Source organism: Lactuca saligna, chromosome 4 (assembly GCF_052625555.1).
Source record: "Lactuca saligna cultivar CGN05327 chromosome 4, ASM5262555v1, whole genome shotgun sequence".
Lineage (NCBI taxonomy): Eukaryota > Viridiplantae > Streptophyta > Magnoliopsida > Asterales > Asteraceae > Lactuca > Lactuca saligna.
This window is the reverse complement of record NC_136420.1, coordinates 1,634,718-1,706,806: the sequence shown is the minus strand read 5'-3', so window position 1 is coordinate 1,706,806 and position 72,089 is coordinate 1,634,718. Positions and strand designations below refer to the sequence as shown.

The window sequence follows — 72,089 nt, the reverse complement described above, 5'->3', positions numbered from 1 at the left end:
ACTTGTTGAATTACAGGCGGTTGATTCCTATTCTCGTTTGCGTTTCCAACACCGCTTCTTGTTCTCACCATTTTTTATCTATACACTGAATAAGGTGAAATTTAGATCTTCATTCACGATAGATATTCAAATCATGCTTATCACTCCGAAACGATTACATGTTAGTTCTAATACCGTAGACATACGCTTAGAATCCTACACACATAAGGTTTCCAGATCCGGTCGGCAACAGACCATATATCCGAACAAATAATATCATATATGGAAACATATAACATTTAGCACATAAAAGCATTTTAGGCAACTTTCCTAAAATAAACTAGTGCTTGTGTCTAAAATTTAACAGACATACATCTCGCAATCTCCACTTAGCATTCTAAGTTTAAGTCTAGAAATCCTACAAATTCCTAGTTCGCTTAAACTAATGCTCTGATACCAACTGTGACATCCCCAAAATCTCGGCCAGAAAAGACCGGTTTCATTTATGCTTTTTAAACATTTTCTGAGTAAATCCTTTTAATTTTAAAAGAGATGCGGAATTTGTTCCCAAAAACAAAACATGATAAAATAGATAGTTATCAAAACATTTCATAAAGAAATATAATTTCATTTCATAATCAAAAGTCGGGATGTCATGTTCCGATACAGATCATAAAGCATAAACGATAGCATTACAAGTCATTCAACAAATATATACATATACAGACTTGTAAACAAAACAACTTGATGATTCTTCCATCTTAAGCTCTTGCGCCACTTCCTGTAATACAAATAAACTTAGTGGGACAGGCTTGGGAGCCTGATGAGCATATAGGGTTTTCAACCCACAATAAATATTTAATTTAACAATCAACAATAAACCCGATTACCCATTCCCGTTATCCTCACTTTACGTCCCTAAAAATAACATCTATTATAAGGAACCTAATTCAGGATTTTCATCGGGAAAGACATTACTGTAGAGGGGCTTCCTCAACAATAAGTGTCCTAAAGGCAACCATGTGGGGGATAGAGTACACCGGTGAACACGTTGTTCACAACACCTACATGTTATGAGCCTGCTATTTTTCCACAGGTTAGTCTAGAATAGTCTGTGGTCGTCATCCATACTCTGCTGAGTGACTAGAATAACACCAACAACACCGAGGCCTCTCATTTGTTTATTACACACCAACTATCTACCCATGTTCTACCCAACATATTAGTAAATAAAAATATACATTTTTATACATAGTTTAAAAACATGTATAGCATGCTTTAATCAATACATATTCCACATAACAGATGAGGCACACACACATAACACGTATTTCATAGAGAATAAATCAGATCTATGAGATAGAAGAGAGTGAATATACACTCACACGTATAACAACAAAATATATACGCATAACACGTATTTTATATAAAATACTTCATAATATTGCGTTGGAAGAAAATGACTACACACTCACTTAATCAGAAGATGATCGAGCAGCACTACGGCTTGCAGAAGAGGTGTTTCTCCGTACATCTGGAAGATCTTCACAAAAGCAGGCTCCTCGCGGGCAAGGCTTGGGCTCGGGAATAATGATCTTCGGGATCCTCGGGGATTCGGATCTTGCTTCGGGGCTCGGGAATATTACCGGGGATTCGGGGTATAAATGGTACGCTAAACGAGGCAAAAGATAAGAGAAAAAGGTAGGGTTTGTAAAAGGAAGAAGCTGGCTTCGCATCCCCTTTTATAGGGCTGAGCTTCGGTGTTACGCTGGGCGTAACTTCGGGGTACGTGGGGCGTAATGCCTCGGTTGCCGTCATCGCTTGCATCATCGGCCCTCTACGTCATTGCATACGAACTCCGAACACTCGAGTGGTACGTTGGGCGTACACCAGTACGTTGGGCGTACTTCGGATGAGTCCGGTGACTCCCCATCGGATAATACCAACATTTAGAATTTAATTTAAATATTAAATATTTAATAAACTTCAAAAAATCATATTTCCCTCATACGAACTCCGTTTTCGACGTTCTTTATATCCACGCGTAGGTGAGACTACGCTCTACAACTTTCGTTTAGACTCCGTCGGCTAATTTTGAATTTATTTTTATTATTTATTTTTAGGAGGCCGGGACAGAAAAATTTCTTTATAAATTCATAACTTCTTCGTCCGACGTCCGTTCTTGCCTAACTTTTCATCGTTTCGCTACTAACAACGAGATCTTCGATTCTCGTTTGGATTGTTTTGGCTAAAAACTGCTCGATCTCAAATCGATTATTCGGGTTGCATACTGACAAGTCGAAACTTCAGAAAATCATAACCTCCTCATACGAAGTCAGATTTGGGCGTTCTATATATATTCGGAAACCTCATTTCAACTACTACAACATTATCCAAAGATATCGATTTTATTTTACACTTAAATTTTGACACTCATTTTATTCTTAATTAATCATGTCACATAATTAAGCAATAAAGCACGAAACACATAATACTCAAATAATACGTTCTTATTATTTCAAATTGGGTTACAAAGGTTAACCTAGACTATTACATTGCTAAAAATGGAAAGCCGAGTAACACATGCATTACACCTGGTTAACCAATCCAGTAGTCAATAGATCTCTTGGAAAGACCACTCGTACAACATTATCAGGTTCGTGAATATAGATTAAGAACCCATGGGATTAGCCTGATTACTTCTAAGTGTATATGAGGGAGTGGTATATAATTCAGATCAATAAGGTTTAGGATGTGTGTTTATGCCCTATCTTCTGTTCCTTATCTGGTTGTGGACTTGGGGCAGAGCTACCCATCCGAACATATTATCGATCTTAATTATATACGACTTGTATACACGCAGTAGCGAGGAATGAGCCCAATATGAGTTTTATCATGAACCATAAAGCAAAAACCTTCATCATATATTCTACCAGAAGTACATTAACATTAGACAACGATCGAGGGTCGAGGTACTAGATTATTACGAATACAAATTTCGTTATCATCCCGGTTAAGCTAATGTAGTAGCTGACGCCCTTAATCGGAAAGAGTACTTAAGTCGTGGAGTCAAATCATTGACTATGATAAATCTATTCATATCTGTTCACACAAATTAAGACGGCTCAACAAGAAGCCTTGAAACATAAAAATTTGACAGGCGAAGCCCTGAGAGGGATGGATAAAAACTTAGAAGTCAGGAGTGACGAAATCTTACACTTCATGGATCGGAGCTACACACCAAAAATTGGTGGCTTCAGAGACATTGTCTCGGATATAGCCACAATACTTGATACTATGTTCATCCAAGATTCAGACAAGAGGTATATGGATCTCAAAAAGTTATATTAGTAGCCTAGCATTAAAGTTGCTTCATTCAAAACCCTATTTGGTCGCGGGTGCAAATCCCTTGTGCACTGGACTAAAGTAAGTGACTCGCAATTAGCTAAAGGCCAAATTCCAGGCAACACCTTCATTAATCCATATATCCTTCGAGAAACTACCAAGTAGAATGTATGAATCTGAAAATGACCTAAAGCTTCTAGAACCAATCAGAAAAGCTACGCCTTATAATAAGTGAAAACCTTTGGAACTCCATGATGATGATCACGTCAAGGGAAGTTCTCACCCTGGAAGGGTATCATATGTTCCAGATGCATGGAATGCTAAATCCAAGGTACTTAGGACCATATAGGATTCTTGATAGAATTGGTCTAGTAGCTTACATGCCCCGACTACTTAGGGAATTCAATATATTACACCTTACCCTTCCACGTCTCTAGAAACATGAAAAAGTTTTTTTCCGACGAAACACTTTATTATCTCACTCAATTAGGTCGATGCAAGCGAGATCCTCGTCTTGGTGAAGAAATCCGTAGAAATCTCGTTCAGTGAAAGAAACCCGTTGAAAGGTTTGCCCACATGGGACGTCCAAGTCCCAAAGACCAACATTCTTGGACCAAAATATGGAGAAAACATCCTAAAACTAGATCTAAACATACTATAGACAAGATATGAGATTTATACCTTAGATGAACCAGAAATGAGGATCAACTTCTGGATCTACTCTCCTCCTTTTCTCCTTCTTCAAGTATCTTCTTCTTCTTCAAAATCACAAAGAATACACAAAAATGGCTTAAAACTCTCAAAAGTGAATTAGGTTTTCGTGGCTAGGGGTTGGGACTGTAAACGAGGCCATCTTATGGAGGTCAAGGTGTTTAAATAGGCTGCAAAACCCTGAAAACTAGGGTTTCATTCTGCCAGTCCTACTCGTCGAGTTGAGGCTTCTTAACTTGTCGAGTAGACTTCACAACCCGCGTCCCAATCCATCTCTACTTGACGAGTTTGGGTCCTCCAACTCATCCAATTTCTATACAAAATGAATAAATTATATATTAAATACATACCAGGAATCGGGCGTTATAGTTCTAAAACTATCACGTCACCACACCGTGACAATGAGTAGGCCACGTCGTGCGAAACATTTTATGTACAACTTCCATTCTTATTTCCTATTGATGCATGCTCCAACCTCCAAGTTTCTAACTTTGTCTAGTTTTGGTTCTTCTTCTTGAGTGTAACATCCATAAAATTCAAGTCAATTTAAAACTTTTTAACACATTTAAAACCATTAAGTTAGTACAATTTGTTTTCAAAATAGTTTAAGCATCAAAGTATCCCGAAGCTTAATAAGTTTCCCCAAAATACCAACGCCATACAAATATAACCATATCATATAACAAATACATAACAACATGTATACTGAGCCTTCAGCCTAACTAGACCGCCTCGCAGGGATTACAGACTATTTGGATATAACGCCTGTGTTTTTGGGCTTCCCATTTTTAACAATGTAATAGTCTAAGTTAACCTTTGTAACCCGTTTTGAAATAATAGAAGTGTATTATTTGAGTATTATGTGTTTTGTGCTTAATTGCTTAATTATGTGGTTTGATTAATTAAGAATAAAAATAAGCGTCAAAATTTAAGTGTAAAATAAACTTGATATCTTTAGATAATGTTGTAGTAGTTGAAACAAGGTTTCCAAAGATATAAAGAATGCCGAAATCCGAGTTATAACGAAGAAGTTATGACCTGTCAAAGTTTCGCGACAGAACCGGCAACGATGAATGACGTAAAAACTGAAATTTACGTTAGAGCGATATTTAGCCTTAGTGATCTAAACGAGAATCGAAGATCTCATTGTTAGTATCGAAGCGATAAAAAGTTAGGCGATAACGGACGTCAAACGAAGAAGTTATGAATTTATAACGAAGTTTTTCTGTCTCGGCCTATTAAAAATAAATAATAAAAATAAAGTTAAAATTAGCCGACGAAGTCTAAACGAAAGTTGTAGAGCGTAGTCTCACCTTCACGTGGATATAAAGAACGTCGAAAACGGAGTTTGTATGAACAAGATATGAATTTTCGAAGTTTATTAAATAATTAATAATTAAATTTAATTATTAAATCCGGCATTATCCGAAGAGGAGTCACCGGACTCATCCGAAGTACGCCCCGCGTACTTGAGGTATGTCGACACTCGCACTCGAGGACTTCGGATATGTAAGCAGTGACGATTTCGGAGGCAGTACGCCCCGTGTACTGCGAGGCCTCAGCCTCCTATAAATAGGATGCGAGGGCAGCCGGCTCTTTTGCTATTTTTCTCTCCTCTCTCTCTCCCGTTTTGCATCGATTTGCATGCTAGAAGTACCCCGAAGCCCCGGTAATATTCCCGAGTCCCGAAGCAAGTCCCGAGATCCCGAAGATCCCGAGAAGTGCGGTTCCCGAGCCGAAGCTCTGCCCACGAGAAGTTCGATTTTTGTAGAGATCTTCCAGATCTGCTGAGGATTACTACTTTTGCAAGTCGTAGTGTTGTCCGATCATCTTCTGATCAAGTGAGTGTATACTACCTCTCATAAACACGGTAATAATACAGGTATGGTTTGAGTGTATTAAGTATTGTTGTTTATATGTGTGAGTGTGTAGTTAATTTCTGGGCTTGCCATTTTTAGCAATGTAATAGTCTAGGTTAACCTTTGTAACCCGTTTTGAAATAATAAAAGTGTATTATTTGAGTATTATGTGTTTTGTGCTTAATTGCTTAAGTATGTGGTTTGATTAATTAAGAATAAAAATAAGCGTCAAAATTTAAGTGTAAAATAAACTTGATATCTTTAGATAATGTTGTAGTAGTTGAAACAAGGTTTCCGAAGATATAAAGAATGCCGAAATCCGAGTTATAACGAAGAAGTTATGACCTGTCGAAGTTTCGTGACAGAACCGGCAACGCTGAATGACGTAAAAAGTGAAATTTACGTTAGAACGATATTTAGCCTTAGTGATCTAAACGAGAATCGAAGATCTCGTTGTTAGTATCGAAGCGATAAAAAGTTAGGTGATAACGGACGTCAAACGAAGAAGTTATGAATTTATAACGAAGTTCTTTTGTCCCGGCCTATTAAAAATAAATAATAAAAATAAAGTTAAAATTAGCCGACGAAGTCTAAACGAAAGTTGTAGAGCGTAGTCTCACCTTCGCGTGGATATAAAGAACGTCGAAAACGGAGTTCGTATGAACATGATATGAATTTTCGAAGTTTATTAAATAATTAATAATTAAATTTAATTATTAAATCCGGTATTATCCGAAGAGGAGTCACCGGACTCATCCGAAGTACGCCCCGCGTACTTGAGGTATGTCGACACTCGCACTCGAGGACTTCGGATACGTAAGCAGTGATGATTTCGGAGGCAATGCGCCCCGTGTACTGCGAGGCCTCAGCCTCCTATAAATAGGATGCGAGGGCAGCCGGCTCTTTTGCTATTTTTCTCTCCTCTCTCTCTCTCCCGTTTTGCATCGATTTGCATGCCAGAAGTACCACGAAGCCCCGGTAATATTCCCGAGTCCCGAAGCAAGTCCCGAGATCCCGAAGATCCCGAGAAGTGCGGTTCCCGAGCCGAAGCTCTGCCCACGAGAAGTTCGATTTTTGTAGAGATCTTCCAGATCTGCTGAGGATTACTACTTTTGCAAGTCGTAGTGTTGTCCGATCATCTTCTGATCAAGTGAGTGTATACTACCTCTCATAAACACGGTAATAATACAGGTATGGTTTGAGTGTATTAAGTATATTGTTGTTTATATGTGTGAGTGTGTAGTTACTTTCTTCTAACGCATAATTATGAAGTATTTTATACGAAATATGTGTTATGTGTATATTTTGTTGTTATGTGTGTGAATGTATATTCACTTACTTCTATCTTATAGATCTGATTATTTCTCTATGAAATACGTGTTATGTGTGTGTGCCTCATCTGTTATGTGGAAAATATATTGATTGAGCATGCTATATAGGTTTTGAAACTATGTATAAAAATGTATGTTTTATCTACTAATATGTTGGATAGAACATGGGTAGATAGTTGGTGTGTAATAAACAGATGAGAGGCCTCGGTGTTGTTTTGATCCAATCATCTAGCGGAATTTAGATGACGACCACAAACTTTTCTAGACAATCTAGTGGAACGCTAGCAGGCTCATAACCTGTAGGTGTTAATGAACTTGGGTGTTCATTCGTTGTATTCCATCCCCCTCATGGTTGCCTTATTGGAATTATATTGCTGAGGAACCCCCGAAGCATGTGTTGTCACCCCGATGAAATATTCTTAGACTAGGTCCCTTGTGTTAGTTATTTTAGGGACATAAAGTGAGAATAACGGGAATGGGTAATTGGTTTATTGTTGGTTGATGAAAATTAATTTAATTATTTATTGTGGGTTGAAAACCCTATATGCTCACCAGGCTCCCAAGCCTGGCCCACTCAGTTTTATTTGTATTACAGGAAGTGGCGCAAGGGCATAAGATGGATGAACCATCAAGTTGTTTTGTTTACATGTCTGTATATGTATATATATTTGTTGAATGACTTGTAATGTTATCGTTTATGCTTATTGGTCTGTATCGGAACATGACACCCTGAGTTTTGATTATATAATGAAAATACATTTCTTTTATGAAATGCTTTGGTAAACTGTGTTTTATCACGTTTTGTTTTGGGGAACAAAATCTGCAACTCTTTCAAATCAAAAGGATTTACTCTGAAATTATTTTAAAAGCATAAATGAAAATCGGTCATTTCTGGCTGAGATTTTGGGGATGTCACAGTTGGTATCAGAGCATTATTTTAAGCGAACTAGGAATTTGTAGGATTTCTAGACTTAAACTTAGAATGCTAAGTGAAATTTTGAGATGTGTGTCTGTTATATTTTAGACACGAGCACTAGTTTATTTTAGGAAAGTTGCCTAAAATGCTTTATGTGCTAAATGTTATATGTTGCCATATATGATATTATTTGTTCGGATCTATGGTCTGTTGCCGAACGGATCTAGAAACTTTATGTGTGTAGGATTCTAAGCGTACGTCTACGATATTAGAACTAGCATGTAAACGTTTTGGAGTGATAAGGATGATTTGAATATCTATCGTGAATGAGGATCTAATTTCACCTTATTCGGTGTGTAGATCAAAAAATGGTGAGAACAAGAAGTGGAGTTGGAAATGCTGATGAAAACAGGAATCAACCACCAGTGATTGAACAAAGACCTGTCGTTGCAGCAACACTTGAGCCAATAACCATGGCTGGTGTGCAAATGATGATTCAAATAATGTTGGATCATCATATGGATGAAACGAGGCGGTTGCTTCAACAGAATTGTCAAGAACTGTCAATTCATGTGGAGGAGACCGAATTAAATGAAGGGCACTCAGAAGGTGGAAACTTCAGTGGGTCTGTTGGTCAAGCCAACCCACCGATAGTTAGGCAAAACAACCATGATGGAAGGAATGATGGAATGGGATGCAAGTACAAGGACTTTCTAACTTGCAAACCATCGACCTTCAATGGAAAGGAGGATCCGATTAGACTTATGGATTGGATCTCAGAAATGGAATTGGCTTTCATGACTTGTGGCTGTAGAGGCAAGTTGCAGACCATCTATGCAGTGCGTCAGTTCCGAGGTGGAGCCGTTCGTTGTTGGAACACTCTAGGGAAGAATTTAAGCCCAAATGAGCCACTGCAATTGACATGGGCAGAGTTCTTGGTGCAGTTCAAGCGCAAGTTCTGCTCGGCTCAAAATCTATTGGAACTAGAGAGCAAGTTTCTGACATTGACGAAGGGCAACATGTCAGTTGATGAATACACTAATAACTTCACCGATAAGATGGAGTTTGTCTTGCGTATCGTTCCAGACAAGCTGACAAAGGTGGACCGGTATGTGAAGGGACTCCCATGGGAGTACGAGGTGCCAATACGTCAGGCACATACTCTAGAGGCAGCTATCTGGGCTGCCAAGTCTGTTGAGAACATGATTAAGGGGAGAACCACCAACAAGGTTGAGGTTGGTGAGATGAGAAAGTTTGAGGGAACATCTGGTTCCGGTAAGAAAGGCAAATTTTTGAAATCTGATTCGAAAAAGTTTGGAGGAAAAGGAGGCGAAGCGAAGTGGTGTGATAAGTGTAAGAAAAAGAACTTTGGGAAATGTAGTGAGGATGTAACCTGCTACAAGTGTGGAAAGGTTGGACATTTTGCCAATGAATGTCCGAACAACAAAAGGATGTGTTTTGGTTGTAATGAAGAGGGGAACATTTTGAAAGATTGTCCGAAGAAGAAGGAGGCAGCTAAGCCCAACATTCCACCAAAGCCGAAGGCGAGAGCATTCCAGATGACACTGGAAGCTGCTAAAGATGAAGCTGATGTCGCTTCAGGTACCTTTCTCGTAAACACATTTCCTGCCCAAATTTTATTTTATATTCTAGAGCTAACTACGCCTTTATATCGCATGAATTTGGTAGAAAACTAGCTTTGCTTGTTGATAGACTAGATAATGCTCTATTAGTCGAAGTTGCTAGTGACAAATTTGTACCTGTTAGCCATCGTATGAAAAACATCTTAATCGGCCTTAATGGGAATAAGTTTCACGAAGAATTATTACCTATCGAACTTAATGGTTTCGACATCGTGTTGGGAATGGATTGGCTTAGTGCCAATGATGCCGAGATATTGTGCAAGAAGAAGATAGTTAAAGTAAACCCGCCTGGGAAAGATTCGTTTATGGTGTATGGGAACAAACGCCAAGTGAACTCTGGAATCATTTCCCTAATGAAAGCCAGAAAGTGTTTGACCAAGGGACGTACATCATATTTAGCATTCATGATTGATGCTAAGAAGGAAAAGAAGGTGATGCAGAGTATTCCAGTGGTGTGTGATTATCCGGAAGTATTTCCCGAAGATCTTCCTGGATTACCGCCTGATCGACAAGTGGAATTTCGTATTGACTTGTTGCCCGGAACAACGCCAATTGCAAAAGCACCTTATCGATTAGCACCGACGGAGATGAAGGAGTTGATGATGCAACTTCATGAGTTATTGGACAAAGGTTTCATTAGACCTAGTTCATCACCCTGGGGAGCTCCAGTGTTATTCGTGAAGAAGAAAGATGGAAGCATGAGGATGTGCATCGATTACCGAGAGCTGAATAAGGCAACAATAAAGAATAGATATCCGTTGCCGAGGATTGATGACCTATTTGATCAATTGCAAGGTTCGAGCTATTTCTCGAAGATCAATCTTAGGTCATGATATCATCAGCTGAAAGTAAGAGAGCAGGATATAGAGAAGACTGCATTCAGAACCCGATATGGACACTACGAGTTCTTGGTTATGTCGTTTGGACTAACCAATGCTCCGGCAGCATTCATGGATTTAATGAACAGAGTTTGTAATCCGTTCCTTGATAAATCTGTGATAGTGTTCATAGATTAGATTCTGATTTACTCGAAAAGCCAGGAGGAGCATGGCAGACACTTGCAAGAAGTGTTAGAAGTCTTGAAGAAGGAGAAGTTGTATGCTAAGTTCTCCAAATGTGATTTTTGGATTCGTGAAGTCCAATTCTTGGGTCACGTGGTCAACCAAGAAGGGATAATGGTTGATCCAGCAAAGATTGAAGCTGTAATGAAGTGGGAACAACCGAAAAGTCCCACAGAGATCCGAAGCTTTTTAGGACTAGCCGGATATTACCGAAGGTTTATCCAAGGTTTTTCTTCGATTGCTACTCCGTTGACAGCTTTGACCCACAAAGGAGCTTCTTATGCTTTGAGTGAGAAGCATAAAGAAGCATTCGAGAAGCTAAAGAAGAAGTTATGTGAGGCACCGATACTTTCTCTACATGATGGAGTTGAAGACTTTGCTGTTTATAGTGATGCGTCTGGTGTTGTATTGGGTTGTGTTTTAACCCAAAGATAAAATGTGATAGCATATGCGTCTCGACAGCTGAAGGAGCATGAAAAGAATTACCCGACTCATGATTTGGAGTTGGCAGCGGTGGTTTTCGCTCTGAAAATATTGAGGCATTACCTCTATGGCACGAAGTGCAAACTTTTCACTGATCATAAGAGTCTCCAATATCTCTTCAATCAGAAGGAATTGAATATGAGGCAACGACGCTGGCTGGAATTACTCGAGGACTACGACTGTGAGATACTTTACCATCCCTGTAAAGCTAATATTTTTGCTGATGCTCTCAGTCGAAAAGTCAATCTTGAAAGGAAAAGGCCAAGAGCGTTGAGAATTGAAGTTATCTCGACCATTGTGGAAAGTATAAAGAAAGCTCACGAGGAAGCTTCTGAAAAGAATGGCCGAAAAGAGGAACGTTTGGGAAAAACGTTGGTGTTCGGTGTAAACAGTCATGGACTGAAGGTGTTCCAAGATCGGATTTGGATACCTAAGACAGGAGGAATCAGAGATCTTCTGATGGAAGAAGCTCACAAAACCATGTACTCAATTCATCCCGGTAGCACTAAAATGTATAGGGACCTGAAACCCTACTACTGGTGGCCGACGATGAAACTTGATGTTGCAAAGTATGTGGCTGAGTGTGTGACTTGTGCAAGAGTCAAGACACAACATCAGAAACCATACGGGAGTTTAGAACCATTGCCCGTGCCTATGGGTAAGTGGGAAGACATTGCTATGAATTTTGTCACTAAACTGCCCAGAACAAAGAATGGTCACTACATGATATGGGTGGTCGTTGATCGATTCACTAAGAGTGCGCATTTCATAGCAGCCAAGGAGAAATGGTCTACGGAAACGCTTGCAAATTCTTACATGAAAGAAATTGTGAGGCTTCACGGTGTTCCGTTAACGATTGTATCAGATCGTGATAGCCGTTTCACCTTAAGGTTTTGGAAAAGTCTACAAGAGGAAATGGGTACCAAGTTATGTTTAAGTACAACTTACCATCCGCAGACTGCTGTTCAGAGTGAAAGAACGATACAAACACTTGAAGATATGCTGAGAGCATGTACCTTGGAATTCCTAGGTAATTGGGATGAACATTTACCATTGGTAGAATTTTCCTATAATAATAGTTTTCACTCGAGCATTAAGATGGCACCTTACCAAGCTTTGTATGGACAAAAGTGTCGTACGCCGTCTTGTTGGCTTGAGGCTGGGGAAAAGCAGTTTATGGGACCGGAGTTGTTTCATCAAACTGCTGAAAAGTTGAAAATAATTAGGGAAAGAATGTTAGCGGCTCAGGATCGTCAAAAGAGCTATGCTGACAAAAAGTGAAGACCGATGACTTTTGAAGTTGGGGATTCGGTTTTGCTTAAAGTCTCGCCGTGGAAGGGACTTATAAGATTTGGAAAAAGGGGAAAATTAAGTCCAAGGTTTATTGGACCGTTTAAAGTTCTTCAGAGGATTGGGAACCAAGCTTACAAGCTTGAACTACCAAAAGAACTGAATGGAATTCATAACACTTTTCATGTGTGTTATTTACGGAAGTTCACGGGGGAAGTTCCCGACATGATTCCACTTTCGGAGTTGAGACTTGATGAGATCAAAAGGTTGATTGAAGAACCAGAGGCAATTGTTGACCGAAAGACTAAGAAGTTGCGACGCAAGATGGTCGAGTTTGTGCTTGTCTGATGGAAACACATGAATGGGCCGAATCTCACCTGGGAGAAGGAGAGTGACATGATGGGTCGCTATCCGCATTTGTTTGTTGAGGTGTGATTCCGGGTACGGAATCATTCTAAGGTGGAGAGAATTGTAACGCATGTGTTTCTAGGCTTGCCATTTTTAGCAATGTAATAGTCTAGGTTAACCTTTGTAACCCGTTTTGAAATAATAAAAGTGTATTATTTGAGTATTATGTGTTTTGTGCTTAATTGCTTAAGTATGTGGTTTGATTAATTAAGAATAAAAATAAGCGTCAAAATTTAAGTGTAAAATAAACTTGATATCTTTAGATAATGTTGTAGTAGTTGAAACAAGGTTTCCGAAGATATAAAGAATGCCGAAATCCGAGTTATAACGAAGAAGTTATGACCTGTCGAAGTTTCGTGACAGAACCGGCAACGCTGAATGACGTAAAAAGTGAAATTTACGTTAGAACGATATTTAGCCTTAGTGATCTAAACGAGAATCGAAGATCTCGTTGTTAGTATCGAAGCGATAAAAAGTTAGGTGATAACGGACGTCAAACGAAGAAGTTATGAATTTATAACGAAGTTCTTTTGTCCCGGCCTATTAAAAATAAATAATAAAAATAAAGTTAAAATTAGCCGACGAAGTCTAAACGAAAGTTGTAGAGCGTAGTCTCACCTTCGTGTGGATATAAAGAACGTCGAAAACGGAGTTCGTATGAACATGATATGAATTTTCGAAGTTTATTAAATAATTAATAATTAAATTTAATTATTAAATCCGGTATTATCCGAAGAGGAGTCACCGGACTCATCCGAAGTACGCCCCGCGTACTTGAGGTATGTCGACACTCGCACTCGAGGACTTCGGATACGTAAGCAGTGATGATTTCGGAGGCAATGCGCCCCGTGTACTGCGAGGCCTCAGCCTCCTATAAATAGGATGCGAGGGCAGCCGGCTCTTTTGCTATTTTTCTCTCCTCTCTCTCTCTCCCGTTTTGCATCGATTTGCATGCCAGAAGTACCACGAAGCCCCGGTAATATTCCCGAGTCCCGAAGCAAGTCCCGAGATCCCGAAGATCCCGAGAAGTGCGGTTCCCGAGCCGAAGCTCTGCCCACGAGAAGTTCGATTTTTGTAGAGATCTTCCAGATCTGCTGAGGATTACTACTTTTGCAAGTCGTAGTGTTGTCCGATCATCTTCTGATCAAGTGAGTGTATACTACCTCTCATAAACACGGTAATAATACAGGTATGGTTTGAGTGTATTAAGTATATTGTTGTTTATATGTGTGAGTGTGTAGTTACTTTCTTCTAACGCATAATTATGAAGTATTTTATACGAAATACGTGTTATGTGTATATTTTGTTGTTATGTGTGTGAATATATATTCACTTACTTCTATCTTATAGATCTGATTATTTCTCTATGAAATACGTGTTATGTGTGTGTGCCTCATCTGTTATGTGGAAAATATATTGATTGAGCATGCTATATAGGTTTTGAAACTATGTATAAAAATGTATGTTTTATCTACTAATATGTTGGGTAGAACATGGGTAGATAGTTGGTGTGTAATAAACAGATGAGAGGCCTCGGTGTTGTTTTGATCCAATCATCTAGCGGAATTTAGATGACGACCACAAACTTTTCTAGACAATCTAGTGGAACGCTAGCAGGCTCATAACCTGTAGGTGTTAATGAACTTGGGTGTTCATTCGCTGTATTCCATCCCCCTCATGGTTGCCTTATTGGAATTATATTGCTGAGGAACCCCCGAAGCATGTGTTGTCACCCCGATGAAATATTCTTAGACTAGGTCCCTTGTGTTAGTTATTTTATGGACATAAAGTGAGAATAACGGGAATGGGTAATTGGTTTATTGTTGGTTGATGAAAATTAATTTAATTATTTATTGTGGGTTGAAAACCCTATATGCTCACCAGGCTCCCAAGCCTGGCCCACTCAGTTTTATTTGTATTACAGGAAGTGGCGCAAGGGCATAAGATGGATGAACCATCAAGTTGTTTTGTTTACAAGTCTGTATATGTATATATATTTGTTGAATGACTTGTAATGTTATCGTTTATGCTTATTGGTCTGTATCGGAACATGACACCCTGAGTTTTGATTATATAATGAAAATACATTTCTTTTATGAAATGCTTTGGTAAACTGTGTTTTATCACGTTTTGTTTTGGGGAACAAAATCCGCAACTCTTTCAAATCAAAAGGATTTACTCTGAAATTATTTTAAAAGCATAAATGAAAATCGGTCTTTTCTGGCCGAGATTTTGGGGATGTCACATTGGACCACTCCCGAACCTTCGGCATGACTGGACCGCCTCGCAGGGCCTACAGCCTATCCGGAACGCTCGTCGGGTTTGTTGGCTTACAGCATAAAGTAGGACCGCCTCAACCCAACCCCCAATCAAACAAACATGTGCACATAATATCATACGCTGACTCATATCATATAACAGTCAAATTGATCTAACATATCACTAATCATAGCGACATCCCAATAATAGGGATACAGACCCTACCGGTCACTAGCATAACATCATCCTATAACCAGGACACTAACCTAACCATGTCACTAAGCATAAGCATCATCCCAACTACCAGGATGCAATCAATAAATATATCATGCCATAACCAGATACAATCCATAAGGGTCAACCTTGGTGCCTTAGACCCTATTGATATAGTGAGGATAACTCACCTTAAAATGTTGAAGTCCCGTAGACACAATCCCATCTGTTGGATGACAGATTCCCGAATTGTCAATATCAAAACATTACCCAATTAATAATTGGGTCCCAACACATAACTACAAATTCTTGGAGTAACAGGTTACATTACCCTATCTTGGCTTGATTCAAGCCAAAGGCCCAATCCAAAGACCCAAAAGTCAAACTAGGAATCATAGCCTAGCATATGGACTATTTTTCCAAATTAGGCCCAGACCTCTAAATGGTCTATCCTTAAGGCCCAACATCACATAATCGCAAAGGCCTAATGATGGCCCGATTTTCCAAATTGGGCCTAAGTCTCTCACACAGGCCTTATCTTAAGGCCCATCTAATTATTTTGGTCCATTAAGTTGTTCTTGGATAGCCCATCAATAGTCCAATCACCAAAGCCCAATAGGAAGGCCCAAGTGAAATTAGGGTTCCCACATGAAAAGATGATTAGGGTTAAGTGTTTCTTACTTGACCCATTAAGGACTTAATCCATTAAGTCCAGTATTGCCCTATGTTAATTTACTAATGATTATTAATTTAATATATTAAGTTTAGTGAATAATTTAGGTGCGATCCCGATCAAATTCCCAAAATTAGGGTTTCACATAAAATGATAATTAGGGTTAAGTGTTTTTTCACCCATTAGGGACTTAATCCACTAAGTCCATCACTCTTCCAAATAAATCACATGGAGTGATTGAGCTTAATACAAAAGTCCATTCTAATGGCCCAAATATGGGTCCCGATAAGTCCAAGCCCATAAATTCAATATTAGGGTTTCCAACCCATTCCTATCCAAATAAGCCCAAAACCAAGTCCTTAAGCCCATTAGGGTTTCCTAGTCGGGCACCACCCACTACCACCTCGGGTAGTGGTGGTCAACGATGGCTCATGGTGGTGGTTAGGGTTTCTAGTCCATTTTGTCCATGCATCTAAAAATCAACTACACACAAGCAAAAGCACACCGCCACCCAACACGACGGTTGGTGGCGGCAGGAGGCGGCAGCTACCACCTCACGATGGTGGTTTATGAGTTTTCTTTGATTATTCAGTCACCTATTACAATTTTACAACACATTAACCCCAAACTAATCACACACACCTAAATACATAGTACAAAACGCACACAGATACCTTCCATGGTGGCTGGTGGCGGCAGCAGGTGGCGGCCACCATGGCTGGCGGCCATGGTGGTTCTTTTCCTTGATCTTCGGCCAACAACACTCGCAAAAGACATATCGGGTTCAAAAGCAACACTAGTTTATGCACTTAATCAACAAATTGTGGCGGCATATAGTGGTAGGAGATGACAGCCACCACCCCACGGTGGTGGTGGCGGGTAATCTTGATTCCCTGCCCAAAATAACACATACTCCACTGTTAGCTCCGTAAACATCCTATAAAGGCGGACACACGCGCAATCAGCCACCTATAAAGGTGGCAGAACATTGCCGGAAAGCCACAGAGGTGGTGACAGACGGTGGCGGCGGCCCAAAACGGTGACCACAAGGCTGCCGATGGTAGTAATCGATATACACGATGCTAAATCACCAGGAATAGCGAATAAGAGGAGCGGCGGAGGTGGAATATGGGCTTACTAGTAGTTTTCCGGTCGGTCACGACCCTCATAACAACAATACTCCACTCAGGCATCGGTCTTGGCGGCCATCTCGGCTGAACACGACGTTTCCGACAGTAGGGCTACAACGGCGGTGATCCTCGGCAGAGCATCAACGGTTGAAGATGTTCCAAGGGTTGTGGCGGCTGGGGAAGTGATGATCTAGGGTTAGGTTTGAGCAATGCAAAACGAGGGAAAGAATACGTCGGGTTAAAGTCCAGATTTCCAGGTATTATTTTTATTCTTTTATTTTTGGGTGATTGTGAGGGACTCGGCGAGTTGGAGTCTAAACTCGCCGAGTAGGATCGCGGTTTTGTGTACGGGTTCGCGTTTCGACTCGGCGAGTCCACGCTGTTTAATGAAACCCTAATTTCCAGGGTTTGAGACCTATTTAAAGGGGCTTATGGTCGTCATTTGCGGCCACCAACCCCATAGAGAAACCCTAGAGAGCTTTTGAGTGTTTTGGGAGAGATAAGAGGCCATTGTTGACTTTTGAAGCTTGGTTTGGCAAGGCAAGGGAGATTCTAGCTAAGAGGAGGCAAGGGAGGTGGACATCCTTCGGTTTTGGAGCTCAGAGCATCATTTTGGAGGTATATTTTGGCTTACTTTTCTGTTGTTATGATGAACATAGGGGTTTAGGGTTTCTTGACCCTTTTGTTGGTTAGATTTGATGTCCATTTCGTCCCTATTTATGATGACGATTGAGATGGGATCCATAGAGGTCTAGAGAAGCTTTATTCCTTAAGCTTTATGTGGATTCATGGGAGTTTTGACCTAGAGTTATGAGATATGGGGCTAAAACATCATTTAGGAGCAAATAGTTGTTGTTTGAGCACCAAGGTTTGGACTTTACGTGATTATCATGCTTGTGGAGGCCAGATCTATGATTGTATGGAACAGATCTGACCTCAGAAGTGAGTTTGAGTTTATGCATGGCATGGACTCGTCGAGTCTGATGAATAGACTCGACGAGTAGCATGAAGTTTCCCCGTAACCACTCAGCGTGTGGTCTTGTCGAGTTGAGGGGTCGACTCAGTGAGTCAGGGAGAGTCAGGGGGGTTGAGTTAAGCCGGAACTCATCGAGTTGTTCTTGAGACTCGGTGAGTTGAGTCGTGGTGTCCCCGCGATTTATGCCAGATGAAACTCGTCGAGTCAGAGAAGCACTCGGCGTGTCAAGAGAGGATCCAAGGGAGTTAGTGGACACGTATAGACTTGCCGAGTCGCCCTAGTGCACTCGCCGAGTCCGGTCAAAGTTGACCGTTGACCGTTGACCTTTAAGGTTGAGTTCGGTTGTTTTTATGAGTGTATAACTTTGTGTGATTAGGCGGAGGCTAGATCGCATTTATTCCGAGACAGATATTTACCGAGATACGCGATGTGAGTCTTCTCACTATACTTTACCTTGAGTAGGTAAATAGAGTTATGTGATATAGTGTTATATATATATATATATATATATATATATATATATATATATATATATACTATTGTTGCACTGCATTCTTCTATGTGATTTATGTTGTGCATGCTTGCAGAGTTAGAACTTGAGGGTTCACAGAGTTTGTGTGCACTGACCCATAGAGTTATAGCCTCGAGTGGCTAATATGTGTTATATGTGGTATCTTGGGGAACTCACTAAGCTTTGTGCTTACAGTGTTTTGTGTTATGTGTTTCAGGTGCTAGTGAGGATCGCGGGAAGGCACCGACTTGATCCATACACACACGGTATTTTTATGCTATGAGATCTTGGGATTGATATATGTTATGAATTGAGTTTCAAACAATGATGTTTTTATGATAAATAAATGAATTATGTTTTTATAAAATTCGAAAAAGTTGTTTTGGAAATTTATGTTGTTACAAGTTGGTATCAGAGCCTTGGTTTGAGGGATTTGGGTACACCTTTGGGAGTATTTGAACTCAAACTGAGGATTTGGAAAATATTTTCAAAAGATAACCAAGTTTTCTAAAAGAAGTAAAAGATTTTTTAGAGAAACACAGAGCAGAGACGTGTGTACGATTACTTAGCGCCCGAACGGTGATTTCCTAAAATACCCTTATGTTATATAGTTATGAGATTGATATGATGTATCCTCTTGCTAAAGTGGGCTAGGTATTCCTATTAGGACTTGGGTGGCCTCATTTGTGATGCCTTAGCCTAGGGGAAGGTGAGCTGCTATGAGATGCTTGAGAGTGAGTAGGTAGCGGTGAGGAGCTATGAGAGATCTATAGAGAGTGGATTATGTATAATAGAGTACTTGGGACTTGGGATCCTAAGAGGAGGACTTGGGGTGTACACTGATACGGTGCGGACAGTAGTATTGGGCCCATACTACTGAAAACACCGGGGCGGTGTACAATTCAAGTAAGAATCTTCGGGATGCTATAGATCAAGGAGGGATGCGTTATCGAGTGCGAGTATGCTCGAATGAATTTCTAATATATCGTATGTTGTATTTCAGAGGCAGATCATGGTGAGGACACGACTTATGCAAGGGAGCAGCGAGGCTAGTGATGAGGAGATCTGTCGGATCATCCATGAGGAGGTGGTTGCGGCCATCAGGGCAGAGATACCAAAGATGTTTGGGTCTATTAAGACCATTCTGATTGAGACTTTTGACGAGCGTTATGCCGCTCTTTCTGAGGCTGCTGTCGCAGCGGCCACTGCAACCGTCGATGCTGCTAGACCGCAAGGGGGTGACTCGTTGTTGTTCAGGGAGTTCAGCAACACGAAGCCTCCAGAGTTCGATGGGATGTAGGAAACGAATGCAACGATGAGATGGGTATCTGACATTGAGGGATGTTTCTATACTTGCTCGTGTCCGGAGCACTTGAGGGTTCGGTTTGCGCTAAACCAGCTTCGCCTAGGGGCGAAGGACTGGTGGAAGTTCGCGACAACACACGATTCTCCAGCAGAGCTTGCTGCGGTGACCTAGGAGAGGTTCACCACCATGTTTCGTGATGAGTACGTTCCCTCGGTGGAACAAGATCAGTTGGCACAGGAGTTTTTGAACCTCAAGCAGGGTACGGAGTCTGTTACGACTATTACCAGGATGTTTCATGAGAGGGCAATGTTCTGCCCTGAACACATGTCTACTGAGCAGGCACGAATGATCCGTTATTTGAGTATTTTGAGGACAAACATTCGGGAGTTCGTGGTGAACTCCTCGTACCGGACATTTGTCGAGCTTCAGGCAAATGCTCGGAAGAGGGAGATCGAGCTAAAGACTCAGGTGATGGAGGAGGGGGAATCTTAGGGGATGGATTGGCGACCGACACAGTCTCAGCCGGCAGCCAAGCGGGCCAAGCCCGCTGATCCCAGAGCAGGGAGCCAGAAGGGTCGCACTTGTGGGAAGTGCGGCAATGGTCATGATGGAGTTTGTAGAGCGAGATCTTGCTATAAGTGTGGCAAGGAGGGGCATATGGCCAAGGACTGCCCAAAGGGGTTTGCAGTATGTTTTCACTGCAACCAGACCGGACACCGGAAGGCAGAGTGTCCGCTGTTGCGAGGGACTACCCAGGGAGCACCACAGGGATCTGCCCCTGCTGTTATCAGAGTTACTGAGAGTCGGCCAGTGAAGGCCGAGGTACCGAAGGCGCGATGGAGAGCCTTCCAGTTGACCGCGGAGGAGGTTCGTGCAGCGCCTGATGTCGTGGCTGGTATGTATTCTTTCATATAATCTGTGACATCCCCATTTTTCACGGCCAGAAAATACCGATTTTGTTTATGCTTTATAAAAATCAGAGTTCTTCTTTTAATAAAAATGTTGCGGAATTTGTTCCCAAAAAAACATGATAAATACGTTATTAAAACATTTTCGGAGAAACGTATTTTATTCATTTCAAAACGTTTGGAATGTCATCGTTAATATAGAAACATAAGCATAAACAGAACTTACATTTATTTACACTAGTGATCTACATCTCTTTAAATCTCTCAGTGTAAAGTGACTTCGTATCAACACCTGTGATATAAATAAACTGAGTGGGTCAGGTTGGGAAACCTGGTGAGTACATAGGGTTTTCAACCCACAATAATATAATTATTATGTTTAAACAATCAAGCAATTAAACCCAATTACCCATCCCCATTATCTTTTTTACTCTTAAGGATCTACCCTAAGAATCAACTATTTCTTGTTCATTCATTCCTAAGGATTATCCTAAGGAATTGACACAAAGTCCATCATAGCCACGGTTTACACAACAGGCACTAAGTCTGCATAGTCGCCAGGGTTTAGGCATCAAGTCTGCATGATCACCAAGGTTTAGGCATCAAGTCTGCATGATCACCAGGGTTTAGGCATCAAGTCTGCATGATCACCAGGGTTTAGAGTACATCGGGTGAACATGTCGTTCACAACACCTACAGGTTGCGAGCCTGCTAGTGTTCCACTGGACTGTCTAGAATAGTCCGTGGTTGTCATCCATACTCTGCTGAATGACGGGGCCATCATTTGGGAGAAAGGCTTGTCACACCGTCCACCTCTCATCCTCGCCTCACGGTCTATTTCACCTCTCAACTCATCATCCAACTCATACTCCATCTACCCATGTTTTACCCCAACATTATCGTAGATATAAAATACATATACAATTTAAATCATCTAAAACATGTATAAAATCTTTCATCAGCATAGACAACAAGTATTCAGACAATATTGACACATAGCACGTAATTTATAATAAAATACTTCATATCTATGTGTAAGATGAAAGGGAACATGCACTCACCTGATAGGTGGTGACTCAACACTCGGACAGCGCTTCGATACTCTCAAAACAACTTTCCTTCGATAAAACCTAGTATCAACACCACTAGGGTTTAGTCTACCGATATCCGTGACAAATTAATAGTTTGACTATTATTATTATTATATAGGTGTTAAATAACACTCAATATAACTCATAATACTAGCCCAAATAATTATTTTAAGGTCCTAATAATGTTATTATAATTAATTAGAAGCTATATTAAAACTAGCGTAGGCGTAGCTCACTTACAGCGGGTTTTTCGCAAAACCGAGCTTCACTGGAGCAGCGTTTCCTGAGTCGAAAGACCCCTTTTCTCGAGACTTCGGGAGCCTCGGGGCTTCCTTCGGGTGCTAGGGGGTTTTCCTAGACTTTAGGGGGCTTAAGGAGGCTTAGAGAAAGATTCTAGAGAGAGAAAGAGAAGTTGGAAGGTGTGAGAAATGAGGATGCCCCGACACCCTTTTTATAGGCTGGAAATCACCAAAACTCATCGAGTTTACCTCAAACTCGTCAAGTTTTATGGCCAGGTGTCACCATCTGGTGGCTAGCCTTGGGGAGGAAGCAACGGCCAGGATTGCGCCACGTCACCCGATTTCGCACAGCAGCCTCCCGACTTAGAAAAATCATAACTCTCGCATACGAGCTCCGTTTTTGACGTTCTTTTTGTCCATGCGTAGGTGAAAATAAGATCTACAACTTTCATTTTGACTCCATCGGCTAATTCTTGACCGATCTTAAATTTAACAGTAGGAGGAGATTAGACTGCTAAATGACCGCGAATAATTCATAACTCTTTCATACGGACTCCGTTTTCGTCTGTCTTTTTACCGTTGAGTTCCTATTAATGAGATCTTCAACTCTCATTTAGGTTGCGTAAGCCAAAAACCGCTCGAACTAAGATTCGAGTTTCGGGCTGTACACTACTAAGCCGAATCTTAGAAAAATCATAACTTCCTCATACGAAGTTAGATTTGGGCGTTCTTTTTATCGACGCTCTTAGTTTAACATATTCTACGAATTTCATTTAGATCACTAATGCTAAAAAGTCATCCATCGTAAATTCACTATTTACGCTTCCCAGTGCCGTGCCGGTTCCGTCGCAAAACTTCGACGGGCCATAACTTCTTCGTTATAACTCGGATTTCGGCGTTCTTTATATGTACGGAAACCTTGTGACATATTCTAAAACTTGGTTAAGATTATTTATTCTAAATAACCTTTTGTTGAAAAGTCATTTTCGACCCCTATTGCCTCTAAATTGACTAGCCCGGATCTACTGGCGTTACATAATTATTTAATGTTTAAGATTTTATGCTTATATTATGATATGCGTAGGTACTTTTCTTGTGAATTCTGTATATGCTTTGGTGTTATTTGACTCGGGTGCGAGTCGATCTTTTATATTGTTGGCTTTCAGTAGGCACATCAGCATTAGTCGAGAGGCGTTGAGTCGACCTCTGAGAGTTTCGATTGCCGACGAGAGAGCAGTATATGCCATGGAGGTGATTCGAGGATGTGTACTTGAGATTTTCGGTGTATAGTTTCCTATTGATTTGGTCCCGATTGTGATGGGGGACGTCTGTGTCATCGTAGGCATGGATTGGTTGAGCAGATTTGGAGCAATTATCGACTGCGAGCGACAACTGGTGACTATACGAGACCCAAGTGGGGGAGTTCTTACTGTGTACGGCGAGGGTACCCGTCCCGATTCAGCATTTTGTTTGGCTGCTAGTGTGAGGCAAAGTCTACAGCAGGGCTGTAGTGGTTTTGTAGCATATGTGACGGATACGAGGGTTGGTGCAGGGAGACCGAGTGCGGTTGAGGAGGTCCCGATAGTGTGTGAATTCCCGGATGTTTTCCCTGAGGAGTTACCGGATGTGCCTCCAGAGAGGCAGGTGGAGTTTCGCATTGATTTGATTCCCGGGGCAGCACCTATCGCCAAGGCGCCCTATCGCCTTGCACCTCCAGAGATGCAGGAGTTATCCTTGCACCTTCAGGAGCTGCTGGGGAAGGGGTTTATACGGCCGAGCAGCTCGCTGTGGGGAGCACCGATCCTGTTTGTGAAGAAAAAGGATGGTTCGCATCGAATGTGCATAGATTATCGAGAGCTGAATAAGTTAACGGTCAAGAACCGTTATCCTTTGCCGAGGATCAATGATTTGTTCGATCATCTGCAGGGAGCATCTTGGTTTTCAAAGATTGATATGAGATCTGGATATCATCAGATGAGGGTGCGCGAGGAGGATATCCAGAAGACTGCGTTTAGGACTCGTTATGGGCATTACGAGTTCGTGGTGATGCCATTCGGGCTCACCAATGCACCTGCAGCATTCATAGATCTCATGAACAGGGTATGCAGACCGATGCTGGATTGTTCAGTGATTGTGTTAATTGACGACATTTTGGTGTATTCAAAGTCTAGGGAGCAGCATGAGGAGCATTTGTGGGAGATCCTCAGCGTGCTAAGATTGAAGAGGCATTACGCCAAATTCTCCAAGTGCGATTTTTGGTTACGAAAGGTGCAGTTCCTTGGTCACCTCATTAACCAAGAGGGGATTTTGGTCGATCCGACCAAGATCGAGGCGGTAATGAGTTGGGAGGTGCCGAAATCTCCTTCTGAGATCAGGAGTTTTCTAGGGTTGGCCGGCTATTATAGGAGGTTCATCAGAGATTTCTCCAAGATTGTTGTTCCTCTCACCAGATTGACCCGGAAGGTGTGGTGTTCAGCTGGGGCCCAGAGTAGCAGGCCTCGTTTGAGACTCTTCGCCAAAGATTATGCGAAGCCCCCGTGTTAACTCTTCCAGAGGGGATGGAGGACTTCGTGATGTATTGTGACGCATTGATATATGGGTTGGGCGCAGTGTTGATGCAGAGGGGACATGTGATTGTATACGCATCGAGGTAGCTAAAGCCCCATGAGGCAAGATATCCCACTCATGATCTAGAGTTGGGGGCTGTGGTGTTCGCCCTCAAGATTTGGCGCCATTACCTGTATAGGGTTCGGTGTACGATATACACGGATCACAAGAGTTTGAAGTATTTGATGGATCAGCAGAATTTGAACATGCGTCAGTGGAGATGGTTGGATGTGGTAAAGGATTATGATTGCCAGATCTTGTACCACCCGAGCAAGGATAATGTGGTGGCCAACTCCCTGAGTCGTAGAGCAGAGAGCATCCCGATTCGGGATATTTGTATGAGATTGACAGTGATGACTCCGGTATTAGACACCATCAGAGGGGATCGGGCTGAGGCAGTGAGACCGGAGAACCGCAAGAGAGAATGAGTTATCGGGTAGGTGACGGAGTTCGTGACTGATAACAGAGGGCTTATGACCTTCTAGGGTCGGATTTGGGTACCGTTTGATGGAGGAATGCGTACCATCTTGATGGAGGAGGCACATAAATCGAGATTTTCGATCCATCTCGGAGCCACTAAGATGTATTTAGATATGAAGAGAGAGTATTGGTGGCCCTGTATGAAGAGAGATGCCGCGTGGTTTGTTGAGAGGTTCTTGACCTGTTGTAGGGTTAAGGCCGAGCACCAGAGGCCGCATGGTAAGTTGCAGCCATTGGAGGTTCTCGAATGGAAGTGGGAACAGATTACCATGGATTTTATCACCAAATTGCCAGGGACTACTAGGGGAGTCGATGCAATTTGGGTGATTGTGGATAGGTTGACAAAGAGCGCCCACTTCCTTGCTATCAGCAAGAACTCTTCCGCAGAGAAGTTGGCCGAGGTGTACGTGAGGGAGGTGGTATCGCGGCATGGGGTGCCAATCTCGATTGTCTCAGACCGATATGTGCGTTTCACTTCCAGATTCTAGAAGAAATTTCACGAGGAATTGGATACTAGGCTATATTTTAGTACCGCATACCACCCCCAGACTGACGGACAGAGCGAGCGGACGATTCAGACGCTCGAGGATATGCTCCGGGCATGTGTGTTGGATTTCGGTGGGAGTTGGGACACGTATTTTCCCTTGGCGGAGTTTTTCTTGCAACAACAACCATCATTCGAGCATTGACATGCCGCCCTTTGAGCTGTTGTATGGGAGGTGTCGGACCCTATCTGCTGGGGAGAAGTAGGACATCGCATGATGGGTAGGAACGAGATCGTGCTTTAGACGACAGAGCAGATCCAGCAGGTCAGACAGAGGTTGTTGACCGCTCAGAGTCGTCAGAAGAATTATGTGGACAGACGCCGGTCTGAGCTTGAGTTTCAGGTCGGCGACTTTGTGCTACTGAAAGTCTCTCCTTGGAAAGGAGTGATTCGATTCAGGAAGAGGGGCAAGTTAGGGCCCCGATATATTGCTCCCTTCGGGTTGGTTGCGAGGGTAGGCATGGTAGCCTATCGTTTGGAGTTGCCAGCAGAGTTGGGTCAGATTCACGACACTTTCCACGTATCGCAATTACGGAAGTGCGTAGCCGACGAGTCAGCAGTAGTGCCACTAGAGGATATTCAGGTGGATGCGAGCCTGAATTATGCTGAGAGACCAGTGGCGATCAGAGATCAAAAGATTAAGGTACTGAGGAATAAAGAGGTGCCACTGGTGCAAGTCCAGTGGCAGCATCGGAAGGGGTCAGAGTTAACTTGGGAGCCGGAGCGTGAGATGCGTGAACTGCATCCGGAGTTATTTGCAGAGTGAGACTTCGAGTGCGAAGTCTAATTCTAGCGGGGAAGAATTGTAACACCCTGGATTTCCAGGTATTATTTTTATTCTTTTATATTTGGGTGATTGTGAGGGACTCGACGAGTTGGAGTCTAAACTCGCCGAGTAGGATCGCGGTTTTGTGCACGGGTTCGCGTTTCGACTCGGCGAGTCCAAAAGTGGACTCGGCGAGTCCACGCTGTTTAATGAAACCCTAATTTCCAGGGTTTGAGACCTATTTAAAGGGGCTTATGGTCGTCATTTGTGGCCACCAACCCCATAGAGAAACCCTAGAGAGCTTTTGAGTGTTTTGGGAGAGATAAGAGGCCATTGTTGACTTTTGAAGATTGGTTTGGCAAGGCAAGGGAGATTCTAGCTAAGAGGAGGCAAGGGAGGTGGACATCCTTCGGTTTTGGAGCTCAGAGCATCATTTTGGAGGTATATTTTGGCTTACTTTTCTGTTGTTATGATGAACATGGGGGTTTAGGGTTTATTGACCCCTTTGTTGGTTAGATTTGATGTCCATTTCGTCCCTATTTATGATGATGCTTGAGATGGGATCCATAGAGGTCTAGAGAAGCTTTATTCCTTAAGCTTTATGTGGATTCATGGGAGTTTTGACCTAAAGTTATGAGATATGGGGCTAAAACATCATTTAGGAGCAAATAGTTGTTGTTTGAGCACCAAGGTTTGGACTTTACGTGATTATCATGCTTGTGGGGGCCAGATCTATGATTGTATGGAACAGATCTGACCTCAGAAGTGAGTTTGAGTTTATGCATGGCATGGACTCGCTGAGTCCGAAGAATAGACTCGACGAGTAGCATGAAGTTTGCCCGTAACCACTCAACGAGTGGTCTTGTCGAGTTGAGGGGTCGACTCAGTGAGTCAGGGAGAGTCAGGGGGACTGAGTTATGCCGGAACTCACCGAGTTGTTCTTGAGACTCGGCGAGTTGAGTCGTGGTGGCCCCGCGATTTATGCCAGGTGAAACTCGTCAAGTCAGAGAAGCACTCGGCGTGTCAAGAGAGGATCCAAGGGAGTCAGTGGACACGTATAGACTTGTTGAGTCGCCCTAGTGCACTCGCCGAGTCCGGTTAAAGTTGACCGTTAACCTTGTTGACCTTTAGGGTTGAGTTCAGTTGTATTTATGAGTGTATTACTTTGTGTGATTAGGCGGAGGCTAGATCACATTTATTTTGAGATAGATATTTACCGAGATACGCGAGGTGAGTCTTCTCACTATACTTTACCTTGAGTAGGTAAATAGAGTTATGTGATACAGTGTTTTATATATATTATTGTTGCACTGCATTCTTCTATGTGATTTATGTTGTGCATGCTTGCGGAGTTAGAACCTGAGGGTTCACAGAGTTTGGGTGCACGGACCCACAGAGTTATAGCCTCGAGTGGCTAATATGTGTTATATGTTGTATTTTGGGGAACTCACTAAGCTTTGTGCTTACAGTGTTTTGTGTTATGTGTTTCAGGTGCTAGTGAGGATCGCGGGAAGGCACCAACTTGATCAGTACACACACGGGATTTTTATGCTATGAGATCTTGGGATTGATATATGTTATGAATTGAGTTTCAAACAATGATGTTTTTATGATAAATAAATGAATTATGTTTTTATAAAATTCGAAAAAAGTTGTTTTGGAAATTTATGGTGTTACAAAATCGACCTTGATCCAAACCCTTTTAACACATTTCAAATTTCGATCCAAATCCGCTTCATAACCCGCATGGTTTTGAATAATCAAATCCATGCACTTATCCGCCGAATAAACAGATATCTAAACCCGCACCGTAACCCGTAAGTTTTTTGAATAATCAAACACATTTTACTTAAACCTCAAAATAACATTTATTAAATAAAACATGTTGATTTAAATAACACATTAGGTAATCAAAGACTTTCGAATGGAATTACAATCATTTTCATAGTAACTTCTGATTGGTTTTTGACCATCGATTGCATTGATAGAGAATAACAATTTCAAACTTTTTTCCGATCAATAAATATATGACTTCTTGGTTGATGAAATATTGAAAGTTTAGAAGTCGAGTCCTCGATTCCTATGTAAAAACAATTTAGTCTTTGATCTTTCCCTTTTTGAATTTTAATTAGAATTAAAAGTAAACTTTAGGTTTTATAAAATATAAATTTATAATTCTAAAATTTATACAGAGCGGGTTATAAACGAAGCGGGTACAGGTCGTTAACGGGTAAACAGATCAAAAACTATGCTCCAAACCCATATAATTATTAACAGGTTTGGATCGGATCAGGATCAAAACCCGCTCTATTGTCAGGCCTAATGTTTAGTCATTATAAAATATTAATAAATTGTTTCAACAAGAAAAAAGATATTAACCAGCCGGAAGTTAGATTACAAATAGTTGACCGTTTTCAATTCACTTTTGTAAGTTACCGAATCTAATATAAAGAAAAATTTCATCGAAAAATATTCCTTTGGCTAATTTGAGAAGTAATTTTCACGAGGTTAGGATGATTTGTTGTCAGAAATTTAAAAGATGATCATCTGCGAATATGATCCTTTATAGTTTATATACAATCGTTTTAATGGCTAGAACATCTATAGTAGAAGATCATTACTAGGTCATAAATTTGGTAAACTCTAAAAACTATTTCGTTTTTCCTTTTTCAAAGCTGTTTTTGGGTTATTTCATTCTTTTACTTTAGTAGCTACATAAAAAAAAATCTATCGATAGTTCTTATAAAAAGAATTTATAAAAAAGTTCATTCATAGCAAATTATGTTAAGAATATTAATTTATGAATGAGGCAACAAGAAAGTAATTGGAAAAACTCTTTTGCTTTTAGCTTTAAAAAATCTTGATCGGCAAATCGCATTGTTTTAAAAATTAAATAGTTGATGACGTAAGAGTTAATAAATCCGGATTTGTACTACCACCATACAAACCCTCGCCCCATTTCTCCCCTCTCCCAATCTCGCTCTGTGCCAGTGTCTACCGAAGCTTTTCGATTTCGAAACCCTAACAACGAATCTCTCTCTCGAGCTTCCGTTCGTTTCAATCTCCTTCTTAATTTTATTCTCCTTCTCATCCGTCAATCTCCAAACGGATCCTCTCTCATTGACCGTTCGATGGCTGAAGGCAAGCTTGATCTTCCCGACGATCTTCTCTCCTCCAAACACTCTGATCATTCTTGGACCTCTAAAGGTAATCTCTTATCGCCCGGCCTTTTCCGAATCTTCCGTAGTTAATGGATGCGAATTCTTTGGGTTCACGTTAAGATAGGGTTTATTTGATCTGTACGTAATGGGATTTTTGATGCTACTGCAATTTGACTGCATCTACATTGTTTATCTCTTTGAATCAAGGATTTTCAGATTATAACTTATATATGCTTACTTAATCTACAGTTGGTCACAATATGCATTTTTTTTCTTCAAAATTGTTGAAAAGCGAATCCAGATTTGCAAATTTTCTGATGTGAAAGTTATTTCAGTTCGGGTTTATTTGATTGCATCTATAATTGAGTAGTTGGTAGTATGTGTGATCATATCATAGCTGAATTTCATTTCCAGCAAATGTACCCACACGTGTAGAATGAATCTTCTATTTGATCACAGATATTCGTGATATTGGAAGATGATTTGAGTTTCGGCCTATATGACAGCTTTATGTTTTTTTTTTCTTTTAAATTGTGGGCGCAGGCCTTTTAGATCTCTTCATTTCTAAGTGTGATATCAGAAAGTTAAAGTTCTTCTACACTGCCAAATGTTATAGATAGAACACTTCATTTTGCTGTCTGCCTCCATTTGTTTCATTTGTTTGTATAGTAAAACACAGTAATACATCTTGCTTGATTTAGCGATATGCTCGTTTTAACAGACATGGTTGGGTACTCGGAGAGATTTTTGTCATTTTATTTGGTAGATTGCAATACAACAGTCCAAGCTCGCTGTGTTGGTTTGGTAGAAGAGTTTGAGTTTCTTGTTTTATAAAAGTGAAGGAAACAGAAGGCTTAGAGTTTGATATAAGGATGCTGTACAACTGTTGTTATTTAGGACAAAACAAGGCAACACTGTTTTTCTGAAATTTATGCAACTCTAAAATTTTCATATTTAGATAAGTTTATATGCTTTTCTTTCAACAGTAACTTGTATTGTATTAGAATACTCTTTAAAAGTATGATAGAGATATGCCATGTGGCGTTAAATGTTTTTGTTTACTCTTGCCTTGGCAAATTTGTTCCCCTTATTATTCTTATCTTTAACATGCAATTGTGTCATGACAGTGGAATTTTCTGGAGGGAATGGTGAAGATAAGATGACCGGTTATGATTCCAAAGGTAGCTTTTATCCATAGATTGTGGTCTGTAGTATTTGGTCAATAAGTAAACAACTTGGGGAGTGTTTTCTTTGGGTTACTAACTTCCCCCAAGTCTTTTTCTTGATTTCACATTTTTTGCTTTTTGTTTGTTCATATAAAGATCAAGCAGCGTTGGACAACAGCATCCCCTTGTCTCCTCAGTGGCTCTATTCTAAACCAGGCGAAAGTAAGATGGTGAGTGTTTTTAGTCGATTAAACATTACTTGTAGATATATTTATGGACATGAGATCAATGATATACACTCCGCATGAATAGTCTCTCAATTTCTTTTTTCATGCTTTTTTATATTGTCATTAGCAGCTCCCTTGATATTCATTTTAGTTAATATACAACAAACGCTATTAAGTATTTGTCTCTACCATGGTACCACTGCTGTGTTTTGCCATACTAAATCTATCTACAAATAGAAAAAACTGATCTCGTCGGTTGTTATGATTACAGGAAATGCGGGCACCAAGTTCTCTCTCCCTTGGGAGTTCTGCTGATTTGGGTTTGAAGGAGGCTTGGCGTGCGGAAGGATCCGATGACAAGAAAGATTGGAGGAAGTCTGGAAGTGAGACAGAAAGCGGGAGGCGCTGGCGTGAAGAAGAAAGAGAAACAGGATTACTTGGCAGCAGAAGAGAGCGCAGGAAAACCGATCGCCGTGCTGATGTGGCGCCCGACAACAGAGCTCCTTCCTCTGACAAGTGGCTTGATGTGGGTAACCGTAATTCTGGGAACGAGGCAAGGCGTGATAGCAAATGGTCATCCAGATGGGGCCCAGATGAAAAAGAAAAGGAGAAGAGGACAGCAGATGCAGAGAAGGAAGATGAGTCTCACTCTCAAGGAAATGCAGGCAGAGTGGTCTCTGAGCGTGATCCTATTCCCGAATCACGTGATAAATGGAGGCCACGACATAGAATAATGGAGGCAAGTTCTGGTGCCTTTCGGGCTGCACCTGGATTTGGGGTTGAGAAAGGAAGGGTCGAGGGATCAAACTCAAACTCAAACTCAAACCCAAACATGGGGTTTACTGTTGGACGTGGAAGATCTAGTGCTACTGTTGCTGTAAGGCCTTCATCTCCAGGTTCCATCGAGGGTGTGCCTGGAAAGCCTCCTGGGGTTGGGGATATGTTTTTCTACCCAAGGGGAAAGCTTCTTGATATATACCGCACACAGAGACTCGACCCTTCTTTTGGTAACATGCCTGAAAAGATTCAGGAAGTACCTTCTATCACTCAAGTAGCTGCACTGGAACCTCTTGCTTTTGTTGCTCCTGATGCAGAAGAGGAGGTAATGTCCTTTTTTTTTTTTTCATCAGTAAAGTTTTTATGTATTTCTATCTTGCTAACTTGATAAGCACATGCAATGTCCTTAGGCCATCCTTGGTGATATATCCAAGGGAAAACTCACTGGTAGTGAGTTGGTGGCCAATAGATCGAGAATTATCGGGTCATCTGAGAACATTACAGGTAAGGGAGCATTGGAGCTGATGGATATGGAAATGTTTTTTCCTTTTTTTTTGTATCTAAGATTATTATCCTTTATCAGATGTCTTGGATTTAACATCCACCAATGGGAAAGATTGCGATGATATGATTGACCCAAGTCAAAATACTTCACTCTTTGATAGCCAAAGATCAACAACAAAAGAGGGTGAGTACTGACCAACTATGATCCATGAACTCTAGTATTCTACTGCTTATCAGTAATCAGTTATGACAACATACATTGTTTAACAACAAAACATTTCAGGTCGAGATGCTAATCAGGATCGAGAGCAAGGAGTCCCTCAGATGGAATCATATGAACTGCAAAACACCAGTATTGTTGACCGTGGTCAAGATAAAGCTTCTAATTTTAACGGTCCAGATTTGGGTTCTATGGGGCATCATCCGATGGATAACTTCCAGCCATCTTCGTTTGATATCAATTCAAATCTTGTTAATGATTCAAACTCTGTATTTGTTGATCCATCTTCTGAGCAATATTGGGCAAGAAATATGCAGGATAATACAAGCGAACAGTTAACAAGTGGCATCATGCCTGAGGAGTTGAGTCTTTACTATCGTGATCCTCAAGGGGAGATCCAGGGACCATTTCTTGGGGTAGACATCATCTCATGGTTTGAGCAAGGATTTTTCGGGGCAGATCTACCAGTTCGAGTGGCAGATGCACCAGATGAAGCTCCTTTCATGGAATTAGGTCATGTTATGCCACACTTGATTCCCAGGCATGATTACACCACCAGCAATGATCCAAGTCCCAACTTGGACAAGTCGTCTGATGGTTTCCAAGGGAACCTTGATGCTAATGTCGTCTCTGTACCTGCTCCTGTTTCTGAAATGGGCTTTTTGTCTGCATCAGATAATCAAGCCAGAATGCCTGAGCATTTTTACTCAGAGGGTCAAAGCTTTCGTGAAGAAGGTTGGTTAAATACTCTTTCCTAAAGCCTTTCTTTCATTCTATAAAACGTAAACGTCCTAATGTTGTTTCCCTGTTGCAGAAATTGTTTTCCCAGGAAGACCAGGCAGCAGTGACTCTGCAGTAAATTTTATGAACAACCACACCGTTCCTGTGCCAACTGATAATAAAATGCATCCGTTTGGATTGCTATGGTCTGAGTTAGAAGGATCAAGTTTAAGGAACGATCCGCAATCTAGGACATCTTTGTCTGGTGGTATCCAGCAGCAATTTGTGAATTCACCAAGTCAGAGATCATCTCATTTCAACACAATCCCCGATGCTGAGGAATGGTCTGATATCTATAGAAGAAATGCCATGGATCAAGAGACCACTGAGTTTGATTTATCAGAGAAACTCAGGTCTCACCAAATTCAACAACAGTTGCTCCAACAGCATAATATGCTCAATTCTCATCATCAGTTGAATGAATCAATGCTGGATCATGTTCAAGTTCGACCTCCTATAAACCTAAAACAGTTTTCAGGGCAAGGAGTGGATCACCTGGTGGCACTGCAGTTGCAGCAGCAGCAGCAGAGGCGGATTGAGCTTCACCAGCAGCAACAATTGCAATTACAGCAGTTGAATCAACAGCAAATGCTGCTCAAGGAACAGCAATCACGACAGTTGCTTCTTGAACAATTGGCCCAAAATCAGATGCGTGCAGCGCAAGCACAGGCACAATCACGTGTGGATGCTGCAAGATCAAATAATGCACTTGATCAGATTCTTCTCAAACATCAGATCTTGAATGAACTTCACCAGCGTTCACAACATGTGGATCCATCATCAATAGAGCATCTGATTCAAGCAAAGTATGGTCGTCAAGGTCAAGGTCAGGGGCAAGGGCATCCAAACGAGCTGTTGGAGCTCATTGCACATGCGAAGCACGGCCAGATGGAACATCACATGCTTCAGCAGGAGCAGTTTCAGGGAAGGCAGCAGCTGCCTTTGCCTTTGGGTTTGGGTTTAAGGCAGAGGATGGAGATGGAGGAAGAGAGGCGTCTTGGTTCTGTCTGGCCTGGGCCTGTTGATGAAACCACTCAGTTTCTAAGAAGTGCTGGTGGGCTTCACCGAGTCAACTCCAGTGGCCTCAGTCCTTTAGATGTTTATCAGCAACAACAGAGGCTATCTCCAGATGAGTTGAGTCATCTTTCAATGCAAGAGAGACTTCAGCAGCGCTCGTTGCGTATGCCAGGTGGTGGTCCTGCAATGAACCTTGATGTTAATTCCATGGGTCGAGTTAATCAGAATATGCAGGAGTTCAATTCTCCGCTGCACCACGGTGGTGCTGCTAATCAGCATCCGTTAGCCTCAAACCGCTTCCATCCCTCTCAAATGGGTGCGGAGGGACACATGGCAAATGAGTGGATTCAGCAGCTGCATATTGATAATGAAAGGCAGAAGGAAGTGAGAAGGATTTCTGAAGATCCGAGTGTGTGGATGTCTGCTGGAAGCAATGATGATCCTTCAAAGAGGTTGCTTATGGAACTGCTTCAGCAGAGTCAGAACCCCCCAACAGAGAATCGGTCTAGTAGTGAAGAGGCATTAGCATTGGATGTGAGTAATAATAATAATAATAGTAGTAGGGAAAGGGCATTTGAGGGGATTGGTGTTGGTTATGGATTTAACTCGGTGAACAGACCACAGGGACGGTTGGTGGGTTTGGGTGAGGAGACAATAGTTGGGGAGGGTAGAGTGCATACTAGACCTGGAGCAGTACCATTCTTTTCTGAGACTCAGGAAGCAGTCTATACAAATTCCAACATGCAGGGAAACAGAAAAGTACCTAAAAGTGACATGATGATGCGTGTAGCCGCAGAAACTCAACAAGGTGGTGTTGCTGGGGAAATGCCAAATAATTTTGGTAAATTTTAATCTGTGTGATGATGGTATTTATTTTCTATGTACATAAATATATCTGTGTTGTGATATTAGCAGGTGGGAATAAAAGCTTGTACAATGAGTCTTTGGCAGCAGGAGGAGGAGAGGGTCAAGACAGGTAATGTCATTCGTTAATCCTGAAACAGATAATTGATATGTTTTGGTTTCTTATGTTGAGGGTTTGCTGCATGCAGGGGGTCGAAAAGGTGTAGTAGTAGTAGTAGTGATAATATAAATATATTGGTGAGACGTCCTTCATCATCATCATCTCATGAAGGGGGGTTATGTGAGGTGGATTCAACTTTCAGAGAAAGAGAAACTAGGGAGAACATGATGATGATGGTAGGTGGTGGTGGGTTTAGGCGGACATCATCATTGAGTGATGCATCAGTGGCAGTATCAGAGACAGCATCTTTTAGCGACATGCTTAGAAGCAATAGTAATAATAATAATGATAATAATCATCATCATCTTATCAGGAAGCCACCCTCACCAGATCCAGAGGGTGCAGCAGCAGAGGGACATAATAGCAAAACTGGTGGTGGTGGTGGGAAAAAGAAAGGCAAAAAGGGGAGGCAGATCGACCCGGCTCTGCTTGGGTTTAAGGTTACCAGCAATCGTATTATGATGGGAGAGATCCAACGCATTCAAGATTGAACCCCTCCTTTCCCCAAGTTTTGTTTTTTTATTTTTATTTATTCTTTCTATATGTATATGTATATGCATTGTATGTATGTATGTAGAGAGTATTGGTTGGTTTGGTTGCATAGAGTAACTGCATCTGTATGTACTATAGGGTTTTTTCTTTTTATGAAGTGTAGCATTCAGTCGGTCAACATTACAAAGTGCCAAGCTGATTTGCAATTCAAGTGCTGCTTGCTTTGGAAATAACGTAAAAATTGTTTCGGACTTATCATATAATCTTATACTTTTTAGTTCTACTCTTTTTACAGGTGATAAAAAGCTAAAAAGAGCGGATAAAACTAGGTAATACCTGAATGCAAATTGTGGGGTAAAAGTTCAAATCTGAACCAGTTTTCTTGTCAATATCCCATAAAGTAATGTAATGCTATACAAATACCAAGGCTATCTTAATAATATTCAAAAATGAATTTATATTTGTTTACTCATATCATATTCTAACGGACTGTATTTATTTTAAGATCCGGATCTTGAAGTGAAAAACCACCATATTATGATAGGTTCTGTCTAAAGCAAGATTTAAACCCGGCCGTACCTTCTATGTTTTTCCCCAAACGGCCATTTTAGACTTGTCCTAGAAAATCCTGGTAACCGCAGTTTGAAAGTCTAATATCAAACTAGCATTTTGATAGCCAAAATTTGGCTTTACACCCTGAGTCTTTCTTTTCTGTTTTTTAGTAAAAAAAGAGGCCTCCCGGTAAGGATATATATATATATATATATATATATATATATATATATATATATATATATATATATATATATATATATATATATATATATATATATATATATATATATATTTTAAATTACGATAAAGATCTAAAGATCTTAACCCAATCTAGCTCACATCTTTAGTCTTTTTATACAAGACTAGTCTCAAATTTAGGGATGTCAACGGGGGCAAACGGGACGGGGATTGCATTCCCCGCCACCACCCCCGAAATTTTCCTGTTCCCCCACCCGCTCCCGAAATCTCTAGCATCCCAATCCCCGCCCCCGCCCCCGCCCCCGAATCCCAGGATTACTCCCGCCCCCGCCCCCGTTTGGGTTGACTTTTTTTTTGGCAAACGAAGGTATTGTTTAGGCTAAAAGAAGTTATTTTTTGAGCTAAAAGAAACTATTTTGGATAAAAATAGTTATTTATAGCATAAGTTTATATATTTAAAATAAAAATATTGTAACATCTTAAAAACGTTATACTATAAACTTAAAAACATGATATTTAATTGAATTTTGGAAGTTTAATATCATTGTTATTATTTATTATATTTTTATAATTAATATATATTAATATAAATATTATATTAACGGGGTCCCCACTGGGGGTTCGGGATGGGACTACCCACCCCCGCCCCCGCCCCCGAAACTAAAACGGGTGTTAACATTGCCCCCGCCCCCATCCCCGATTTTTTAAAACAAATATTACTCATTCGGGATCGGGGCCCCACGGGTTCAGGGTCCCACGAGACTTTTTGACATCCCTACTCAAATTATTAATCAATTCAGCTTGAATTTGAGCATTACATGTAAGTCTAAAGTATATCATTTCATCCTTTCATCTCGAATAAAACATATTACATGTTGCTAGAAGTCTAGAGTATCATCATTTCATCCTTTCATCTTGAATTAAACATAGTGTCATGATATTCATGGTATTCTTTTTAAGATCTTATGCCTTTAGTTTTACATGGTCACGATGACCTTGTTAATTTTTCTACAAATATATGTTCTTTCTAATGTTTGCAATTTTCAGCAACAAGATGTTTTAATCAAGACAAAACTGTAAGATTGATCCTCATAGTATTCAAAAAACTTTGGATAGGATCCAAAAAGTTTCTCATTTGTATAGAAGGTCCAAAATCAATGTTTTTCTGTGTTTTTAGTCCAAAAAAACTTGAAAATGCGGTTATACCTTTTTATATATATATATATATATATATATATATATATATATATATATATATATATATATATATATATATACTATCTTATAAAAGCAATCTAACTATTTCTAAAAATAGATTGATTATAATAATAATATTTTTTTAAGACGTTCAAATGATGAAACTGATAGTACAAATAACCATTAATAAAATAATATTAAATTTTAACCACATTCAAAAATTTTATCATCAAATCTCCTTATATTTCTCAGCAATTTGATATGGTTCCCTCAAATCCCGGATTCATTCAAATTTTGAACCCTTTTAAATATCCTTAAATTTAGCATGTTAATTCAAATATCTCTCCAATTGCATATACCTCTTTGTTCCCTCCTCTGCTATAAAGTCCAACGTCCAGGAACAAAAAATGACTTCATCTCCCAAATAACACCATAGTTTGATTATTTTGTCTTCGATATGTACTTTCTTTTGTAACATAACATTTTTGTAGAGGAAACATATCACCGAAAGAATTTACACGTCCCGCCGCTTTGCGCGGGTACACTGCTATTATATATATATATATATATATATATATATATATATATATATATATAAAGAAAAGAAAATAATTATCCTCTCTCTCTCTCTCTCACACACACACAACTGCAAATTAAACATTTCTCTCACAAAACACCCACTCCACCCCTCTACTCTCCATCATGCTCTTTGACTTTGTTTATATTTCTCCATTCTTCTTCTTCGTTCTTATGCATCTACAAATAAGATTGAAGAAAAACTCGGTTGCAAATTGACCCCGTTTCGATTTCCCCCAAATCCATATAGACTCATTGATGGTCCTCTATTCAACGAAATTAGGTAGGGCATCGGCGGAACGAGAAGAATAACGATCACTTTTCACGTTGTTCGACTCCCGCCTAGAATCGATCGTCTTAGCATCGATGTGGCCTAAAATGAACTCTTCTTTCGTCAGATCTGAGAACTTGTGGGTAACCCGATTTTTGCTTCCTTCCCTCCGACCTTTCTCCTTCTATCTTCCAAATCCAGATGGGGTTTTCATATAACAACTAAAGTGTTTTTTTTGCTTCAGATTATCACTACCTCTATTGCCCCCCAAAAAAATACATCGACTATTAGGATTCCTGTATTATCTTCCTCCCTCGTCTATTAGACGTCGCACGTAAGGAATGAACTAAACAATCGAGCCTCTTGATTGATCGAACATGAAAACAATAATAACGAGGTGGGGAATCGGGCTTACAAAGGTCGCAAGGGGTGACGAGGTTGATTGGAGATGTAATCGACGTAAGCAACAACTAACGATGACGGTGGTTCACAATAATGATGACGTGGTGGTAATGGCTACTCGATGGTTTCTGTTACTTCGTTTCCGATGAGCTCGACGAGAGGGAGGGCAGAAAGAGGATGGTGGTGACCAGAAATCGCCAAAATAAGGTGGTGGGGGCTGTTGCTCGGTAATCCAAGGAAGAAGGGGTGGAGTTGGGTGGTTCCCGGTGGCACAACCCCAAGAATGACAGCGAGGCTGTGGTGATGGTGTTTATGAGTGCTTGGGTGATGTTTAATTAATCTAAGTAGTGGGGTATATAAGGTGGAGTTTGTGGTGAATGGGTTCAAAAGGAAGAAACAAGATTTTTACATGTTCGTGTATATTACCATTTGATCAGAAAAAATATTGGCATTTTTCTTCATTTACCCTGTTGACTTTCATATTGAGAGAGAGAGAGAGTGTGTGTGTGTGACATCCCCAAAATCTCGGCCAGAAAAGACCGATTTTCATTTATGCTTTTAATATAATTTCAGAGTAAATCCTTTTGATTTGAAAGAGTTGCGGAATTTGTTCCCAAAAAACAAAACATGATAAAACAATGTTTACCAAATCATTTCATAAAAGAAATGTATTTTCATTATATAATCAAAACTCGGGGTGTCATGTTCCGATACAGACCAATAAGCATAAACGATAACATTACAAGTCATTCAACAAATATATACATATACAGACTTGTAAACAAAACAACTTGATGGTTCATCCATCTTACGCCCTTGCGCCACTTCCTGTAATACAAATAAAACTGAGTGGGTCAGGCTTGGGAGCCTGGTGAGCATATAGGGTTTTCAACCCACAATAAATAATTAAACTAATTATTATCAACCAACAATAACCCAATTACCCATTCCCGTTATTCTCACTTTATGTCCCTAAAATAACTAACACAAGGGACCTAGTCTAAGAATATTTCATCGGGGTGACAACACATGCTTCGGGGGTTCCTCAGCAATATAAGTCAAATAAGGCAACCATGAGGGGGTGGAATACAACGAATGAACACCCAAATTCATTAACACCTACAGGTTATGAGCCTGCTAGCGTTCCACTGGACTGTCTAGAAAAGTCCATGGTCGTCATCTAAATTTCGCTAGATGACTGGATCAAAACAACATCGAGGCCTCTCATATGTTTATTACACACCAACTATCTACCCATGTTCTACCCAACATATTAGTAGATAAAACATACACTTTTATAGATAGTTTCAAAACATGTATAGCATGCTCGATCAATACATTTTCCATATAACAGATGAGGCACACACACATAACACGTATTTCATATAAAAATAATCAGATCTGTAAGATAGAAGAAAGTGAATATACGTTCACACACATAACAACAAAATATACACATAACACGTATCTCGTATAAAATACTTCATAATTATGCGTTAGAAGAAAGTAACAACACATTCACACATATAAACAACAATATACTTAATACACTCAAATCATACTTGTATTATTATCGTGTTTATGAAAGGTAGTATACACTCACTTGTTCAGAAGATGATCGGATAGTACTACGACTTGCAAAAGTAGTAATCCTCATCAGATCTGGAAGATCTCTACAAAAATCGAACTTCTCGCGGGCAGAGCTTCTGCTCGGGAACCGCACTTCTCGGGATCTTCGGGATCTCGGGACTTGCTTCGGTACTCGGGAATATTACCGGGGCTTCGAGGTGACTTCGGGGGTTAAAATGCAGAGCTTCGGCACCAAATGGAGGAGAAATGAGCAAATAAGCCTGGACCCCTCGCATCCTATTTATAGGAGGCTGAGGCCTCGCAGTACGCGGGGCGTACTGCCTCCGAAACGTCACTGCATGCGTTATCCGAAGTCCTCGAGTGCGAGTGTCGACATTCTTCGTTGTACGCGAAGCGTACACGAGTACGCGGGGCGTACTTCGGATGAGTCCGGTGACTCGTCTTCGGATAATACCGAATTTAATAATTAAATTTAATTATTAATTATTTAATAAACTTCGAAAATTCATATCTTCTTCATACAAACTCCGTTTTCGACGTTCTTTATATCTACGCGAAGGTGAGACTACGCTCTTCAACTTTCGTTTAGACTCCGTTGGCTAATTTTAACTTTATTTTTATTATTTATTTTTAATAGGTCGGGACAGAAAATTTCGTTATAAATTCATAACTTCTTCGTTTGATGTCCGTTCTCGCCTAACTTTTTATCGCTTTGATACTAACAACGAGATCTTCGATTCTCGTTTAGGTCACTAAGGTTAAATATCGCTCTAACGTAAATTTCACTTTTTACGTCATTCAGCATTGCCGGTTCCGTCGCGAAACTTCGACAGATCATAACTTCTTCGTTATAACTCGGATTTCGGCATTCTTTATATCTTCGGAAACCTTGTTTCAACTACTACAATATTATCTAAAGATATCAAGTTTATTTTACACTTAAATTTTGACGCTTATTTTTATTCTTAATTAATCAAACCACATAATTAAGCAATTAAGCACAAAACACATGATACTCAAATAATACACTCTTGTTATTTTCATAACGGGTTACAAAGGTTAACCTAGACTATTTCATTGCTAAAAATGGCAAGCCCAGAAACACAGGCGTTACAGAGAGAGAGAGAGAGAGAGAGAGAGAGAGAGGGATTTTAGTTTTTATTTTTTATTTTTAATTATTTAAATACCAAAATAAATAAAGAAAATATAAAAAGAAATGAAAAGGGTAAAATCGTTTTTTCAAGTGTATCAGAGACCAAAAACCCAGAAAAACCTTGATTTTGGACCTTTCATGTAAGTTGAAAACTTTTTGGACCATATCGAAAGTTTTTTGAATACCAATTCAATCTTAGAAATCAATGTCAAGTTAGTATGAGTACTCCACAAAAACTACCTAACGAGCAAAATTGGCAACTAGTTTATTTTGGTAGCATATTTCGATCCCAATTCGATCTTACTATTATTATCCTACAAAACGTAAAATGATTTTAGGTAGGATCCCGATCTTAGCAATCTTGATCTAAGTTGTTAACATTTAAAAATGTAACGATAATAATACAACAATCCTAAAATTAGAATAAGAGAAGAAAAATAATTGACAATCTGATTAGAATTATTTTCATAGATTGCCTCTGAAATAACTGACATTTTTCTATGGTTCAAATAACCTTCTCTATAATTTATCCACCAACAATAATAAATCACTAAGAATGTTGATTCTCTCTTGTAATAATACATGAGTTTGAGAAGAAAGAAGAGAAGAAACAACTAACACAAAAAGAAACCTTACATTATCTTATATAGCCTTACACATTATCTAAGCACCATAATTTAATTAAATGCAAATGTATGGTGAATTAGAGGCATGAAATGTGTAAGAATAAGTTAAACACTCGACCAAACTCTTACATGAAAGAGGTATGACCGAATTTATGAAAGAGAGTGGCTAAGGGTGACTTTCACTCCACCTTATTTCTTTTATGTACCTGTTAATGTTAAAGTCTACTGAACTTCTAAGTATCTAAAAATTTGCACACAACATATTAAATCAAAATTTTGTACACAACCATAGAATGTTTTAGGTTGTATGTACCCATAAGCGTTATGTAAAATTTTGCAAGTAGATTATCAGTGTAACCTAAAAACTCCAATAGTTAGTTAGATAAAGAGTATGATTTTTTGACAAGTTCATTTCAATCTTTTTAGAATCTATTCGATCCTACACTTAGGAAAACATTATCATTCTTGCTTTTTATGACCATATCATCTACGTACACCTCGATATTCTTGATTATTTGTGGTGTAAAGATTTTATCTGCCAACCTTTGATACATTGCTCCAGTGTTTTTTGGTCCAAATGAAATTTTCATATAGCAAAACGTTCATCTATTTGTATGGAAAGATGTTTTCTCTTCATCTCCTCTACAAATATGGATCTGATGATATCCTTTGTATGTGTTTAAGAAGCTTTTCCATTTGTGTCCATCTAACGATTATATCTTTTCATTGATTGCTAGAAATGGGTAGAAATCTTTTGGGCATGCTTTATTTAGGTTTGTGACGTCGACGCACATTCTCCATTGTCCATCACCCTTTTTCACTAAGATCGTATTAGCTACCCAAGATTGGAATAAAGATTCCCAAACTATGCCCGTGTTTACTAGTTTATCCACTTCATCATTTATGGATTTGTTGAGTTCTCCATATCGACCTCCCTTCTTTTGCCGAATTGGTTTTGTTATTGGCCCGTTATTGAGTTTTTTCTCAATCACTTGTCTTGGTATTCCAACCATGTCTGTTGATTACCATGCGAATATGTTAACATATTGTCTCAACAAGTTAACCAAGCTTTTCACGAAACGAGTTTGGTAATGTACATCCTATGTAGATTACTTGGTCCGAGTATGTGTTATTTATCACGATTTGTCTAGATTGCCTATTTGTTCTTCCGTTACCAGACCACCTTCTTCAATTATCATTGTTAATGCCGATATTACTATTGGTTAGCTGTAAATTGTTCCATATTGTAGAAACATTGGGAGTGTGTGATTTCCCAATGTAAGATATGAGTTTGTATGTGAAAATACATCTTTTAGGTGTATCAAGTATAGAGTAGGTAAGAAGAAGTGTGAAAGTCATTACAGCCGCCATATGAGCAACTGAGGGCTAAAGAAGATGAATAACCATGAATTTTTCATGTTGAGAATTTAGGTTGAGAAGAAAGAGATAGAATTCTTGTGAATCAAGGAATAACATGTATGGGCTAAAGAGGATAAATATTCATTTACTAGTTTGCTGAAGCTAGCTAGAACTCCATAAAGCACAAAGCAAGCAGCATTCGAGCATCAAGTATCAAAACTAAGCATATCCTAATCATGTCATCTTATCATTGACTGATTAGTACTAGCATGCAAGTCCACGAGATCATACAACAGGCATACAAAGGCATCTCTCCTAGCATTCTATCATGCAAAATTGAGCAGATCTTTATCCCTAACTAGCATGCGATTCATAGATTCAAGCATATCAAATAACATGTATGGGTAATTTGGGAAAACTTACTTGAGCTTAGTTGATTCCATACACCACACCCCTTTATTTATTTTTAGAAATCATTTTTATAAAACATTTTTCTTTTGAAAATTCTACCAAATCCTTAGTTTGAGTTCAGACATACACGAGAGTGTGCATGAATCTCTCAAACCAAGGCTCTGATACTAACCTGTAACATCCTAAAATATGGTCCTAAAATTTCATTTTTTAATAATAGATAAAATATTGTTTCCAATATCATCCAAACATTTCAAATAAAAACCAATGTATCAATTGTCATAAGATCAAAGTAAAACATCATATACGCAATCCCAATGGTGTGTGCGATGCAGTCAACCCAAGCTCTTTCCATTGCAACCGGAAGTACCTGAAACACAAAATGAAAACAATAAGCACAAAGTTTAGTGAGTTCCCTAAACCACCCTATACTATACATAATAAATCACATATTGCGCCCCCGCCCGACATCAAGCCCCACCCGACATCGAGCCCCGCTCGATATACAAATATGTTATTCTTAGGTCTCGCTTGTCACTGGGCCTCTCCCGCTATACACATACAATTAATATCATATAATCATGATAACACATATAGAAATCATAAACAACAACATATGTTCCAGTCCTCAGGCCTCACCTGACATCGAGCTTGGCCCGGTACGCATAACAGTACATAACACATACAGGGGTCATGCGAACTCCTAGCATCCTCACATATCAAAAAGGGTTGGCATTGGTGCCTTAGATCCGCTAAACCCAGTGAGGAGAACTCACCTCAAAATCTGAATCTCACAGAAGAAAATCCCTAGCTACTGCCCCGACGACTCCCCGAGCTATCAGAGAAAAATAACACTCAATCAAAACTTGTGTAACATTCATAAAAATTCACACCAAATTTAAACTTTTTCAATCATAAATAAAAACCACATAAAATTGTTTACAAAATGTTTTCAAATAATTTTTCCATCAGAGTGTCCTAAAAATCACAAAATAAGGATGAGGAGCGATACGGTCACGCCTTCGCCTTTCCACGATCTCCTGAAGTACCTGAAACAGTAAACTGAAAACTATAAGCCCGAGGGCTTAGTGAGCTACCCCCAATATACCAACACCACACTAACAATACCAAAACAAAAATAATCAATCAATCAACATGCATACTGGGCCATTGGCCTGACTGGACTGCCCTACCGAGCCTACAGTCTGTCTGGATCTATCCCGAGCCTTCGGCATGACTGGTCCGCCACGTGGGCCTACAGTCTCCCCGGACCGCTCATAGGGCATGTTGGCCTTCAACACAAAGCAGGACCGCCTCACCCAACCAACAAGCAAATAACCATGTGCGCATAGCTAACATATACTGGCATATACAAACATCAAACATATTTATCTCATTGATCACAATCATAGAATTCTCCTGTAACTAGAGTACCGACCTAGCAGGTCACTAACACACCAACCCCTACGGATCATAAAAGCATAACATACTATCTATCTCGATTCCGAACTAACAAATCATAACCACATGCAACATACCATAACAATAACAACTAAAGGTCCAACCTTGGTGTCGTAGACCCTATTGATATAGTGAGGATAACTCACCTCGCAGATGTCGACTCGGAAGGCAAACTCCAACTCTCGGATCACTCCACACAGGCCCCACCACCTATATCCATAGTTCAATATATGCATAAGTCTTTAACCTTATAAGGTACTCCATAACCCCATAGTCAACCCCTGATCAAGGTCAAAGTCCTCAGTCAAGGTCAACAGTCCATGTTGACCTCAACTCGCCGAGTACACCCAGCTACTCACCGAGTCCCTTGAAGCACAATCCAACTCATTGAGTCATCGAGGTGACTTGTTGAGTTCCTTCAAATCCCGATCAGACTTTAAGGCCACCCGTCGAGTTCCCTCCCTGCGACTTCGACGGATATACTCGCGAACATATTCTTGGTTAAAACTCATCCGACTCGTCGAGTCGCATGACAATCTTCATCGGACTCGCCGAGTTGTTCAACCAACTCATCAAGTTCAATGGACATGTTCATGCGGCTCTCCGAGTCGACCTTGCAACTCGCCTAAGTCCATTCAGTCCTCTTTCCATACAGATCCACTTTTGAGCCATGCAGCGGCTCCAAATCACATATCTACGCTTCTAGGGCATGCTTATCACATAAAGTTGCAAACTTTACATGCATGCATGGCTTTAAAGGCTCAAAATGGCAAATCTAAGCTATTGATGGGTCTTTATGCACAAAGGGGACCTCAATCACGACTAAAGCTGCAACTTTATGTTTCTAGAATCCAAAGAGAGTCCAGATCTGAAGTTACAACTTCAGATCTGGCCCATAGCTCATCATACCAACTTGATATTCCATGAAAACCCTAAACTCACCCAATAAAGGAGATTTATAAGGAGAATAACGGTTTGGGTACCTTTTGAAGTTGATATCTGAGATGAGTGTTGATTCCCACACTCTAATTGCTTCAATCTTCTTCTCCTCCAAGTCTTCTCCCTCCAAGGACTCTCTTTCAAGCTTCAAACACACACACAAGGCACACACACACACACAAATAAGGCTATCAAGGGTTCTTTGGAACTGTAAGGAGGTCTAAGGGAGGCTAACGTCCCTTTAAATAGGGGTGCAACCCCGGGAATTAGGGTTTCACTTGCCAGCTCCTACTCGTCGAGTCCCAATATGGACTCATCGAGTAGGTCACTTAACTCGCGATCCTTCTCGGTACTACTTGACGAGTAGGTAAACCAACTCGTCGAGTAGGTAAACCAACTCGTCGAGTAAGGCCTAATTAAAAACTCATATTAACAATACCTGAGAATTAGGGCATTACAACTCTCCCCCACTTGAACTAGACTTCGCCCTCAAAGTCCGCTGAAATAAACAATACCGGGTAATGCTCGCGCATCTCCGCCTCCGGCTCCCATGTCCACTCGGATCCCTTTGATGTTCCCATTGTAACTTTACCAAAGGTATTTCCTTGTTCCGCATAATCTTCTTCTTCCTTTCCAAAATTGCCACAGGCCTTTCCACATAGTTCAGGCTCTCATCGACCTGAATGTCATCTAACGATACCACTGCCTCCTTGTGCATAATGCATTTTCGCAATTGTGAAACATGAAATGTGTTGTGGATCCGGCTAAGCTCCTCCGGAAGCTCTAGCCTATAAGCCACCCTGCCAACCCTGTCGATAATCCTCAACGGCCCAATGTAACGGGGACCCAATTTTCCCCTCTTCCTGAAGCAGATCACACCCTTCCAGGGTGAGACCTTAAGAAGAACCATGTCACCCACCTAAAATTCCAGCTCAGATCGGCGTCGGTCGGCATAACTTTTTGCCGACTCTGAGCGGTCTGCAAACACTATCTAATCTATTGTATCATTTCGGTAGTTTGCAGAACTACCTCTGTCCGACCCATCACTTTGTGCCCAACCTCGCCCCAACAGACTGGGGTTCTACATTTATGCGCATACAACAGCTCGAAAGGCAGGGCGCCAATGCTGGAATGATAGTTGTTGTTGTAGGCGAACTCTGCAAGCGGTAGGTGGGAATCCCAACTCCCACCGAAATCAATAATGCACGCCCTGAACATATCCTCGAGGGTCTGAATGATCCGCTCACTCTTCCCATCATTTGGTGGATGGAACGTCGTACTAAAACGTAGTCGTGTACCCAGTTCCTCATGGAACTTCTGCCAAAAACAGGAAGTAAACCTGACATCTCGATCAGAAATGAGAGAAACTAGAACCCCATGGCGAGAGACAATCTCTCTGACGTACATGTCGGCCAACTTCTCTGCCGACGAACTCTCCCATATGGCTAGGAAATGGGCACTCTTGGTCAATCGATCAACGATGACCCATATAGAATCGAACCCCTTTGCCGTCTTCGGCAACTTCGTGATGAAATCCATTGCGATCCTTTCCCATTTCCACATGGGAATCTCTAGAGGCTGTAACTTACCATGTGGCCTCTGATGCTCAACCTTGACCATCCTACAGGTTAATCACCTCTCAACAAACCAAGCGATATCTCACTTCATACCAGGCCACGAATAACTCGAACTCAAATCACGGTACATCTTCCCGGGTGAATCGAAAAATGAGACTTATGAGCCTCTTCCATCACTATCTGTCGGACCCCTCCGGACATCGGAACCCAAACCCGACCGTAATAGGTCAACAATCCGCGGCTATCCTGAACAAACCGGGAACTTTCGCCCTTAATCCTCTCCAACTTCCAGTTCTCTAGCTTCATGCCCTCAATCTGAGCATCTTTGATCAAACCCACCAGTGGGGAATCCCCTGCTATCCTCATAGACCTGGCTGGAGTCGAGGACCCAGCTATCTTGTGGCTCAGAGCATCTACAACCACATTCGCTTTACTTGGATGGTAAAGGATCTCGCAATCATAGTCCTTTACCACATCCAGCCACCTGCGCTGCCTCATCTTCAGGTTCGGACGATCCATGATGTGTCTCAAACTTTTGTGATATGTGTATATAGTACAACGGACCCCGTACAGATAGTACCTCCAAATATTGAGAGCGAAAACCACCGCTCCCAACTCAAGATTGTGAGTACGGTATCTCGTCTCATGCGGTTTCAGCTGCCATGACACGTAGGCTACCACTCGTCATCTCTGCATGAGGACCGCCCCCAAGCATGTGATGGATGCATCACAAAATCCTCCACTCCCTCGGGTATTGTCAACACCGACGCCTCGCATAAACACTTTCGGAGGGTCTCAAACGCCTTCTGCTGCTCAGGGCCCCACCTGAAATCCACCCCCTTCCTCGTTATATGAGTGAGGAGTACGACAATCTTGGAGAAATCACGAATGAATCTTCGATAATACCCTGCTAAACCCAAAAAACTCCTGATGTCTGAGGGAGATTTCGGAGTCTCCCACTGCATTACCGCCTCCACCTTGGCCGGATCGACCAACATCCCCTCCCGGTTAACGAGATTTCCGAGGAACTTGACCTCTCGTAACCAAAACTCGCATTTTGAGAACTTGGCCTACAACCGTTCTCGCCTCAGAACCCCCAGTAGCTCCCTAAGATGCTCCTCATGCTACTCTTGAGTCTTGGAATACACCAAGATATCATCTATGAACACAATGACCGAGCGGTCAAGCATCGGTCTGCAGACTCAGTTCATCAGATCCATGAACACCGTTGGCGCGTTGGTGAGCCCAAACGGCATCACCAAGAACTCGTAATGGCCATAACAAGTCTGAAACGTAGTCTTTTCCACATCCTCATCCCTCACCCTGACCTGGTGATATCCTGATCTCAAATCAATCTTGGAAAACCAAGACGCATCCTGCAGCTGATCAAAAAGATCATCTATCATCGGGAGTGGATAACGGTTCTTCACCGTTAACTTGTTCAGCTTTATAGTCAATGCAAATCTTGTGCGAACCGCTTATTCCTGACAAAAAGGATTGGTGCTCCCCAGGGTGAATTACTCGGGCGGATAAACTGCTTGCCCAACAGCTCCTGCAACTAAGATGATAGCTCCTGCATCTCAGGCGGTGCCAGTCGGTACGACGCCTTGGCGATAAGGGCTACACCTGGCACTAAGTCGATCCTGAACTCAACCTGCCTCTCCGGAGGCACTCCAGGTAACTCCTCCGGAAACACATCAGCAAATTCCCTCACCACCGAGACCCCAGAAACTGAGAGCTGCTCTCTAACCCGCGTATCTACCATATACACCAAATAACCGGCACACCCGTGCTGAATATACTGTCGAGCCTTGGCTACTGAACAAAACCCTGATCCCAACTTGGTGCCCTCACCATATAATACAAGTTCTCCCCCGCTTGGGGTTCGAACCACCACCCGCTGTCCCTCACAGTCGATCATGGCGCCAAAATGGCTAAGCCAATCCATCCCTACAATCACGCATACATCCCCCATGGGGATAGGAATCAAATCTATCGGGAAGGACACCTCAAAAATCTCTAACTCACATCCCCGGTAGATCGAAGAAGCAGAAACCCCATGCTTGTTGGCGATCGAAACTCGCAACGGATACTCAAGATCATGTATCGACACACTGAACCCTCTAGAGAAGGATTGATATACAAACGACCGACTCGTCCCCAAGTCAAATAATACCAAAGCGGGCAAAGAATTTACTAAAAACGTACCTTATCACAGGTACAATCAATAAGCATAACACAAATAAAATAACTATGACAGAGAATAGAAACGTACCGGCAACCACATCTGGTGCTGACTTAGCCTCCTCGACCATGAGCTGGAAGACGCGACCCTGAGCCTTCAGAGGCTCCACCTTGACTGGATTCACATATCCAATCCTCGCAGCAACTGGCGCGGAACCCTGCGCCGGCTTGGCGGCGAGCTGCGGACAGTTGGTCTTCACATGACCAACCTGATGACAATGGTAACAAATCCTCATATTTACGGGAGGGGCGGACTGACGACAGTCCCTAGCATAGTGCCCCTCCTTGCCATATTTGTGGCACCCACATCCTGCTCTACAAACTCCCGAATGAACCCTGCCAAACTTTCCATAAGTGTGACTCTGCTGACCCCGGGACCGTGTATCAGCGGTCTTAGATCGCTTAGGCGCCGGCTGAGACTGTTTCGGTGCCTAACGCTACTCTTTCAGTTGCAGCTCTATCTCCAACTCACGCCGCCTCGTGACTTCTTAAAGGTCCAGGAAGGTATCACATCTTTGTGTAGACACGAACTGTCGAATATCAGTCTTGAGCATACTCAGATAACGGGTCATATGAGATTGCTCTGAAGTGAACTCCGGAAAAAACATAGCCCTCTCCGTGAACATACGGGTAATATCCATCACATACTCCCCATCCCGTCTCAAGGTCAGAAACTCCTACGCAAGCCGCTCCCGCTCAACGCGTGGAACGTAGCAAGTGTGGAACATACTCTGAACTGCTCCCAAGTAACAGCAGCCCGCTGATCATCAATATACGACCCAGTCGTCAGCCTCCACCAGTCCTTTTCCCCAAGCCTCAATAGGTTCAGGGCACACCTAACCTTTTGGTCAGCAGGACATGAGCACGTGAAGAAATAACCCTCCACGTCAGATAACCACCTCATAGCCCTAATCGCATCCTCTGTACCATCAAAAGTCGGGGGCTTCGTATTATCGAAGTCCCGGTACTGGAAAGCCCTGTCGACTCCTCCTCCAACCCCTGCCGCAGTTACAGCCGAAGTGGCTGCAGCGGCAGCTGTCTCTACTAGAGCTGCATATCGCTCATCAAAATACTCAACCATCGCGGACTTAATCGACCCAAACATCTCTGGCAGCTGCACTCGGAACGCAACAACAATCTCATCGTGCATGATCTCCCGGATCCTGACATCCACTCTTTTGTCCCTATCTGAACCATGGGCGTGGGTGCTACCGGCACCTCCAACCCTCCGTCTCCCGACCACGATCCTGTTCCTGATCCGGATCCCGAAGCAACACGTCTTGTCACCACCATACTGAAATATATATATATATATATATATATATATATATATATATATATATATATATATATATATATATATACAAGTCATCAGATAAATAACATAATGTCGAGAGACCAAAACCCAAAAACCCTAGGGGTTGTGACTTCCTTGCTATGCGTATGGGTCGTGTGCTTTCAGTAGTACGAGCCCATACTACCTTCCACACCTACCCGTATTTGTCTCAAGTATTACCACAACGCCCTAACAATATCATCAACATTGGAAATGCGCTCAACCCTCATTCTAGGGGAATACCAAATACCTCGCATCTAGACTCACCACTTAACACGACTCTCACATTCATGAAACTTCCATCATCCCCTATAACGCTAATGCACGCTAGCTGCACACAATGTTGGACCCAATAGACTTTCGAATATCCGATCCTACCCGAAGGCTGAATCAACATTCTCAGGCTATAAGATCTTTATTATGCACAACCGTGACGCATACACTAAACATCTACAGTTATGATGTCAGTTCCACATACAAGAAACCATATGCTAATAGGCATCATGCAATCAGGCAAATGTAACATGTGATTCCTGAAGATCCCTAGCCTAGCACTATCATGTTGTTCTAACATATCATAATATCAAATAATTGCATGGTATTTTGGGGTTTACTTACAGGCTCTGGCTGAACGTACCCTCTGTATCCTCCATCCTTTATTTTGAAAATCATTTTAAAACTTATTTTCGAAAATCTCCTTGATTTAAGACTGGATTCGCACGAGTGTTCCTCCAATTCACTCAAACCAAGGCTCTGATATCAACTTGTAACATCCATAAAAATTCACACCAAATTTAAACTTTTTCAATCATAAATAAAAACCACATAGCATTATTTACAAAATGTTTTCAAATCATTTTTCCATCAGAGTGTCCAAAAAATCATAACATAAGGATGAGGAGTGATATGGTCACGTCTTCGCCTTTCCACGATCACCTGAAGTACCTGAAACAGTAAACTAAAAACTGTAAGCCCTAGGGCTTAGTGAGCTACCCCCAAAATACCAACACCACACTAACAATACCAAAACAATAATAATCAATCAATCGACATGCATACTGGGTCATTGGCCTGACTGGCCTGCCCTACCGGGCCTACAGTCTGTCTGGATCTATCCCGAGCCTTCGGCATGACTGGTCTGCCATGTGAGCCTATAGTCTCCCCGGACCGCTCATAGGGCATGTTGGCCTTCAACACAAAGCAGGACCGCCTCACCCAACCAACAAGCAAATAACCATGTGCGCATAACTAACATATACTGGCATATACAAACATCAAACATATATATCTCACTGATCACAATCATAGAATTCTCCTGTAACTAGAGTACCGACCTAGCAGGTCACTAACACACCAACCCCTACGGATCATAAAAGCATAACATACTGTTTATCTCGATTCCGACCTAACGAATCATGACCACATGCAACATACCATAACAATAACAACTAAAGGGTCGGCCTTGGTGCCGTAGACCCTATCGATATAGTGAGGATAACTCACCTCGCATATGTCGACTCGGAAGGTAAATTCCAACTCTCGGATCACTCCATACAGGCCCACCACCTATAACCATCATTCAATATATGCATAAGTCTTTAACCTTATAAGGTACTCCATAACCCCATAGTCAACCCCTGATCAAGGTCAAAGTCCTCAGTCAAGGTCAACATTCTATGTTGACCTCAACTCGCCGAGTACACCCAGCTACTCGCCGAGTCCCTTGAAGCACAATCCAACTTGCTGAGTCATCGAGGTGACTTGTCGAGTTCCTTCAAATCCCGATCAGACCTTAAGGCCACCCGTCGAGTTCCCTTCCTGCGACTTCGACGGATATACTCGCGAACATATTCTTGGTTAAAACTCATCCGACTCGTCGAGTTGTTCTTCAACTCGTCGAGTCGCATGACAATCTTCATCGGACTCGCCGAGTTGTTCAACCAACTCATCAAGTTCAATGGACATGTTCATGCGGCTCTCCGAGTCGACCTTGCAACTCGCCTAAGTCCATTCAGTCCTCTTTCCATACTTATCCATTTTGAGCCATACAGCGGCTCCAAATCACAGATCCACGCTTCTATGGCATGCTTATCACGTAAAGTTGCAAACTTTACGTGCATCCATGTCTTTAAATGATCAAAATGGAAAATCTAAGCTATTGATGGGTCTTTACACACAAAGGGGACCTCAATCACGACTAAAGATGCAACTTTATACTTCTAGAATCCAAAGAGAGTCCAGATCTGAAGTTACAACTTCAGATCTGGCCCATAGCTCGTCATACCAACTTGATATTCCATGAAAACCCTAAACTCACCCAATAAAGGAGATTTATAAGGAGAATAACGGTTTGGGTACCTTTTGAACTTGATATCTGAGATGAGTGTTGATTCCCACACTCTAATTGTTTCAATCTTCTTCTCCTCCAAGTCTTCTCCCTCCAAGGACTCTCTTTCAAGCTTCAAACACACACACAAGGCACACATACACACGAATAAGGCTATCAAGGGTTCTTTGGAACTGTAAGGAGGTCCAAGGAAGGCTAACATCCCTTTAAATAGGGTTGCAACCCCGGGAATTAGGGTTTCACTTGCCAGCTCCTACTCATCGAGTCCCAATATGGACTTGTCGAATAGGTCACTTAACTCGTGATCCTTCTCGGTGCTACTCGACGAGTAGGTAAACCAACTCGTCGAGTAGGGCCTAATTCAAAACTCTTATTAACAATACCTGAGAATCGGGGCGTTACAGCTTGGGTTCCAAACTATAACCAATAATCCATATTGGGGTAAAATGGTGTTACCCTTGGCCTAGATTGATCCCCAACTAATGCTCAAAACCACAACCCACTAAGGCCCAAAACTAAATAATCTTTTAAAGCCCAACAGTTGCCCACTTACGACCTAGTTTTCCAAATTGGGCCTAAACCCTTCTAATGGGCCTTGCCCTAAAGACCAAACAAATCCATAGCGTAAAACTTTGATTCTAGATGGCCCACTATAGTCTAAAGCAACAAGGTCCAAGAATATGCCCCAACCCGAGGCCCAAACAACGCCAAGCCCAAACTACCAAAGTATGTGGGGCATACTTGGCTGTACAATGAGCGTACTCGTTGCATAGATTGTAATCTGTGTGTGCGAGCTTGTACACCCAACATACTCACCCAATAAGCGTTTTCACCATTAAGTCCTTAACCACTTAAGTCAAGGGGTCCCAAACTCATATATGAATCATAAATGACCTATTATTCCATAAAGTCGACATCTTGGTGGCTTTGCATGCCTCAAATGGGCCCAAACTCGAAATATGGCAAACTACTTCCATGAAAATGGCCATTAATAATGCATGGTTGGTTTAAATATTCAAAGATTGCAACTTTATGACTTTAGAACCCATAGAACACCTAGAGTAGCAACTCTAAGCTTCATAAGTGAAAGTAATCTACAAGAGCTCATTTATGGGACCAAAAAGGGTCTGAAAGCTAAAACATGGAGATCTAAGCTTCTAAAGATCAAGATCAAGACTTTATACCTTGCACAAGCTAGAAATAAAGGAAAGAATCCAGATCTACAAGCTTCTCCTTGAACCACCACCGTGCTCCAACCTTTGCTTCTTTGAAAAATGAGACAAAACACACCAAAATGCACTCGAATGACCTTTCAAGCTCAAGAACACTCAACAATAAGGTTAGGGTTTCGTGGAGGTTATTTAGGGACAAAAGGGAGGCTAGTAAAGAAGATCCTTAAGTCATAATGTCCTTTAAATAGTGCTCAAACCCTAAATATTATGTTTTTGGGGACTGGTTACGTACAATGCGCGTACTCCCTTGTACGGAGCGTGTACGTGCATGACATCCACGTCCATTCTTCACCAGTATGCCCAACGTATATAGGGTGGTCCACCCCGCGTACGGTACCCCTAAGCCCAATAAGAAAGGATCCAATGGATCAAGGTCCAATTCATAACAATTAATTAACCCGAATTATTATAAATACCTTGGAAATTATCAAGCGTTACATATTATTTTAGATCTGAGCTTGTTATGGACTCCTATGGCATAAATATGCAAGCTTTATGGGATTTTTGATCACATGCATGCATTAAGTCACTTGTTAAGTCCTCTTGAGCTTTAAGAGCTTCATTAAGCCATACATAAGAATTAAATTAGAAATTGTATGTGATTACACAACTTAAATAAGTCAGATCTATGTTTTGGGATCAATGTCTGTCACAACTAGCATTTTTTCTAGGGAATTCTACTCTCATGCAATCATTCACCTAGTGTAATAACTTGTACTCTAAGTGAATACTATACTTCATTCTCATTCAAATATATCTCATATGTTCAAATAAGGGTTGGAATTTCATTTCAAGTTTGCTATGGACTAGGATCCCCTTATTGGGCCATAACAACTCCAATTAACCTTAATGGACCATAGAACCCATTCTTTTATACTTTTGGGCTGTGAACTACCTTAAAGGCCCAATGGGCCGAAAATTTTATGATTAGGCCCCAAAAATCCTAACTAAATATTAATGGGCTCAAACTATCCCATTCCTACCTTCTTGGACCAAAAATCTCGCCCCAACATCAAAGAAAAAAAAGGGGGGGGATAAGAGGGTGGTTAGTGTAGTGCCACCTCATTAATAACCATGAGTTAATCATATTATTGTTTAAGATGTATTTATGCACCTAACCTTGATCCTCCATGTAAAAACCAACTCATCCTCCCTCTCTCCTTCTTAATTGAGGCCATAGAGCCAAAAATCACCACCACACACTCATTTTCACTTACAAAATCTCTTAAGGAAAGCTCTCAACAAACCCCTACATCTTCCTTCAAATTTCGAGATTTCATGTGTATCTTCAAAGAGGCTTTCATCTAGATCATCATCTTTGGTAAGTTGTTGTCATACTTAAGTCTTTGATTTTCATCCTTAAGCTAAGAACACTCCCTTATAAAGCTTCATTTCGTGATCTAACACCCTAGAAGCCATCTAAGTCCGAAAGCTACTTCAAGGTGTTGCTAGGAACCAAAAATCTCTTCATCTCTTCTTCAAATTGAAACATCAAAGCAAAGGTGAGTTCATACCCCCTTGTTTTTGGTTTTTACTTGTTTTGGGGGGAGAATACAAGTTGATTTGTGTAGATCTATGTGTATATGCATGAACTATGTGTGTTTTCCATGAATTATTTGGTGATTATGTGTTAATTTCTTCATTAACCTAAAAATATGTTAAGAACTTGAAGTTTATCACTTGGATCTTCATAAGAACCTTGAGAAAAGTATGTTTTATCACATATAATACATTTAAACTATTAGATCTGAGATTTATACACTTTAAATAGCAAAAATGAGTGTTGTGTTGTAAGATCTATAAATTAAACTCATAAAACAACCCGTGACAGGAAAGTTTTGGTTCAATCTCGGACTGTTTTGACCCTCTTAATGGAATTATTTTTCAAAACTGTTTTACGTGGATAAAGTTCAGATTTATACCTTTAAAATGACTACTCTCACGTTTTCAACGATTTTTCTACACTTTTTGGGGGATTTTACAAAACTGCCTATCAAATTTGAAATAATTTCAGACCAGCCTGTGAAGGTGGGAAATTTCACACTTGTTAGAAGCCATTAAAAATTATGAGAAAATTTTTGAACAAAGTAGACAAAATTTCCAAAATTCCAGAATTTACCAATCCAAATTTCGACGTACAATGATTTTTCTACAAAATTTTCAAAAACTAGGTCGGAAAAGCCCAAAACCAAAAAACATGTATTTCCACAAAAATCAAGCCAAGAATGATATTTTTGACAAAAATGGGTTTAAAATGTTATTTTTATCACAAAGTAGTCATCAACACAAGTTTTTAACAAAAGTGGAGATTGAAGTGTTATTCTTACAAAAAATTGGGCTTTAATTGTAAATTTTTGGCTTATTGGGCCAAGAACGTCATTTTTACATAAAGTGGGCTTTTATATCAACTTTGTAAATAATCAAGCTACAATAAACACAACAATAGCAAACGGGTTAAAAGCGATATTCATATCCTTATCGGGTATGGAAATAATATACATGTTTAGTGGGCCTTAGTGTCCTTTTTACATGTATATTGGGCTTAAGATAGACATTCATATTCCTTTGAGCTTGGAAATAATAAACACGTATAGTGGGCCTTAGTGGTCCACTTACATGTTTATTGGGCCTAGGAATGAGTTTTATATGTGTTCTTCTTTCTTTTGATATTTTAGTGAATACTTGAACCAAAACCACCGATAAACCAACAAACGGATTAATTTGATCATTTTCTAGGTTATTGGGCTTGAGTGGCCCATTTTTATGTGTGAGAGGTCCTGTATACTATTTATATGTTTATTGGGCCTCATTGACCCATTAACATGTGTGACGGACCTTGGATACTATTTGTATGCTATTTGGGCCTGTAAATACTTTACATGTGAAATGGGCCTTAGTTGTCCTTTCATATATATTTCGGCCCCATGTTATATAATCTCATTTCAATTGGGTCTTGAAATGATTTACATGTTTAGCGATGCCTTAGTGGTTCACTTACATGGATCATTGGGACTGGAAGGAGTTTATACCTTTTTCTTCGCGTAAATTCGATTAAGGATCTAGTGAGTTTTGTCGGTTGGCACCTATTAAGTGTACGATCGTAGCCTGTATTTATAACCAGAGTCTCTTGGAGGGAGAACGGGGATTTGTGTATAGATCTATACGGGGTTGACACCCCACACCTCAGTTGTTCGCTACAATTAGACTAACTCAGTCTAGGGTGACAAAAACCTTATAATCAAAGTCAAAATCGGCGTCCAACGACGCCAAGACAAGTGAAATTGTCATTATTTAGTATGGTTATGACGACTCGCTTAGAGGAATTAACGTTATGAAGTTTACGGAAGACCGTTTTTTTACAGGCAACATCGAGTTGTCTGGGAACATTCCCGTTACATGCTCTTACATTCTCTCTATATTCTCTTTACCTTTTTAGTCAAATAAACAATAACATACATGCATTAATACAAGATCTAACACAAACACACTAAACATTTTTCAGAAAATATCGGATTTTCTGGTGGTTTTCAAAGTTATACAAATCATTTTCACAAACATGCTTATGAACTCACCAACATTTTTATGTTGATCGTTTTCAAAATAACTTGTATTCTTAGGAAACCGTTGAAGCAGGATGAACGAAACAAACTAATGGATATTGTGTTATATTTTGTTTCATCATACTCTTACTATTTTGGCCTGTAATATTCAAATACAATACTCGATGTAAACAATGAATGTTGTAATATTACATGTGTGATGATGATGATGTTATCTTTCAATTATATTCACTGTAATGATATTTCAAGATGAAGTCACGCACAAGCCCCCGGACTTTTCCGCCGTCTGGTTCGGGGGTGTGATAATGTCTTAGCGGATTAAGAATTAAATTGAATTTGGGCTAAATAGAGGAGTACGTTAGGCGTACAAGCCTGTGCATGTAACGTATAAGCCCTTAAGCCAATACGCTTAGCGTACAAGCTGAGTACGCCTCACATACTCAACAGGATGGGATTTCAGTGTTTGGGCTTCGGTTTGGGCCATCTTTTGGGCCTAGTTGTTTTGGGACCTATTGGGCCATCTGATTTTGGTCTGATATTTATTTAAGGAGGCCTGCTATGGGATTTAGGCCCAATTTAGAGAATTAAGCAATGATTTGGGCATTGGGTGGCTAATTAGGATTGGAACTTTAGATTGTTGGATTGGGCCTTGGCCTTGGGCCAAGTTATGGAGAGGGGAAAATGTCTTTTACCCTAATTAGGACACTTAGTGTAGGTTGGATACGATTATTGATGGATAATTATCTTGTGATTCATAGTGCGGGGGTTCTTGCTGGCCAACATCCAGAGATTCTTTCTATGAGATTTCTGCAGTGCGAGGTGAGTTTCCTCATTGGGTTTAGCGGGTAGAAGGCACCAATTCCAACCCATGATTATGCAATGTTAGTATTCTAGTTGCATGTGTGACTCTTTCATGTGTTATGTACCCGTATGCTTACCGGACAGGGCCTGATGACCATATTGTATGCTATGTATTAAGTATAATTCTAAATCATTGAAAAGTTTCAATGAATGGAAGAACGAATAAGAATAATCAAATAGGCAGGAAGATAAAAGTTTATCCAATATGAAAATATGGTAGAGTACTTTAGTATCGTGTTTTATGATCGTCTTGTTGATTATGAAACCATATCACAATTGATCCTCTAAGGACACCTTAAACCTCCATCTCGTCTGAAATACATTAATCCCAAATGATACCTACATTGATCCCTCATCAACTCCGCATACATCACACGGTAGAATAACACTATCATACAAAGCCCCAGGTATATACATATGTTTTCTATATGCATATAATATTGCATCGCGTAATTTCTTTTTACAAATATACCGTAACGACCCAAAATTCAAGACTAAAAAATTCTTCTAATAAAACATTACTTAAAGCAAAATCATCAATCCAAAACATAAACAGAGTATTAATTTCCAAAACACATGTTCGTTATCAGAGTAAAACATTCCTAGGCTATCTAATCTATGGTGTGTGCCATGCGATCACCCCGAGCTCTTCCCTCCGCTACCGGAAGTACCTGAAACCAAAACTGAAAACTATAAGCACGAAGCTTAGTGATTTCCCCACCCTACCACATACCATACATAACCACATACTGCACATACTGGGCCACGCCTGCAATTTTGGGCCTCGCCTCCTACCTTGGGCCTCGCCCGCTATAACGGCCCCGCCGCTCCAGGCCCCGCCTGGCTTCGAGCCCCGCTCGGATACAAATCTATCTAACTTAGGCCTCACATGTCACTGGGCCCCGCCCGCTAACATATAATAGCACATAAGCATATAACAACACATAAGCTAACATATACTCACAAATCCTATCCTGAGGCCTCGCCTATCTTGGGCCTCGCCCTTGTCCTACTACTGATGAGTCATGGAACACCGTCCACGCCCTTACTGATAGTAGATACGGGACCATACCACACTCACTATTTCCCTAACTTGGGCCTCACCCTTGTTCTACTGCTAATGAGATGTGGAACACCATCCACACTCTGCTATTGGTGAGATACGGGACCTCACCCACACTCACCTCCCTACCATGCACATACATGTATCACACAGACAACAAGTATAAGCTAGCATATAAACCATTCCTTGGGCACCCGCCCGCTATCATTGGACCTCGTCCTGAATATCATACTAGCATATTGGGCCTAGGGCTAACCCTCGGGTCTTCCTACTTGTATCTACATGGGCCGACATTGTGGCCTTAGACCCATTCACACAAAAGGAAACTCACCTGCACTTGTTAAACTTGCTGAAAACCCCTCTAGCTGCTGCTCGGCAACTCTTTGAACTCCTGCTCCACTAGCTCCCCGAGCTACCATATCAATGCAACATTTAGTCTAACTATCCCCCGAAAGTCAACCAAGTCAACTCTGGTCAACGTCAAAGTCCTGGTCAAGGTCACCCTTCCAGGTCAACCTTACTCGTCGAGTCAGCCTACTGACTCGCCGAGTTCACCGATTTCCGAGTCCTGACCTATCCAATTCACTAAGTCCCCACTCAACTCATTGATCCGAGTCTTAACTCGAAAGGGTTTGGGGTTTCGCGACTTGACTCGCCGAGTCCAATAACAGACTCGCCGAGTCCAAGGCAATCTTCAACAGACTCGCCGAGTTGTTCTTCCAACTCGCCAAGTTCTTTCCCAACTTCATCCAACTCGCCGAGTCTACCCATGTGACTCATCGAGTTGCATCAGTTCTTAATCCATACAGTGGCTTTTCGAGCCATGTTGGGGCTCCAACTCATAGATCCATACTCCCAAAGCTTAATCCTCACATAAAGTTGCAAACTTTACGTATAACTAAAGAGATCTAGGTTCAAAACACTCTAGGGCTAGGTTTAAGGACAAAAGGGCTTCACCAACTACTCATCTTCTGATGCTTTATGACATATTGGACCATCCCAACACTAGATCTGAAGTGTCAACGACATATCTAGGCCCCAAACTCGAATTGGGTCTCAAACAACCATAAAACCCCCAAATCTCATAACAAAAGTAGATCTAGATGCAAAGGAGGGAAGATAGCAGCTTATTACCTCCAAGATGAACACAAACTGAAGTAGATCCCGGATCTACCCCCCCCCCCCTTTGAAGCAACCTTTTTGATCTTCAAGTTCCTTTCCAAAGTTTCCTTCCTCCAAAGCTATTTCTCTCAAATGATGGAAACTCACACGAAATCTAGGCTTTACAGGTTCTCTAGGATGATATGGAGGTTGAGGGAGGGACATAACACCCTTTAAATAGGATACAACTCCCGGGATTAGGGTTTTCCTCGTTCAGACCAGACTCGCGGAGTCCCCATAACCGACTCACCGAGTCGGTCACTAACTCCTGAACCTGGATCCCGCTCAGACTCGCCGAGTTCCTCCTTGGACTTGACGAGTCGCCCCCTAAACTTAGGGTTTCCTTTCCTTTCTTGGCCTTCCAAACTTTGGGTGTTACATATACAAATGACACTTCATCATGGAAATTACGCAAACAGTCTGACAGTTAAATAGATGCAACATGATCAACCCAATCGACGACTATTGACATCTACACTTTCATTTCGCTCAAACCCAAGACTAAACAATAGTATTTTGTGTTTTGGTAAACCCTTATGTTGTATGCTTTTGTCCCTAAATGTCATATGACAAACAATAGTGTTTTTAGTTTTGATAGACTGCTATGTGGCATGCTTTTGATGTTTAATCTACTACATTTATTTATAATTAAATACTTATGGTATTATATTCCCTATAAGCAAGAAAAAAACTTACAAAACTCCTCTACCTTCAATTGCAACTCAAAAGTAATAAGTATGTATGTCCATTCGGTTTTTTCCAATATTTATTTTTCTTCTTTTTTGTAAACAATCGTCATTTTCCAAAACCATCCATTCACATTAATACAACGATAAAGAAAGTATAACCACTTTACAATATAGAAAGTATAACCACTTTACAAGACTGTCACTTCAAATTAATACATAACAAAAAATTTACATGCATACAGTCTTTATATGGTATGCTTTTGATCCCACATCTCGTATGACAAAAAATAGTGTTTGGTATTTTCATAAAACTTGATGTCGCATGCCTTCATATAAGTTATTATTATTATTATTATTATTATTATTATTTTAGAATTTGAAAACTAAATTTTCAACACATATTTTCCACTTAAAACACCACTATATTCATATGCATCTAAATAGCTCCTCTACGTTCAATTTCAACTCAAAAACAATAAATATCTATATCCATTCGTTTTTTGGAATATTTATTTGTTTACGTTATTTGAATTTTTCTAAATGCAAATGGACAACAAGAGATATCTAGGTGCTTATGTTGCTATTTTTAATTAGAAAAATGGCTGAAAATTGATTCTTAAATTCTCACATAAATATACATTTTCAAAGTAACTTAAATCTTAACTGCTAGATTATGCAGTTTTAGGATTAAAATCGTTAATTATCTCTACAAAGTATCACCATTTTACAAAACGTCCCTTCATACACATACACATTAATACTAAAATATAGATTGCTGACACAACAAATCATATGCATACTCTATATACGACTACATTAAATACAAGTATACCACCTATGGAACCTATCACTCCAACGCTTCGTTTCTGATGCATACATTAACTATCCCACAACAACCATATTAAACCTCCTCATACCCATCGCTCTATTTAAAAACAACACTAACCCTTCATTATCCCTCACATTTTCAACCCAAACAACCCCTTCACTGTCCCTCACATTTCCAATCTAATTGACACGTTGCAGAAAAATGAAGCCTCACAAAATGGAAAACATACTGGAACATTTGATCCATCAACTGGAATGCAAAAGGCTGGCACTGGACAACCTAGAAGAGGAGTGGTCGGAAGAGCAAGCTACCAAGGACAACATCATAGGTGAAATGAACACCAAACCAAGCTACAACAACTACGTCAATATGGAGAAAATAATATTGCAGACAAAAGATGACGTCATCAAGCTGTTAAACAACATCAACACCTTGCATGAACAAACATCCACCCTGATCATTCAATTAAAGAACACCATCGCCGCCCTTCCAAAAGACGAACACCCATATAAGTAGCTATAGTGACGATTATGGAACCGTCCCAAGGGTTTAAAAGAACCATTTTTTAAAACATCCCAAAATACGACCCAAAAATTTTTGTTTAATAATTACTAAAACACCATGATAAAATCATAAGGTAAACTCGTACGTCAATATCTCACAAACAAAAGTAAAGTGTTATGAGTAAACTGTATCAAGACTGTATCAATCACATCTATGAAAAACAAAACAACTCCCAGGACAATTGAAGTTGTGGTGTGTGCGATGCCATCAACCCGAGCTCTTCCTTTTGCTTGCGGAAGTACCTGAAACCAAAACTGAAACTGTAAGAATGAAGCTTAGTGAGCTCCCCCAAACTACCACATACCATATAATACATATAAACACATACTGGGCCTTGCCCACTGCATCGGACCGAAGTTCGGAAACTGCATCGGACCAAAGTCCGGAACTAACCAGGGCCTTGCCCTCTGCATCAGATCGAAATCCGGAACTACTGAGGCCTTGCCTCCTGCATCGGACCAAAGTCCGGAACTAACTGCATCGGACCGAAGTCCAGAACTGACTGCATCGGACAGAAGTCCGGAACATACTGAACATAGCATCACATAAGCATATCAACTAACATGAGCACATAGATAGCATACTACATCGGGCTGTAACCCGAAACACATAACATAAAATCCTGTCTGAGCCACGAAGGCATCAAACATACTAAAATCTGCATCGGACCGAAGTCCGGAAACTACTACTAGCTAAACGGGTCGGCATTGTGGCCTTAGACCCGTTCCTACTGAAAGGAAACTTACCTCGTGATCTGGCTGCTGAGTGTGTGGCTCCGGGAACTATCTGCTGCTGCTCCGGTGTCTCCCCGGCTACAATTCCACAAATACACTCAATCAAATACTAATAACTGTATTGGGGTAAAATGACTCTTTTACCCCTGGCTAAAGTCAACTCTCCTGGTCAAAGTCAACTTTACAGTTGACCTGACTCGCCGAGTTGGGCCGCCAACTCGCCGAGTCCCTACTCTCATTTCTCAACCCTACTCGCTGCTACTCGTCGAGTATGGCATACACTCGATGAGTTCCCATTCTATATCAACACTCAGGCCATCTGCATCCGACTCGCCGAGTTGTATGAACAACTCGACGAGTTGTTCTTGAATCATAAGAAGATTGCCTTGGACTCGCCGAGTTGTATGAACAACTCGTCGAGTCCCTCCATTGTTGAGTCTAACCTCTAACTCACTGAGTCCATACACTACTCACTGGTCCCCACTCGGAATCACTCAAAGGGGAAGAATCGGGGACTCGCGACTCAACTCGCCGAGTCCGAAGAACGACTCGCCGAGTCTTATGCATGCAACTTCTAAAAACTCGATTCTGCTCAAAACCAGTGCATACAATATATAGATCTGAGCTCCTAAGGCTGGTTAACCACGTAAAGTTCCCAACTTTACGTGTACAAAAGCATACAAAAGGGTATAAAGGCTAGAAAGACACTTGGAAGAGTAGATCTAGGGCTATCATGCAAAATGGCTCCATAAAGTTGATAGATCTACGTTTTTGGAACTGAAACATGGCTAGATTCGAAAGCTAATCCATCCAATATGATTTCTCTACTATGAACAAGCTAAAGAATGGGCTAAATATGCTTATAAAGGGGAACCTATCAACAAAACGGGAAGAAACTGATCATTACCTCAAAGTACTCTGAGATGGGAGCAAGGACTTGGATCTTCTTCTTCTTCTTTGGATTTAGCCATTCTTCTCCTCTTCAAAACTTCAACAATTACACCAAGAATGCTCAAAAACTCAATGAGATGATTAGGGTTTGCTTAGATAACGTTTTGGGGATGAAAGAGGCGAGTTTGGGGCTGATAAGGTGGTTTAAATAGGGTGCAAACCCGGGGATTTAGGGTTTCTACCTGGCAGGCCGACTCGCCGAGTCCCGAATATGGACTCGACGAGTTGCCGATCTATAAGCTGATCAAAAACGCAACCCTACTCGACGAGTTCCTCTACAAACTTCAAAAAAATAAATTCTATAAAAGCAACATACCAGAGACGGGTCGTTACATTTTTTTTTTGCATTTTGCGTAAGTATGTATCTTTGAAGCCTTTGCTCTTACGTATGCAAAAGAAAACATAATTTGTGTCAATATTATGTAATGTTATCTATCCTTCCATACTATTGGACGTTGTTTATATTATCTTGGCCCTTTCACTTTCCACATTACAGTGTTGAGAATTATAAAAAATATGCTACCTCATAGACTAGCATAGGAACCATTATTAGACTCACCAAGAGTCACCACCACATGTGACATCCTCAAAATCTCGGCCAAAAAAGACCGATTTTCATTTATGCTTTTAATATAATTTCAGAGTAAATCCTTTTGATTTGAAAGAGTTGCGGAATTTGTTCCCAAAAACAAAACATGATAAAACAATGTTTACCAAAGCATTTCATAAAAGAAATGTATTTTCATTATATAATCAAAACTCGGGGTGTCATGTTCCGATACAGACCAATAAGCATAAACGATAACATTACAAGTCATTCAACAAATATATACGTATACAGACTTGTAAACAAAACAACTTGATGGTTCATCCATCTTACGCCCTTGCGCCACTTCCTGTAATACAAATAAAACTGAGTGGGTCAGGTTTGGGAGCCTGGTGAGCATATAGGGTTTTCAACCCACAATAAATAATTAAATTAATTATTATCAACCAACAATAACCCAGTTACCCATTTCCGTTATTCTCACTTTATGTCCCTAAAATAACTAACACAAGGGACCTAATCTAAGAATATTTTCATCGGGGTGACAACACATGCTTCGGGGGTTCCTCAGCAATATAAGTTAAATAAGGCAGCCATGAGGGGGATGGAATACAGCGAATGAGCACCCAAGTTCATTAACACCTATAGGTTATGAGCCTGCTAGAGTTCCACTGGACTGTCTAGAAAAGTCCGTGGTCGTCATCTAAATTCCGCTAGATGACTGGATCAAAACAACAACGAGGCCTCTCATCTGTTTATTACACACCAACTATCTACCCATGTTCTACCCAACATATTAGTAGATAAAAACATACTTTTTTTTATACATATTTTCAAAACCTGTATAGCATGCTTGATCAATACATTTTCCATATAACAGATGAGGCACACACACATAACATGTATTTCATATAGAAATAATCAGATCTGTAAGATACAAGCATTCACACACATAACAACAAAATATACACTTAACACGTATCTCGTAAAAAATACTTCATAATTATACGTTAGGAGAAAGTAACAACACATTCACACATATAAACAACAATATACTTAATACACTCAAACCATACTTGTATTATTATTGCGTTTATAAAAGGTAGTATACACTCACTTGATCAGAAGATGATCGGACAACACTACGACTTGCAAAAGTAGTAATCCTCAACAGATCTGGAAGATCTCTACAAAAATCGAACTTCTCGCGGGCAGAGCTTCGGCTCAGAAACCGCACTTCTCGGGATCTTCGGGATCTCGAGACTTGCTTCGGGACTCGGGAATATTACCGGGGCTTCGGGGTATTTCTGGCACGAAAATCGAGGCAAAAGGGGAGAGATAATGGAGAAAAATAGCAAAGAAACTCGGCAGCCTTGCATCCTATTTATAGGAGGCTGGAACCTCCTCGTACGCGGGGCGTATTGCTCCGAAATCGTAAGCGCATGCGTCATCCGAAGTCCTCGAGTGCGAATGTCGACATCTTCGCTGTACGCGGGGCGTACTCCGGATGAGTCCGATGACTCGTCTTCGGATAAGGCCATATTTTATAATTAAATTTAATTATTAATTATTTAATAAACTTCGAAAATTCAAATCTCCTTCATACGAACTCCGTTTTCGACGTTCTTTATATCCACGCGAAGGTGAGACTACGCTCTACAACTTTCGTTTAGACTCCGTCGGCTAATTTTGACTTTATTTTTATTATTTATTTTTAATAGGCCGGGACAGAAAATTTCGTTATAAATTCATAACTTCTTCGTTTGACGTCCGTTATCGCATAACTTTTTATCGCTTTGATACTAACAACGAGATCTTTGATTCTCGTTTAGATCACTAAGGCTAAATATCGCTCTAACGTAAATTTCACTTTTTACGTTATTCAGCGGTGCCGGTTCTGTCGCGAAACTTCGAGAGGTCATAACTTCTTCGTTATAACTCGGATTTCGACATTCTTTATATCTTCGGAAACCTTGTTTCAACTAGTACAACATTATCTAAAGATATCAAGTTTATTTTACACTTAAATTTTGACGCTTATTTTTATTCTTAATTAATCAAACCACATAATTAAGCAATTAAGCACAAAACACATAATACTCAAATAATACACTTCTATTATTTCAAAACGGGTTACAAAGGTTAACCTAGACTATCACATTGCTAAAAATGACAAGCCCAGAAACACAGGTGTTACACCACAACAAATAAACAATAAGTACTAAGATCTTTAAACATCTGTTATCTCTTCATCGCCACGTATATACACTAGATATATACACCTCAATATCCATATTCCATATAACAATTTTTCATTGATATATAAGGAACATAACCTCCAAGTCCCGTTAACAAAAAAAAAAAAAAAACCAAAAAAATGTATTCCCACATTATTAATAAGGTTCTGCTCTCCCTTATCGCATACCTCCGAGAGGTCCAAGATCTCATCGAGGCAACCCAGACAAAACTCCAAGAAGGATTCACCATGGATGACCACTCCTACCACCAGGCCAGTCCGTTGATTTTGAAGGCCTCGTACGAAACATAAAAATGGGCCCATATATATATATATATATTTACTATCTTATAAAACAAATCTCACTATTTCTAAAAATAGATTGAATAAAATAATAATATTTTTTTAAGATGTCCAAATCATTAAGCTAATTGTACAATTACTCACTAATAAAATAATATTAAAATTTAAACAAAGTACTATAAATCTTCTCTTCTAAAGTTTTGATCAGATCTTTTTTCATCCAAATAAATACTCAACATCCTATAATTTGGTCATTTCATGAATTTTTTTATTTTTAATATGACATGCTTCCTAAAACAAAGTAATGATTGAATTGAAAACAATCATTCTCCATGGAAAAGAAATTAATTGTCGAAACAAACTATTTGTCGCCCGCCGCTTTGCGCGGGTAAACGGCTATATATATATATATATATATATATATATATATATATATATATATATATATATATATATATATATATATAACAAAATAAATTTAAGAATGTTGAATTGTCATAAGAAAAATTAAAATATAAATTAAATTATTTAAAAAGGTGAAATGCAAAATTACAAAATTTTAGAGGATATATATATATATATATATATATATATATATATATATATATATATATATATATATATATATATATATATATATATATATATATATATATATATATATATATATATATATATAGATGTAGGTTCATTTGAGACCATTCTAATTTTGTTAGACCGTGAGACCAAATCTAAAAATAATTTTAAAACGCAAAATAAATGGAAAAATCCAAAAATTCTTTTTTTAAATATTATTTTCGGAACTTGAATTAACTAAAAAAAATATTAAAAAAATAAAAAAAAAATAAAAAAAATTCCGTTTTTTTTGAAAAAATACGTGAAATATTCTAAATAGAATATTACACTGACATATTCTAAAAAATAATTTTAAAATGCAAAATAAATGGAAAAATCTAAAAATTCTTTTTTTAAATATTATTTTCGGAACTTGAATTAACTAAAAAAAATAAAAAAAAAATTCTATTTTTTTTGAAAAATACGTGAAATATTCTAAATAGAATATTACACTGTACATATTCTAAAAATAATTTTAAAATGCAAAATAAATGGAAAAATTAAAAAATTCTTTTTTTAAATATTATTTTCGGAATATGAATTAACTAAAAAAAATAAAAAAAATAAAAAAAAATAAAAAAAAAATCAAAAAATGCGTCTCACGGTCTCACAAAATATAGGTGGTCTTAAATGAACCTAACCCTATATATATATATATATATATATATATATATATATATATATATATATATATATATATATATATTGAAAACTAGTCCCGTAAGAAAAAACTACTTATTAAAGATGAGGGGGCAAAACTAAAACTTATAAAAACAAAAAAATGTAACTTTTAAAATGAAGTAAGAGAAGAGTCGAACCATCCTTCGTACTATCGTCAATTATGTTTACATTTTGTATACAATAATATACATTAAGATATTAAATATATATAATTTGGTTAACATTGGGTTCTACTTTTCTCGGGGTCCTGTATGACTGTACATTTTGCACACCCTAAGGATCGACCTTGCCTACCACATTATCTCCACAACAATAGATGAACAATTTCATGGAAGAGGCAAAATCAGAAGACAATTCAATGGAAGACAACGTTCATGATCGGATCAATCCATACAAGAATCGCAACTTACAAACGTCTGGTGAACCAAACTTCCATCGACTAGATGATCTTTACGTTTCGAATAATACATCAATGCATCCACCAATAAATAACTAACCAAACCATGTATCGTTAACTACTGGTATTGATGGTTTGATCCAAATCTAACCGAGGTGCTCTTTTCTAGCTGCATAATATATGATTAAATATTTTAACGTTTTGAAATATCTTGAAAAATAAAATAGTTGATGACGTAAGAATATTAAAACCGGATTTCCTACTACCACCATTCAAACCCTCGCCCCATTCCTCCTCTCTCGCTATCCGCTCTCTGCCAGTGTCTACCGAAGTTTTTCGATTTCGAAACCCTAACAACGAATCTCTCTCGAGCTTCCGTTCGATTCAATCCGCTATCGCTCTCTCTCTCTCTCTCTCTCTCTCTCTCTCAACTCTCTTTCACCTCCTCATCCCTCAATCTCCAAACGATCCTCTCTCATTGACCGTCCGATGGCTGAAGGCAAGCTTGATCTTCCCGACGATCTTCTCTCCTCCAAGCCCTCTGATCATTCTTGGACCTCTAAAGGTAATTTCTAATCGCCCGGCCTTTTTTTTTGCCATCTTCTGTATTTACTGGATTTATATGTTTTGGGTTCACGTTAAGTTAGGGTTTATTGATTTGTAATTAATGGAGTACGTGATGCTACTCCAATTCGACTGCATCTGTATTTCTGTTATCTACCAATCTTTTATCATAACGGCTGAAAAACGAATCTGGACTTGCAACCTGTCTGACTTTAAAATTGTTTTTAACTCGGTTGCTGGTCGTATCTGCTTTCATATTGTAGTTGAATTTCATTTCCAGCATTCATCCTCACTTATAGAATGAATTTCACTTTTTTAATCATGGGTGGTAGCTATCTGGGTAGATATTTGAGTTCGGACCTAATAGACGGCTTTATGTTTTTTCTTTTGAATTGGGTGAGCTCAGGCCTTTTAGCCCTCTCCACTTAAAGTTATTCTGCACGTCCAAATGTTGTAGATCTAACACTTATATTTGCTATCTGGAGGTGGTGTATAGTTGGAGTGCTACTTGTCTCATTAATTTCTATACTAAAAGATAGCAATAGATCTTGCTTGATTTATCCTATTCTTGTTATAGAAGTCATGGTTCAGTCTCTAGAGGTTATATGTGTATGTTAACTCCTGCTTTGCAAAATCGTCACATTATGTCCCCATTTGTTTTTTTAACATGCAATTAGTCATGACAGTGGACGCCTCTGGAGGGAATGGTGAAGACAAGATGATCGGTTATGATTCCAAAGGTAGATTTCATTCATTGTTTGTG

General features: G+C 40.2%; 2 protein-coding genes across 9 annotated transcripts in view; both read left to right on the top strand.

The window, feature by feature from the left end:
* The first annotated feature begins 29,659 nt into the window (after positions 1-29,659).
* Positions 29,660-36,352, top strand: LOC145041025 (uncharacterized). 4 transcript variants are annotated; one of them, XM_078988922.1, is made up of 10 exons: positions 29,660-29,936; positions 31,018-31,071; positions 31,213-31,286; positions 31,555-32,385; positions 32,471-32,564; positions 32,644-32,748; positions 32,848-33,519; positions 33,599-35,389; positions 35,497-35,557; positions 35,634-36,352. In XM_078988922.1, exons 1-10 carry the CDS (start codon positions 29,861-29,863, stop codon positions 36,094-36,096), a joined length of 4,221 nt encoding a protein of 1,406 aa, XP_078845048.1. In that variant the 5' UTR covers positions 29,660-29,860; the 3' UTR covers positions 36,097-36,352. The 4 variants fall into 4 exon arrangements, with proteins under 4 accessions (XP_078845048.1, XP_078845047.1, XP_078845046.1 ...); XM_078988921.1 differs by having other exon boundaries at positions 35,494-35,557; XM_078988920.1 differs by having other exon boundaries at positions 33,599-35,422.
* A 34,670-nt stretch (positions 36,353-71,022) lies between these two features.
* The window catches only part of LOC145041024 (uncharacterized), a 6,944-nt gene continuing 5,877 nt past the window's right edge, over positions 71,023-72,089 (top strand). For 4 of the 5 annotated variants that reach the window (XM_078988917.1, XM_078988916.1, XM_078988915.1 and 1 more), the window contains exons 1-2: positions 71,023-71,327; positions 72,004-72,066. In XM_078988917.1, the coding sequence (XP_078845043.1) occupies positions 71,252-71,327; positions 72,004-72,066 (139 nt within the window). In that variant the 5' untranslated portion in view covers positions 71,023-71,251. The remainder of the gene's footprint in view (positions 71,328-72,003; positions 72,067-72,089) is intronic. The other variant, XM_078988918.1, reaches the window with a different exon arrangement.

Coding starts and splice junctions, on each gene's coding strand:
- LOC145041025 (XM_078988919.1), top strand. CDS start 29,861: ATGGCTGAAGGCAAGCTTGATCTTCCCGACGATCTTCTCTCCTCCAAA. Junction 32,565..32,643: donor GTCATCTGAGAACATTACAG/GTAAGGGAGCAT, acceptor ATCCTTTATCAG/ATGTCTTGGATTTAACATCC. Junction 33,520..33,598: donor TCAAAGCTTTCGTGAAGAAG/GTTGGTTAAATA, acceptor TCCCTGTTGCAG/AAATTGTTTTCCCAGGAAGA.